This window comes from Somniosus microcephalus, chromosome 11, assembly GCF_052327205.1.
Source record: "Somniosus microcephalus isolate GS21.2 chromosome 11, FLI_Smic_1.0, whole genome shotgun sequence".
NCBI lineage: Eukaryota > Metazoa > Chordata > Chondrichthyes > Squaliformes > Somniosidae > Somniosus > Somniosus microcephalus.
The window spans coordinates 92,635,486-92,706,747 of record NC_140997.1 but is presented as its reverse complement, the minus strand read 5'-3'; the positions used below and the strand labels follow the sequence as shown (position 1 = coordinate 92,706,747).

At 49.7% G+C, this 71,262-nt stretch overlaps 2 protein-coding genes across 3 annotated transcripts; one reads left to right on the top strand and one right to left on the bottom strand.

Moving 5' to 3' along the window:
• Positions 1 to 30,894: 30,894 nt before the first annotated feature.
• Positions 30,895 to 54,796, top strand: glis2b (GLIS family zinc finger 2b). Its single transcript, XM_086001022.1, has 6 exons — positions 30,895 to 31,191; positions 36,362 to 36,543; positions 42,960 to 43,139; positions 43,975 to 44,112; positions 47,092 to 47,206; positions 50,958 to 54,796. Exons 1-6 carry the CDS (start codon positions 31,011 to 31,013, stop codon positions 51,773 to 51,775), a joined length of 1,614 nt encoding a protein of 537 aa, XP_085857148.1. The 5' UTR covers positions 30,895 to 31,010; the 3' UTR covers positions 51,776 to 54,796.
• A 6,663-nt stretch (positions 54,797 to 61,459) lies between these two features.
• Positions 61,460 to 69,079, bottom strand: pam16 (presequence translocase associated motor 16). Of its 2 annotated transcripts, none has more exons than XM_086001021.1 (5): positions 68,203 to 69,079; positions 67,848 to 67,932; positions 66,890 to 67,026; positions 62,784 to 62,849; positions 61,460 to 62,203 (listed from the first exon to the last, which is right to left on the bottom strand). In XM_086001021.1, the coding sequence occupies exons 1-5, from the start codon at positions 68,203 to 68,205 to the stop codon at positions 62,111 to 62,113; spliced, it is 384 nt and encodes a 127-aa protein (XP_085857147.1). In that variant the 5' UTR covers positions 68,206 to 69,079; the 3' UTR covers positions 61,460 to 62,110. The 2 variants fall into 2 exon arrangements, with proteins under 2 accessions (XP_085857147.1, XP_085857146.1); XM_086001020.1 differs by having other exon boundaries at positions 68,228 to 69,078.
• Between the last annotated feature and the right edge of the window lie 2,183 nt (positions 69,080 to 71,262).

The window sequence follows — 71,262 nt, the reverse complement described above, 5'->3', positions numbered from 1 at the left end:
GTCATTAAAATGTCCTCCACCACCACGGAGAAAACTATTGCAGTCCTAAGGACCATCTTCGCCAGGAATGGGTTGCCAGAACAGATTTGCTCCGACAATGGGCCACAGTTTGTGTCTGAGGATTTCCGGAGGTTTCTGAGGAATAATGGGGTGAAACGTTACACATCTGCCCCATATCATCCAGCCACAAATGGATTGGCTGAGAGGTTTGTTCAGACCTTTAAAAAGGCCATAAAGGCAATGTATAATGACGACATACCACTACAACACAAGGTGGATAATTTCTTGTTTGCTTACCGGAATGCGACACGTGCAGTCACCAACCAAGCTCCAGCCGTACTGTTTTTCAACCGAAGGCTAAGATGTCGCCACGGTGGCATAGTGGTTAGCACTGTTGCCTCACAGCGCCAGGGACCCGGGTTCGAATCCGGCCTCAGGTGACTGTCTGTGTGGAGTTTGCACATTCTCCCTGTGTTTGCGTGGGTTTCCTCCGGGTGCTCCGGTTTCCTCCCACAGTCCAAAGATGTGCGGGTTAGGATGATTGGCTATGATAAATTGACCCTTAGTGTTAGGGGGATTAAATACGTGGGGTTACGGGGATAGGGTGGGATATGTGTTGGTGTAGGGGTTACGGGGATCGGGTGGGGTATGTGTCGGTGCAGGCTCGATGGGCCAAAATGGCCTCTATCTGCACTGTGGGGTTTCTGTGATTTCTGTGATAAGACGAGATGTTGAGGATAAGCAATTCCAGCACATAAATGAGAAGCCAACCAGGAGCTTCAAGATAGGGCAACCAGCCTTGGCCCGCGACTACCGAACAGAAAAATGGCAGCCAGGAACGATATGCACACAGCAGGGACCACTAATGTACACAATGGACGTTGGAGAGAGCATCGTGAGACGCCATGCTGACCAGATTCTAGAGTCACAGGAACAAGCCAAACCCATACCACGAGCAGGTGCACCTGATAATCAACCTGAAGTACAGATTGCGTCTACCTCAGAAGCAGTGGTAGTGGAAGCTGACGAACCAATCAATGACAATGAACCGGAATCAACTCCGCCGCAAGAACAGGATACTCGAGAAAGGCACTATCCAGTCAGGATCAGGAAGCCTCCTCAAAGACTGAACTTATAAATGATTATTTCAGTTGATGTATATAGTACCTAGAAAATTGTAATTAGTTATTATTTAGTTGTTAAATGAATGTTATGTACTGTTTATCTAAAAGGGGAGGAATTGTTGTGTATGTACCTTTTAAGGGACAAATGTAAAAAGTCACACAACACCAGGTTATAGTCCAACAGCTTTATTTGAAATCACAAGCTTTCGGAGCGCTGCTCCTTCTTCAGGTGAAGTGGAGAAATGCATAAAGACACAGCTTATATAGTCAGAGAATCATGTCTGCTGTGATTATCTCTCTGCCGAGGTGTGATAAATGGCAGTTGGAAAGGTTACCTGTAAACATCTGACATGATTCTCTGACTATATAAGCTGTGTCTTTATGCATTTCTCCACTTCACCTGAAGAAGGAGCAGCGCTCCGAAAGCTTGTGATTTCAAATAAAGCTGTTGGACTATAACCTGGTGTTGTGTGACTTTTTACATTTGTCCACCCCAGTCCAACTCCGGCATCTCCACACCTTTTAAGGGAAGAACTGGTTTTAGACTGCAGTACCGGCAGTGACCACCCCTGTATAAAAGGCCCTAGCAGGCAACTGTTCTCCCGAAGTCCGTGTATTATTGAGGCACGGACTTTACAAGAAGCGTCTCGAAGCGCCTCACAACCCATAAGTGAGTTCGAGTACTGTCACAGTTCATTCGTAGCCGATAGCAGCAGCCATTCTGCACAGGGGGTAGGAGCTGTTTCCTGTTTTCTCCAGCACCACCGCCCAAACCCTTGACCTCTACCACCTAGAAGGACAAGGGTAGCAGGCGCATGGGAACACCACCACGTCCAAGTTCCCCTCCAACTCACACACCATCCTGACTTGGAAGTATATCGCCGATCCTTCATCGTCGCTGAGTCAAAATCCTGGAGCTTCCTCCCTAACAGCACTGTGGGAGTACCTTCACCACACGGACTGCTGCGGTTCAAGAAGGCGGCTCACCACCACCTTCTCAAGGGCAATTAGGGATGGGCAATAAATGCTGGCCTTGCCAGCAATGCTAATATCCTGAGAAGGAATTTTTGTTACATTTTGAATTGAGGGGGTGAATTTAAAGGGTTTCTAAAAGTTTCACCGCAGTGTTTCGCTCTTGTGTTGCTGATAGCAGTGGATCATGAGGGGAGGGGTCTTGGGAGGGGTGTTACCCACCATAGAGCCCCAGGCGATGGTCATCAAATGATGACAGAAACCGCTCCCTCCACCAGGATTATTCCAAGGGTATAATTCACAGTCATCTTGTAGTGTTATCTGTCGAGTTGCGGCCTGCTATAAATCACGGCTGTTGCCCTCACAGCAGTCCCCTTGGTGACTGGATGTAGGGGAAGCCCAGAGAACCTTCTGGAATCTGGGCGTGCATGGCTCGGTGCACTGCAGGTCACAGCGGAGGAGTGCTGAGGTTGATTTCAGACTTTGTGTTGTCGGGCTGGTGTGTGAGCAGACGGAGGGGGCCCCTGTGGGGAGACTCTGAGCCCAGTGAGTGAGGGCCGGGACAGGGGGGTGGCTTTCCTGTGATGTGCAATCCTGTTGGGAGGGGGAGATTTGGCAGCACTTGTACTGTTACTCAGAGTTTGGTACATTATAGGCCTCGGGTTCTGTTTCTATTCATAGAGGTGTTCCTGGACACAGACAAGCTTGTAATCCCTCACAGCTGGTTTGTTTTATAACACAGTTCGAATTCTCTCAGCTACAAAACATGCAAAAAAAATCTCCAAAACTGACTTAGAAAAAAAAATGGACATTTTTAAATACTTACTGAATTTTTCTGGCTGTTAAAAAAGAAAGACTCCCTCAAAGATTTTAATGTAGTTTCCTCACACTGTCACACATTAACCCCTCACTCCAGCGCCCTGTGTTACTGTGTATCAACACTGATGTTAATCCAGCTCCCTCACACCGTCACTCAGTAACCCCTCCCCCAGCGCCCCGTGTTACTGTGTATCAACACTGATGTTAATCCAGCTCCCTCACACCGTCACTCAGTAACCCCACTCCCCCAGCACCCCGTGTTACTGACCTGTATCAACACTGATATCAATCCAGCTCTCTCACACTGTCACTCAGTAACCCCACCCTCCCCACGCCCTGTGTTACTGACCTGTATCAACACTGATGTTAATCCAGCTCCCTCACACTGTCACTCAGTAACCCCTCCCCCAGCGCCCCGTGTTACTGACTGTATCTCTACAGATGTTAATCCAGCTCCCTCACACTGTCACTCAGTAACCCCTCCCTCCAGCGCCGTGTCACTGACTGTATCTCTACAGATGTTAATCCAGCTCCCTCACACTCTCACTCAGTAACCCCTCCCTCCAGCACCCTGTGTTACTGACTGTATCTCTACAGATGTTAATCCAGCTCCCTCACACTGTCACTCAGTAACCCCTCCCTCCAGCGCCATGTCACTGACTATCTCTACTGATGTTAATCCAGCTCCCTCACACTGTCACTCAGTAACCCCTCCCCCAGTGCCCTGTGTTACTGACTGTATCTCTACTGATGTCACTCGGTAACCCCTCCCCCCGTGTTACTGACTGTATCTCTACTGATGTTAATCCAGCTCCCTCACTGACACTCAGTAACCCCTTCTCCCAGCACCCTGTGCTACTGACAGTAGCTCTGCTGATGTTAATTCAGTTCCCTCACACTGTCACTCAGTAAACCCTTCCCGCAGGGCCCTGTGTTACTGACAGTATCTCCACTGATATTAATCCAGTTCCCTCACACTGTCACTCAGTAACCCCTCCCTCCAGCACCCTGTGTTACTGACTGTATCACTACTGATGTTAATCCAGCTCCCTCACACTGTCACTCAGAATCCCCTTCCCCCAGCGCCCTGTGTTACTAACGGTATCTCTACTCATGTTAATCCAGCTCCCTCACACTGTCACTCAGTAACCCCTCCCCCAGGGCCCTGTGCTACTGACTGTATCTCTATTGATATTAATCCAGCTACCTCACACTGTCACTCTGTAACCCCTCCCCCAGCGCCCTGTGTTACTGACGGTATCTCTACTGATATTAATCCAGCTCGCTCACACTGCCACTCAGTAACCACTTCTCCCAGGGCCCTGTGTTACTGACTGTATCTCCACTGATGTTAATCCAGCTCCCTCACACTGACACTAGTAACCCCTTCCCCCCCAGGGCCCTGTGCTACTGACTATCGCAACTGACTGTATTTCTATTTCTATTATTAATCCAGCTCCCTCACACTGTCACTCAGTAACCCCTCCCCCCAGGGACCTGTGCTACTGGCTGTATCTCTACTGATGTTAATCCAGTTCCTTCACCTCTCACTCAGTAACCCCTCCCCCAGCGCCCTCTGTTACTGACTGTATCTCTACTGATGTTAATCCAGCTCCCTTACACTGTCACTCAGTAACCCCTCCCCGCAGGGCCCTGTGTTACTGACTGTATCGCAACTGACTGTATCTCTACTGATGTTAATCCAGCACCCTCACATTGTTCCCCCCAGCGCCCTGTGTTACTGACTGTATATCTACTGATGTTACTCCAGCTCCCTCACACTGACACTAGTAACCCCTTCCCCGAGGGCCCTGTGCTACTGACTGTATCGCAACTGACTGTATCTCTACTGATGTTAATCCAGTTCCCTCACACTGACACTAGTAACCCCTCCCCCCAGGGCCCTGTGCTATTGACTGTATCTCTACTGATGTTAATCCAGCACCCTCACATTGACACTAGTAACCCGTTCCCCCCCAGGGCCCTGTGCTACTGACTATTTCTGTTTATATTAATTCCGCTCCCTCACACTGTCACTCAGTAACCCCTCCCCCCAGGGACCTGTGCTACTGGCTGTATCTCTATTGACTGCATCTCTACTGATGTTAATCCAGCTCCCTCACACTGTCACTCAGTAACCCCTGTCCCCCCAGCGCCCTGTGTTACTGACTGTATCCCTGCTGATGGTCATTCAGCTTCCGCACACAGTCACTCTGTATCCCCTTCCCCAGCACCCTGTGTTACTGACTGTATCTCCACTGATGTTAATCCAGCTCCCTCACACTGTCACTCAGAATCCCCTCACCCTTGCCCTGTGTCACAGACGGCATTTCTACTGATGTTAATCCAGCTCCCTCACACTGTCACTCAGTAACCCCTCCCCCAACGCCCTGTGTTACTGACGGTATCTCTACTGATATTAATCCAGCTCGCTCACACTGCCACTCAGTAACCACTTCTCCCAGGGCCCTGTGTTACTGACTATCTCCACTGATGTTAATCCAGTTACTTCACACTGCAACTCAGCAACCCCTCCTCCAGCTCCCTGTGTTACTGACTGTATTTCTACTGATGTTAATCCAGCTCCCTCAGACTGTCACTCAGTAACCCCTCCCCCAGCGCCCTGTGTTACTGACTCTATCTCTACTGATGTTAATCCAGCTCCCTCACACTGTCACTCAGAATCCCCTCCCCCTTGCCCTGTGTCACTGACAGCATTTCTACTGATGTTAATCCAGCTCCCTCACACTGTCACTCAGTAACCCCTCCCCCAGCGCCCTGTGTTACTGACTGTATCTCTACTGATGTTAATCCAGTTCCTTCACCTCTCACTCAGTAGCCCCTCCCCCAGCGCCCTCTGTTACTGACTGTATCTCTACTGATGTTAATCCAGCTCCCTCACTGTCACTCAGTAACTCTTCCTCCAGTGCATTGTATTATTGACTGTATCGCCACTGATGTTAATCCAGTTCCTTCACACTGCAACTCAGCAACCCCTCCCCCAGCTCCCTGTGTCACTGACTGTATTTCTACTGATGTTAATGCAGCTCCCTCAGACTGTCACTCAGTAACCCCTCCCCCAGCGCCCTGTGTTACTGACTGTATCTCCGCTGATGTTAATCCAGCTCTCTCACACCGTCACTCAGCAACCCCTCCCTCAGCGCCCTCTGTTACTGACTGTATTTCTATTGATATTAATCCAGCTCCCTCACACTGACACTAGTAACCCTTCTCCCCAGGGACCTGTGCTACTGGCTGTATCTCTACTGATGTTAATCCAGTTACTTCACACTGCAACCCAGTAACCCCACTCCCCCAGCTCCCTGTGTTACTGACTGTATTTCTACTGATGTTAATCCAGCTTCCTCACACTGACACTAGTAACCCTTTCCCCCCCCAGGGCCCTGTGCTACTGACTATATCGCAACTGACTGTATCTCTTGATATTAATCCAGCTCCCTCACACTGTCACTCAGTAACCCCTTCCCTCCAGGGCCCTGTGCTACTGACTGTATCTCTACTGATGTTAATCCAGCTCCCTCACACCGTCACTCAGCAACCCCTCCCCCAGCGCCCTGTGTTACTGACTGTATATCTACTGATGTTAATTCAGCTCCCTCACACTGACACTAGTAACCCCACTCCCCCAGCGCCCTGTGTTACTGACTGTATCGCTACTGTCTGTATCTCCACTTATGTTAATCCAGCTCCCTCACACTCACTCAGTAACCCCGCTCCCCAGCACCCTGTGTTACTGATGGTATCTCTACTGATGTTAATCCAGCTCCCTCACACTGTCACTCAGCAACCCCTCCCCCAGCGCCCTGTGTTACTGACTCTATCTCTACTGATAATCCAGCTCCCTCACACTGTCACTCAGTAACCCCTCCCCCAGCACCCTGTTACTGACTATCTCTACTGATGTTAATCCAGCTCCCTCACGCTGTCACTCAGTAACTCTTCCTCCAGTGCCCTGTATTACTGACTGTATTGCCACTGATGTTAATCCAGTTCCCTCACCCTGTCATTCAGTAACCCCACTCCCCAGCACCCTGTGTTACTGATGGTATCTCTACTGATGTTAATCCAGCTCCCTCACACTCACTCAGTAACCCCACTCTCCAGCATCCTGTGTTACTGACTGTATCTCCACTGATGTTAATCCAGCTCCCTCACACTGTCACTCAGAATCCCCTTTCCACAAGCGGCCTGTGTTACTGACTATATCCCTACTGATGGTCATCCAGCTTCCGCACGCAGTCACTCAGTATCTCCACTCCCCAGCACCCTGTGTTACTGATTGTATGCCTGCTGATGTTCATCCAGCTCCCGCACGCAGTCACTCAGTATCCTCTCCCCCAGCGCCCTGTGTTACTGACTGTATCTCTACTGAAGTTAATCCAACTCCCGCACGCAGTCACTCATTAACAGTGATATTACGGAATCCAGGTTTCTGTTGTGGATGCGAGTGAGCTGAAATCAGTAACCCCCCCCCCCCAATGTATTTTCTGTCTGGAAAGTGGAGATGTGTGGAAGTGAGACAGGACAGAATGGACCTCACTGTGCTGGAGCAGGAGATCAGTGGTGCTGTGGAAAGGAAAGTACTCGCATTTATAAAGCACCTTTCATGTTCCAAAGCGCTTCACAGCCAATTAGGGACTTTATTTTCCAAGTGTGGTGAGTGATGGAAAAATGTTTGCAGCTGGAATAAGAGTATGTGCCAGTCTCCTGAAATTCAAAATGGGCGAATGTTCTAAACTCACGTGTATCCCAGCTGCAACCCTGGGGCGATAGCGCAGCATTAAAAGCCCGTAAGGACACGAAGATGTGGAAGCAGAATCCCTATGTGCAATTTAAAAGGGAATTAGGCAGTTGCGTGATAAAGAGGAATGTTAATGGATATGGGGATGGAACGAGAGAATGTGATTGGACTGAGTGACCCATAGGGAGAAAAGCACCGGAGCAGATTCTGTGTTGAAACAGTCTATGGTTCATTCATTGACAGTCCACTTAGCAGATCTAGTTGTGATGCAGCACTACACGTACACACACCTACTGTGCATACACACATGCACACACGTGCTACACACATGCATACATATAAATACATGAACACACACACATATATATATATATATATATATAACACGTGCACGAACATGGTCACACACACACATGGGGTATTTGAAAATCACATCAATCTGGCACTATAAACATCATGGAAAGAGCAGCTGCTGTTTTGAAGTGGCATCACCTGCTCTTAAATGGTGTCTTTTAGGACCTACCTGAGCTGTGTCAATCTCCTCTAGAATGGAAGTGGAACTTAATAAAATAGTTAGAGGTTCAAAGAGAGCCAGTGCCCGTATTTCTGTAGCTGGTATCTCTGTTGTCTGATACGAGGACTGGGAGACAGGAAACTCGGTCAAGTCCTTCATGGTGGGGAAGCCTGGATGGGCACCCAGTGGGGGTGCAGACAGTGGCGGAGCTGGGTTTGGCCCACTTGGGGGTGATGGGGGTGGGGTTGAACTCGAGACTTGGCAGGGAGGGGACTGAGCTGGTCCAAAGTCTGATCCGGGAACCACACAGACCTGCAGGCCGAACCTGGAGCCTGAGGATGAGCAACAGAGCTTCTTGGGAGTGAAATGGAGGCGGACCTCCAAAAACCACGGTGGCCGATGATTGCAGGGAGGTCATAATACTCCCCCTAAACTGGCGTTAGATGCCGCCAGCTGGTGGAACTCTACTCCCTGGGACCTCTCCCTGAATCCCTCCCCTCCCTGTTACTCTTCCCAGCTCTGAAAGTCACTTCAAAACATACCTCGCCGTCCCGCTCTTCCCCCGTATTCCTCTCCCTCTCCCCCTTTCTATCTCCTCCATCCTCCTCTTCCTTCCCCTTCTTGAGCTCTCCCCCCCCCCCCCCCCCTCCCCTCCCTGTTCCTCTCCCCCCTCCCCCACCTCTCCTCATAATAATCTGTTTTAGTGATGTTGGTTGAGGGATAAATATTGGCCAGGACACCGGGGAGAACTCTCCTGCACTTCTTCCAGTAGTGCCATAGGCTCTTTTACGTCCACCTGAGAGGGCAGACAGGGCCTCGATTTAATGTCTTTACAGAATAAAACTCCCTCTACAGCGCCCTGATGAGGTGGATCAACTGTTACTGCAGTAGCGCACCCCCTTCTGTAGCACTCAGATCTCCCTGAATAAGTTTCCCAATTTTGGTGCCAGTGTTGTGTGAGAATGGAGACATTTTAGTGCAGCCTATCAATCAAGCACTAGGTCAAGGCTGCTCAAACTCATTTGCTGCATCTATTTAAATATAAACACGCAGGTCTTGGGAATCCGATGAACTGAAGTGGGAGAGTGCGGATGTCATTTGAGGCCCCCACAGACTGTGGAAGTGCCTCATTTTTGGCCTCTGCCCATATTAATTGCAGACAGGATTCCTTCTGGTGTGGGGGTTACAGACTCCAGCAGTGTCAGTACCTCACCGAGACACATTTGTTTGGAGACAGAAACCAGCTAAAACCCCTCCTGCAAAGTTGGAAAATCGGAGTCAAAGTAATAAAAGGGTACGATGTTTCTGTGAAGCTTCAAACCTATTACAGGCCATGGTGGGTTAGGCCTTTGCTGAATGAATCGGCGCTGATTGAATCAAACGTATTGCCCTGTAGGAGTTCAGAGCTGATGAACACAGTTGGTGGGGGGTGAGGGGTGCGCGGGGTGGGGAATGTGCCACTCCCCCACAGACTCCAGCATTCCACTGCTCACAAAGAGCACAGGCCCCCCAGTGCCTGCTCTGGGCCAACACACAGACTTCCTCTAGAGGGACTCAGTATGGTTTCCTGGTAGAGAGCTGATCTGTACACACTCAGAATAATTTATTGCTGGGTAGCTTAACCCTGTGAGTGCTGGATTTCTTTGAAAGAAAACTTGCATTTATATAAAGCGCCTTTCACGATCTCAAAGCACTTCACAGCCAATGAATCATAGAATCATAGAAATTTATGGTGAAGGAGGAGGCCATTTCGGCCCATCGTGTCTGTGCCGGCCAAAAAAGAGCTATCCAGCCTAATCCCACTATCCAGCTCTTGGTCTGTAGCCCTGCAGGTTACAGCACTTCAAGTGCACATCTAAGTACTTTTTAAATGTGATGAGGGTCTCTGCCTCTACCACCCTTTCAGGCAGTGAGTTCTCCTCCACTCCCCTCTGATCCTTCTACCAATGACTTTAAATCTATACCCCCTGGTTATTGACCCCTCTGCTAGGGGAAATAGGTCCTTCCTATCCACTCTATCTAGGCCCCTCATAATTTTACACACCTCAATTAGGTCTCCCCTCAGCCTCCTCTATTCCAAAGAAAACAACCCCAGCCTATCCAATCTTTTCTTATAGCTAAAATTCTCCAATCCTGGCAACAACCTCGTATATCTTCTCCGTACCCCCTCTAGTGCAATCACATCTTTCCTGTAATGTGGTGACCAGGACTGTACACAGTACTCTAGCTGTGGCCTAACTGGTGTTTTATACAGTTCAAGCATAACCTCCCTGCTCTTATATTCTATGCCTCGGCTAATAAAGGCAAGTATCCCGTATGCCTTCTTAACCACCTTATCTACCTGTCCTGCTACCTTCAGGGATCTGTGGACATAACTCCAAGGTCCCTCTGTTCATCTACACTTCTCAGTGTCCTGCCATTTATTGTGTATTCCCTTGCCTTGGTAGCCCTCCCCAAATGTATTACATCACACTTCTCCAGATTGAATTCCATTTGCCACTTTTCTGCTCACCTGATGAGTCCATTGATATCTTCCTGCCAGTCTACAGCTTTCTTCCTCACTATCAACCACACGGCCAATTTTTGTATCATCAGCAAACCTCTTAATCATGCCCCCTACATTGAAGTCTAAATCATTGATATAAACCACAAAAAGCAAGGGACCTAGTACTGAGCCCTGCGGAATCCCACTGGAAACAGCCTTCCAGTCACAAAAACACCCGTCGACCATTACCCTTTGTTTCCTGCCTCTGAGCCATTTTTGGATCCAACTTGCCACTTTCCCTTGGATCCCATGGGCTTTTACTTTTCTGATCAGTTTGCCACGTGGGACCTTGTCAAAAGCTTTGCTAAAGTCCATATAGACTACATCAAATGCGCTACCCTCATCAACCCTCCTTGTTACCGTCTCAAAAAATTAAATCAAGTTAGTCAGACACGACCGTCCCTGAACAAATCCATGCTGACTGTTCTTAATTAATCCGTGCCTTTCTAAATAACGATTAATACCGCCCGTCAGAATTTTTTCCAATAATTTGCCAATCACCGAGGTTGGGCTGACTGGCCTGCAATTACTTGATCTATCCCTTTCTCCCTTTTTTAAACAATGGTGCTGTAGGAGTCTACGTACTCCTAGCAAAAAATACTGAACTCGGAGAGGTTCAACAGAAAAGGTTTAATTGTTGAGACTGCATGCTGAACACAAAATGGAGTCAGAGACTACACAAAGTACGACTGCCTTTCATCAGTGCACAGCTTCGACTGCTCCTCCCCCGCTCTGGGCTTAACTATGTTGCAGATCGAGTTTCTTAAAGGTGTGATCCTTCTTAAAGGCATGACGCCTGATTTATAGTCTACGGACTGGAAAGCGGATTGTGTCCTTTCTGTGATTGGTACGCCACACAGCTCCCCCCAGAATCCGCTAGTAGGGAGTGTACGAACCGGCGTGGCGGCTTGATGGCACGGCCGGAGCGGCTCTTGGTTGTTGGTGTCAGGAGCGGGGCGGTCGGACGCGTCGGGCTCTTAGGCGGTCTGCCCCGTGGTGGGGGTTGGCCCACTTGAATGGGTTCGTCGGGCTCTAGGTGCGCCAGCTTGAGCCGGTCGACCGACACCTTGTCAGTTCTGCCGCCCACTTCGAGGAGGAAGAACTTGTTCCCCGTCTGGAGTACCTTGTAGGGTCCGTCATATGGGGGCCATAGAGGTCCTCGGTGGGCGTCATGGCGCACAAAAACAAATTTGGCCATGTGCAGGCTAGGTGGTACGCGGGTTGCTGGTTCGCCGTGCCGGCCAGTGGGTACTGGAGTGAACTGTTGTGCTCGATTGGCGAAAGCGCGGCGTTGCTGGTCAGCCGACCAGGGGGTCGTGGCGGTGGGCAGGAACTCTCCGGGTACGCGCAGCAGCTGGCCGTACACGAGTTCCGCCGCCGAGGCTTGCAGGTCTTCCTTGACCGCGGAGCGAAGGCCGAGTAGCACCCACGAGAGGCGGTCGATCTAAGCCTCGTCCTCGAGGCTGGCGCGGAGGGACGCCTTCATGGACCTGTGGAATCGCTCGCACAGTCCGTTGGCTTGGGGGTGGTAAGCTGTGGTGCGGTGAACGGCCACCTCGAGGTTTCGGGCGATGGCGGCCCACAGATCAGAGGTGAACTGCGGGCCTCTATCCGACGTCATGTCGGAGGGGACGCCGAACCGAGCGACCCAGGTACCGATGAACGCCCTCGCGATGTCGGCGGTGGTGGTGGACGTCAGTGGAATGGCCTCGGGCCAGCGGGTGGTACGGTCCACGATTGTCAGCAGGTGCGTGTGACCTTGTGATGGCGGCAGGGGGCCGACGAGGTCGATGTGGATGTGGTCGAATCTTCTTTCTGGCACGGTGAACTCCTCGAGTGGGGCTTTGACATGCTGGTGGATTTTGGCACGCTGGCAAGCTATGCAGGATCTGGACCAGACGCGCACATCTTTGCGCAGGCCGCGCCAGACAAATCGGTTGGCCACCAGTCTAATGGACGCGCGAGTGCCGGGGTGTGAGAGACCGTGGACGATGTCGAACACCCGTTTTCGCCAGGATGCCGGGACTATGGGGCGGGGTTGCGCCAAGGAGGTGTCGCATTTGACTGTGACGGCGGACGGGCCGCAGGCGACGTCGGTCAGTCGCAGCCCTGGGAGGGTTGTGGGCGCGGAGAGCAGATCGGGGTTGGTGCGTTGCTCCGCTGCCAGTTGAGCATAGTCCACTGCCAGGTGGGCGCCGTGGACGGCGGGGCGGGATAGGCAGTCGGCCACCACGTTGTCTCGACCGGAGACGTGCCGGATGTCCGTGGTGAATTCGGACACCGCGGCGAGCTGGCGTTGTTGCCTGGCTGACCACTGGTCTGCAGCTTTCGCCATCGCGAATGTCAGGGGTTTGTGGTTGACAAACGCGGTGAAGGGGCGGCCCTCCAGAAGAAATCTAAAATGGCGGACTGCCAGGTACAGTGCGAGGAGCTCACGGTCAAAGGCGCTGTAATTGGCCTCCGGGGGGCACAGTTGGCGGCTGAAAAAGGCCAGCGGTTGCCAGGCCCTGTCGACCCACTGTTCGTACACGGCGCCGACCGCGTGGTCGGAGGCGTCCGTGTTGAGGGCCACCCTGGCGTTCGGCTGTGGGTGAGCGAGCATGGTGGCGTCGGCGAGCGCCTTTTTGGTCGAGTCGAAAGCGGTCAACATGTCCGCCAACCACTCGATCGCCATTCTGTCTTTCTTACCCCGGAGGGCTTCGTATAGGGGCCGCATGAGGGAGGCCGCTCCGGGAATGAAGCGGTTGTAAAAGTTGATCATCCCCAAGAACTCCTGGAGGCCTTTGGTGGTAGGCCGGGGGAACTGCTGGACGGCTTGCACCTTGGCGGGCAGGGGAATGGCTCCGTCCTGCGTGATGTGGTGGCCGAGGAATTCAATCCTGCTGAGGCCGAATTGGCACTTGGCTGGGCTGATGATGAGCCTGTGCTCACTGAGCCGCTGGAACAGGGTGCGGAGCTGCTCGATGTGTTCCTGCTTGGAGGAACTAGCTACCAGGATGTCATCCAGGTAGACAAAGAGGAACTTCAGGTCCCGGAGGACCGAGTCCATGAGCCGCTGGAAGGCCTGGGCTGCGTTTTTGAGGCCGAAGGGCATTCGGAGGAACTCGAATAGCCCAAAAGGGGTGATTATGGCCGTCTTGGGAACGTCCGTGGGGTGGACTGGCACCTGATGGTAACCGCGTACCAGGTCGACTTTGGAGAAGACTGAGCGGCCGGCCAGTCTAGCCGAGAAGTCTTGAATGTGTGGTATGGGGTACCGATCCGGCGTGGTGGCGTCGTTTAGGCGCCGGTAGTCCCCGCAGGGGCGCCATCCGCCCTCGGGTTTGGTGATGATGTGGAGTGGGGAGGCCCAGGGGCTGTTGGAGCGGCGGATGATGCCGAGCTGTTCCATTGTGGCGAACTCGGCCCGCGCGATCTCCAGCTTGGCCGGGTCCAGCCTGCGGACGTAGGCATACACCGGTGGGCCTGTGGTGGGGATGAAGTGTTCTACCCCGTGCTTAGCAACCTTCGCGGAGAAGGTCGGGTTGGTGAGGGCTGGGAACTCAGCCCGGAGTGCTGAGTAGTCGTCCGTTGAGCGGGCGCGGCATTGCCACGCCATTTCGGCGGGTTGGGGGGGGGCCATGGCGCCCGGGATAGGTGACATGCTGTTCATGTCCACGAGGCGGCGCTGAGCCATGTCGACCAACAGGCGTGGGCGCACAGGAAATCCGCACCGAGGAGCGGGGAGAGCACCTTGGCGGTGATAAACTCCCAGTGGTAGCGGCGGCCTGCGAGGTCGATGGTGACGGTGCGGGTGCCGTACATCCGGATGTCGGTGCCGTTGGCGGCAGCCAGCGCAGGGCCACGGCCGCCTCGCTGGATCTCGAGGGCGGACGCGGGGATGATGCTGCGCTGCGCGCCCGTGTCGCATAGGAAACAGCGTCCGGAGGCGCTGTCCGTAACGTACAGCAGCGCGCCTGCTTGCCCCATGGCCATCGTGTAGGCCGGTGTGGGGGCGGTTGGAAACGTGCAGGGATGGCTGCAGCGGCGTGCCCGTGCGCCAAACCGGGTATGGAAGTAGCAGTAGCCCTGGGTCGGAGGGCTTGGGGGACGTGGGGGCCTCGTGGCCGAGCTGTGTGGCCGCGCGATAGAGGGTGGAGCGCGCGCCGACGCTGTGGAGGCCAGGCCGGGGGTGACGGCGTGGTTGGAGCTGGCGGACAGGAGCTTATTGGCTTCGTCGGCCAGGGCCTCGAGGTCCGTGAGGCTGGACGCCACGATCGCCGGGCGGATGCTGGGAGGTAGTTGGCGGATAAAGAGCGTGCGGAAGAGGGAGCCGGGCGGTTTCTTGTCGGTCAGAGCAAGCATGTGTGAGAGCAAGTCTGACGGCGTGGAGTCACCGAGGCCCGGGAGGTCGAGGAGGTGGCAGTTGCGCAAGAATTGGGAGGCTGTGAATTTTTTAATGAGCGCGGCCTTGAGATGTGCGTACCTGCCTTCCTCCGGAGGGTTTTGTAGCGTTGTCCAGACTTTCGTGATTGTGGAGCTGCCCAGGGAGGCGAGGAGGTAGTCGTACATCGTTGCGTTGGCGGTGATGCCGCGGAGTCGGAATTGTGATTCGGCTTGAAGGAACCAGGCGGTGGCCAGGTTCTCCCAGAACTCCGGCAGCTTCACAGAAACTGCGTTTGTGTCAGCCATGGTTACGCTTAGGAGTCGTCCTGAGCGTCGGGGTCACCAATGTAGGAGTCTTCGTACTCCTAGCAAAAAATACTGAACTCGGAGAGGTTCAACAGAAAAGGTTTAATTGTTGAGGCTGCATGCTGAACACAAAATGGAGTCAGAGACTACACAAAGCACGACTGCCTTTCATCAGTGCACAGCTTCGACTGCTCCTCCCCCGCTCTGGGCTTAACTATGTTGCAGATCGAGTTTCTTAAAGGTGTGATCCTTCTTAAAGGCATGACGCCTGATTTATAGCCTACGGACTGGAAAGTGGATTGTGTCCTTTCTGTGATCGGTACGCCACAGTACATTAGCAGTCCTCCAGTCCTCCAATCCTCCGGCACCACGCCTGTAGCCAGAGAGGATTGGAAAATGATGGTCAGAGCCTTCGCTATTTCCTCTCTTACTTCTCTTAACAGCCTGAGATACATTTCATCCAGGCCTGGCGATTTATCTACTTTCAAAGATGCTAAACCCCTTTAGTACACTTTGAAGTGTAGTCACAGTTGTAATGTAGGAAACGCAGCAGCCAATTTGCGCACAGCAAGCTCCCACAAACAACAATGAGATAATGATCAGATCATGTGTTTTAGTGATGTTGCTTGAGGGATAAATATTGGCCAGAACGCCCCTGCTCTTCTTCAAATAGTGCCACGGGATCTTTTACATCTACCTGAGAGGGCAGACAGGTGGTAGCACTCTCATTTTGGAAGGTTGTGGGTTCCTACTCCAGAAACTTGAGCACATAATCGAGGCTGACACTCCTAGTGCATTACTGAGGGAGTGCTGCACTGTCGCAGGTGCCGTCTTTCGTTATGAGACATTAAACCGAGCCCCCGTCTGCCTTCTTGGGTGGACATAAAAGATCCCATAACAGTATTTCAAAGAAGAACTGTGGAGTTCTCGCCGGTATCCTGGCCAATACTTATCCCTCAACCAACACCACCAAAACCAGATTATCTGGTAAAGCTCCCTTTCCCAGTGTGAGGTATAACGCAGCCACATGCAGAGCAAAGCTCCCTCTATGCTGCTCCACTACTGTATCTTGGTTGCAGCACATCGCCCTCTAGTGCACCAGTGTGACATTTTTACCGATACCTGCATGAACCACCCGTGGATCTTATATCTCAGTGACTGACACTCCCAATGAGTGCTGAATTAGGGACAGTTTTGTGCTGCAGACCTGTTAAGAACTGGATTGACTTCCCAATTCAGTCAGTGGACACTTTCATCCCAAATGCCTGAGCTAGATTTGAGCCAGGTCCCAGACAATGTTCCCTCTAAGCCACGCGGCCGCGCAGTAATGGGAACGGCCCCGCACAGGCCGCTCGTTGGCTTCTCCGTTGTAAATACCGCGCATGTGTAGAAATTTAAAGGGCCCACACACAAAAAGAAACAGGCCGTGCAGAACAAAGCGCAGCTTAGAGGGAACATTGGTCCCAGAGGTGAAAACACCAATTTCTAACCTACTGTAGCACCCAGTCGCCCAAAAGTTATTTTCATATCTACTTTCCGATTATTGTTTTAATTTTGATTGCAGGAGTCTGTGAGCCAGCTCCTGTTGCTTATGATGTTAAATCTGAATTCTCTAGACCCAACTTTAACAACTGCAGTTATGTGGAGAGATTAGAGAAGCTGGGATTGTTCTCCTTAGAACAGAGATGATTAAAGGGAGATTTAATAGAGATGTTCAAAGTTATGAAGGGGTTTGATAGAGTAAATAAGCAGAAACTGTTTCCTCTGGCAGAAGGGTCGGTAACCAGGGGACACAAATAATTGGCAAAAAAGCCAGGGGGACATGAGGAACATTTTTTTACGCAGTGAGTTATGATCTAGAATGCACTGCCTGAAAGGGTGGTGGAAGCAGATTCAATAGTAACTTTCAAAACGTAATTGGATAAATACTTTGAGTGGAAACATTTTCAGGGCTATGGGGAAACAGCAAGGGAGTGGGACAGTACAGACACGCTGGGCCGAATGGCCTCCTTCTGTGCTGTATGATTCTATGATTCTAACTGGATTTAACAGCCAGCTCCCAGTATCCCAATCAGAAAACAATGTAATAAGCCCTTTAATTGGGATGCATTTCAAACCCCACGCAATTCATGTTTGGCTCCTGCCTCCCCCTGATTACACGTGCCTTGTCTCCACTCTTATTCCTGTCCTCTAGGGATGTGCTCTCTGTGTGGGGAAGCTCTTTGTAGGGCTTCCTTGTGTGGTGCTGTGCCTGGTGGGGCAGTGGAAGCAGTTGATTGAGAACCTTGGAGGGGGAGTGGTCGAGAAGAGTGAAAGGCGACCTACCAGCTTCAAGGGGTGGGTTTGCCAGTGCCAAGATTTAAATCAGGCTACTGCCATCCCAGGGAAAAGCTCCAAATCCCTTCAATCTCACAGTGTGGGGAAGGTCATCTACTTCCCATTTACAGCATTCCTTTGAAGGAACTCGCATCCCACAGACGAGAAAAATCCGCATGTCTGATCCAGGTGTGGTGGCTTAAGAAAAGTGGGGCCTTTGCTGTTCCATTCCTCCTCTCGGGCTGTTTGCAGGAAGGATTTGCTCAGGAAATCACCAGAATGATACCGGGGCTAAAAGGCTTAAATTATGATGACAGTTTGCATAGACTAGGCTTGTATTCCCTTTAACATAGAAGATTAAAGGGCTGATAAAGGGCTGCGGAAGGTGGGACTTGTACAAGTCGGACGGGTTGCACCTGAACCAGAGCGGGACAAATATCCTTGCGGGGAGGTTTGCTAGCACTGTTCGGGGGGGGTTAAACTAAAATGGCAGCAGGTTGGGAACCTGAGCAAGGAGACAGAGGAAAGGAAAACAGGGATAAAAGCAAAAGATAGGAAGCAGAAAAACAAAATCAGGGATGCTTCCTGCGTCCCTGACGACCATGTGTGTGGGAAGTGTGCCCAGCTGCAGCTACTGACAGACCACATTGCGGCACTGGAGCTGCAGATGGATTCATTTTGGAGCATCCGCGATGCTGAGGACGTCGTGAATATCACATATAGCGAGTTGGTCACACCGCAGGTAAAGGGTGTACAGGCAGGAAGGGAATGGGTGACCAGCAGGCAGATTAAGAGGCGCAGGCAGGTAGTGCAGGAATCCCCTGCGGCCATCCCCCTCTCCAACAGATACACCACTTTGAATACTGTTGGGGGGGATGACTCATCAGGGGAAGGCAGCAGCAGCAACTTCCTGGCACCATGGGTGGCTCTGCTGCACAGGCTGGGAGGAAAAAGAGTGGAAGAGCTATAGTGATAGGGGACTCAATTGTAAGGAGAATAGATAGGCGTTTTTGCGTCCGCAATCGAGACTCCAGGATGGTGTGTTTCCTCCCTGGTGTAAGGGTCAAGGACGTCTCGGAGTGGCTGCAGAACATTTTGGAGGGGGAGGGTGAACAGCCAGTTGTCGTGGTGCGCATAGGCACCAACGATACAGGTAAAAAACGGGATGAGGTCCTAAAAGCAGAATATAGGGAGTTAGGAGGTAAATTAAAAAATAGGACCTCAAAGGTAGTAATCTCAGGATTGCTACCAGTGCCACGTGCTAGTCAGAGTAGAAATAGGAGGATATTTCAAATGAATACGTGGCTAGAGGAATGGTGCAAGGAGGAGGGATTCAAATTCCTTGGACATTGGAACCGGTTCTGGGAGAGGTGGGACCAGTACAAACGGGACGGTTTGCACCTGGGCAGGGCCGGGACCGATGTCCTAAGGGGAGTGTTTGCTAGTGCTGTTTGGGGGGGTTTAAACTAAAATGGCAGGGGGTTGGGAACCTGAGCATGGAGACAGAGGAAAGGAAAACAGGGATAAAAGCAAAAGATAGGAAGGAGAAAAACAAAAGTGGCAGTCAGAGAAATCAATGGTTTAATTCAAATGTGGCCACAGTAAATAATAATTCTAATAGGTCTAAGAGCATTAAAAAAACAAGCCTGAAGGCTTTGTGTCTTAATGCGAGGAGCATTTGTAATAAGGTGGATGAATTGGCTGCGCAAATAGAGGTAAACGGATATGATTTGGTTGGGATTACGGAAACGTGGCTCAAGGATGGCCAAGACTGGGAACTCAACATCCAGGGGTATTCGATATTCAGGAAAGATAGGCAAAAAGGAAAGGGAGGTGGGGTAGCATTATTGGTTAAAGAAGGGATTAATACAATTGTAATGAAGGATATTAGCTCTGATGACGTGGAATCTGTATGGGTAGAATTGAGAAATACTAAGGGGAAAAAAACATTAGTGGGAGTGGTATATAGACCTCCAAACAGTAAGGCGGAGGTTGGGGATGGCATTAAAAGGGAAATTAAAGAAGTGTGCAATAAGGGCACAGCAGTCATCATGGGTGACTTTAATCTACATATAGATTGGGCCAACCAAATTAGTAACAATACTGTGGAGGAGAAATTCCTGGAGTGTTTACGGGATGGTTTCCTGGACCAATATGTCGAGGAACCAACCAGAGATCAGGCCATCTTAGACTGGGTATTATGTAACGAGAAAGGATTAATTAGCAATCTTGTTGTACGAGGCCCCTTGGGTCGGAGCGATCATAATATGATCGAATTCTTCATTAAGATGGAGAATGAAGTAGTTGACTCAGAGACAAGGGTCCTCAATTTAAATAAAGGAAACTACGATGGTCTGAGGAGCGAGTTGGGTAGGATTGATTGGGGAATGGCACTCAAAGGGTTGACAGTGGATAGGCAATGGTAAATGTTCAAAGACCGAATGGATGAGCTACAGAATTTGTTCATCCCAGTTTGGCATAAAAATAAAACAAAAAAGGTGACTCAACCGTGGCTAACAAGGGAAATTAGGGATAGCATAAGATCCAAGGAGAGGACATATAAATTGGCTAGAAAAAGCAATAATCCTGAGGATTGGGAGCAGTTTAGGAGTCAACAAAAGAGGACAAAGGGATTAATTAAGAAAGGGAAAATAGAATATGAGAGTAAGCTATCAGGGAACATAAAAACTGACTGTAAAAGCTTTTATAGATATGTGAAGAGAAAAAGATTGGCCAAGTCAAGCGTAGGTCCCTTACAGTCAGAATCAGGGGAATTTATAATGGGAAACAAGGAAATGGCAGACCAACTAAATACATACTTTGGTTCTGTCTTCACAAAGGAGGACACAAATAACCTCCCAGAGATGTCGGGGAACATAGGGTCTGATGAAAGGGAGGAACTGAAAGAAATCAGTATTTGTAGGGAAATGGTGTTAGGAAAATTGATGGGACTGAAGGCTGATAAATCCCCAGGGCCTGATGGTCTACATCCTAGGGTACTTAAGGAAGTGGCCCTAGAGATAGTAGATGCATTGCTGGTCATCTTCCAGAACTCGATCGACTCTGGAACGGTACCCATGGATTGGAGGGTAGCTAATGTTACCCCACTATTCAAAAAAGGTGGTAGAGAAAAAGCGGGGAATTATAGACCGGTAAGCCTGACATCGGTAGTGGGGAAAATGCTGGAGTCTATTATAAAAGATGTAATAGCAGAGCACTTGGAAAGCAGTGACAGGATCGGACAAAGTCAACATGGATTTACAAAAGGTAAATCATGCTTGACTAATCTACTGGAATTTTTTGAGGATGTAACTGGTAAAATAGATAAGGGAGAACCAGTGGATGTGGTGTATTTGGACTTTCAGAAGGCTTTCGATAAGGTATTGACTTGGATAGAGAACTGGTTGGCGGACAGAACGCAAAGAGTTGGAATAAACGGGTCGTTTTCCGAGTGGCAGGCAGTGACTAGTGGGGTACCACAAGGATCGGTGCTAGGACCCCAGCTGTTCACAATATATATTAATGATCTGGACGAGGGAATTGGATGTAATATCTCCAAATTTGCAGACGACACAAAGCTGGGTGGGAGGGTAAGCTGTGAGGAGGATGTCGTGAAACTCCAGTACGATTTGGACAGGTTGGGTGATTGGGCAGAAACATGGCAAATGCACTATAATGTGGATAAATGTGAGGTTATCCACTTTGGTGGCAAAAACAGGAAGGCAGATTATTATTTGAATGGCAATAGATTGGGAGAAGGGGAAGTGCAAAGAGACCTGGGTGTTATTGTGCACCAGTCGCTGAAGGTAAGCATGCAGGTGCAGCAGGCGGTTAAGAAGGCAAATGGTATGCTGGCCTTCGTAGCAAGAGGGTTCGAGTACAGGATCAAGGATGTCTTGCTACAGTTGTACAGGGCCTTGGTGAGACCACACCTTGAGTATTGTGTGCAGTTTTGGTCACCTTACCTGAGGAAGGACGTTCTTGCCATGGAGGGAGTGCAGCGAAGATTCACCAGGCTGATACCTGGGATGGCAGGAATGACGTATGAGGAGAGATTGTGTCGATTGGGCTTATACTCACTGGAGTTTAGAAGATTGAGAGGGGATCTCATCGAAACCTATAAAATTCTGTCAGGTCTGGACAGACTAGATGCAGGAAGGATGTTTCGGATGGCCGGGGAGTCCAGAACCAGGGGTCATAGTCTAAGGATAAGGGGTAAGCCATTTAGGACTGAAATGAGGAGGAACTTCTTCACCCAGAGAGTGGTGAACTTGTGGAATTCTCTGCCACAGAGGGCGGTGGAGGCCAGTTCATTAAATATATTCAAGAAAGAGTTGGATATATTTCTTGAGGCTAAAGGGATCAAGGGATATGGGGAGAAGGCAGGGACAGGGTACTGAAATTGGATGATCAGCCATGATCTCATTGAATGGCGGAGCAGGCTCGAAGGGCCGAATGGCCTACTCCTGCTCCTATCTTCTATGTTTCTAATTGAGGTGTTTAAAATGGTTAAAGGGTTTAATTGGGTAGCTAGAGAGAAAAACTATTTTCTCTGGTGGGGGAGTCCAGAACAAGGGGGCATAACCTGAAAATTAGAGCCAGGCCGTTCAGGGATGATGTCAGGAAGCACTTCTTCACACAAAGGGCAGTGGAAATCTGGAACTCTTTTCCCCTCCCCTCCCCTTCGAAAAGCTGTTGAGGCTGGGTGTCAATTGGAAATTTCAAAACTGAGACTGATAGAATTTTGTCAAGCAAAGATATTAAGGGTTATGGAACCAATGTGGGTAAATGGAGTTAAGATACAGATCAGTCAAGTTCGATGAACTGAATGGCCTACTCCTGTTCCTATGCTCCTAAATGAGAGCAGAGGAAAAATTCAGAGAGACCGTTTGCTCTGCCTCTATGCTCTCTTACCCAAGATCAATGACCCCAGTCCAAAAGAAATTCAGTTCTTGCTAATTGGTGAAAACTTGGCTGAATGATAAAGAACTCTCCCCTCACCCATTGTTTCATTTCTTTCATTTTTGGAAGCTCCTCAGTTTGTCCTGACACCTGAACAAAAGGAATTGTTTTAAGAGCAAATCCCACTCTGCCGGGTTATGTCTTGTCAGGTGTCGGCTGTGGGCTCAGTGGGCGGCACTCTTGCCTGAGTCAGAAGGTCGTGGGTTCAAGTCCCACTCTGGAGACTTGAGCACATAATCCAGGCTGACACTCCCAGTGCAGTACTGAGGGGGTGCTGCACTGTCAGAGGTGCCGTCTTTCAGATGCGATGTTAATCCGAGGCCCCCGTCTGCTCTCTCGTGTGGATGTAAAAGATCCCCCACGCACAATTCAAAGAAGTGCAGGGGAGTTGTCCCCGGTGTCCCGGACAATATTTATCCTTCAACCAACATCACTAAAACAGATTATCTGGTCACTAATACAGCGCTGTTTTTGGGAGCTTGCTGAGCGCAAGTGGGCTGCCATGTTTCCTACATTACAACAGTGACTACACTTCAAAAGTACTTTATTGGTTGTGAAACACTTTGGGACATCTTGAGGTCGTAAAAGGCACTATAGAAATACAAGTCTTTATTCCTTCTTTCAACCTTTTGCCTTGTTCCCTTGACTTGGCTGTGATGCGCCTCTGTGGTCGAACATGCTGTCACCAGGCACAGTCTAGGGACACCCATGAAGGTCAGGTACCTGCGGGCTGCCAGTGCATGAGGAACCTTCCACCAACCTGAGACAGTGGCTTCAGGAGAGGAAAGGTAGTTAAGGAAATAGGGAGTGTGGGAATGAAGAGAGACAAAGAGGAAAAACAAAAGAACTTGCATTTATATAACACCTTTCACATCCTTGGGATGTGCCAAAGTGCTTTACAGCCAATCAGTTATATTTGATGCGCAGTCTCTGCTGTTATGTAGGAAACGCGGCTGCCAATTTGTGCACAGCAAAGTATTACAAAGTATTTACAGCTCAAAAACAGGCCAACTGGTGCATGCCGGTGTTTATGCTCCACACGAGCCTCCTCCCACCCCTCTTCATCTCACCCCATCAACATATCCTTCTATTCCTTTCTCTCTCATGTGTCTATCTATCTTCCCCTTAAATGCATCGGCGCTATTCACCTCAACTATTCCCTGTGGTAGTGAGTTCCACATTCTCACCACTCTCTGGGTCAAGAGGTTTCTCCTGAATTCCCCATTGGATTTATTAGTGATTATCTTCTATTTATGGCCCCTAGTTCTGGTCTCGCCCACAAATGGAAACATCTTCTCTACGTTTACCCTTTCATAATTTTAAAAGACCTCTATCAGGTCACCCCTCAGCCTTCTCTATTCTAGAGAAAAGAGCACCATCCTGTTAAGCCTTTCCTGATGGGTCTAGCCTCTCAGTTCTGGTATCGCATTATCCCATAAGGTCCCACTAACAGCAAATGAGCTGAATGATCTGTTTCTAGTGGTGTGGTACAAGGGATAAATCTTGGCCAGGAAGATTCCCTTTCTGCTGAACACTGCTTTTCCTGATAATGTGTTGCATGTCCTTGTAAACCTCCTGTTTGGTTGCATGTAGTTTCTTGTAGCTCCAGAACTAGCCGCACCTCTAGCTCTTCTTCTTCTTAGGCAGTCCCTCGGAACCGAGGATGACTTGCTTTCACATTAAAAATGAGTTCTCAGGTGACTGGTGAGTCCAATGCGGGACCTACAGTCTCTGTCACAGGTGGGGCAGACGGTGGTTGAAGGGGCGGGTGGGTGGGGTGCTTTGGTTGACGTGTGCTCCTTGCGCTGCTTGCTCCCGCTTGCTCCCGGCAAAGAGACTCGAGGTATTCGGCGCCTTCCCAGATGCGCCTCCTCCACTTTGTGCGGTCTTGGGCCAGGGATTCCCAGGTGTCAGTGAGGATGTTGCACTTTTTCAAGGAGGCTTTGAGGGTGTCCTTGAAGCGTTTCCTCTGCCCACCTGGGGCTCTCTTGCTGTGTCGGAGCTCTGAGTAGAGTGCTTGTTTTGGGAGTCTCATATCGGGCATGCGGACGATGTGACCCGTCCATCGGAGCTGATCGAGCGTGGTCAAAAGCTTCGATGCTGGGGATGTTGGCCTGAGCGAGAACACTGACGTTGGTGTGCCTATCCTGCCAATGGATTTGCAGGATCTTGCGAAGGCAGCGTTGGTGGTACCTCTCCAGTACTTTGAGGTGCCTGCTGTACATGGTCCATGTCTCTGAAGCAAACAGGAGGGCGGGTATTACTACTGCTCTGTAGACCATGAGCTTGGTGCTGGGTTTGAGGTCCTGGTCTTCAAACACTCTCTTCCTCAGGTGACTGAAGGCTGCACTGGCACACTGTTGGACTTCGTCATCGACGTCTGCCCTTGTTGACAGTAGGCTCCTGAGGTATGGAAAGTGGTCCACGCTGTCCAAGGCCTTGTCATGGATTTTGATAATCGGGGGGCAGTACTGTGTGGCGGGGGCAGGTTGGTAGAGGACCTTTGTCTTACAGATGTTTAGTGTAAGGCCCATGCTCTCGTACGCTTCGGTGAAAGTGTTAACGATGGTTTGGAGTTCGACCTCCGAGTGTGCGCAGACGCAAGCATCGTCTGCATACTGTAATTTGATGACAGAGGATGGGACGACTTTGGATCTGGACTGGAGGCGATGGAGGTTGAAGAGTTTCCTGTTTGTTCTGTAAATTAGTTCCACTCCAGCGGGGAGCTTACTGAGGGTGAGATGGAGCATTGCAGCAAGGAAGATCGAGAAGAGCATTGGTGTGATGACACAGCCTTGCTTGACCCCGATCCGTGTGTGAATTGGGTCAGTGGTGGAACTGTTGGTCAGCATCAGGGCTTGCATGTCGTTGTGAAGCAGGCGGAGGATGGTGACAAACTTTTGAGGACAGCCGAATTTGAGGAGGACACTCCATAATCCCTCACGGTTGACAGTGTCGAAGGCCTTTGTGAGGTCACAGAAGGCCATGTACAGTGGTTGGTGCTGTTCCCTGCATTTCTCTTGTAATTGGCGTGCGGTGAAGATCATGTCCATTGTGCCCCTTAGTGGGCGGAATCCGTATTGCGACTCTGGGAGGAGCTCTTCAGCCACTGGGAGAAGGTGATTGAGGAGGATTCTTGCGATGACTTTCCCTGTGGCAGACAGCAGGGAAACTCCTCTGTAATTACCCCAATAGGACTTGTCACCTTTCTTGAAAATGGTCACTATTACGGTGTCTCTGAGATCCTAATGACATGCTCTCCTCCTTCCAGATAAGAGAAATGGGTTCATGAATTTGCGCCAGTAGTGCTTCTCCGCCATGCTTTAGTGCCTCGGCAGGGATTCCATCTGCTCCCGAGGCCTTGTTGTTCTTCAGTTGTCGGATGGCCTTTTCAACCTCATGCCGGGCTTGGGTTGTGCTGAGATGGTGGTGGGTAGCATGCTGCGGGATGGAGTTGAGGACACTCGCATTGAAGACAGAGTCTCGGTTAAGGAGATCTTCAAAGTGCTCCTTCCAGCGGGCACTGACTGCCTCCCTGTCCGTTCTTGGCCCACAGTGGGGTAGGACCATGGGTGCTTGGGCCGTAGGCGGTCTTGACTGTGCTAAAGAATCCACGCATGTCGTGGTTGTCGGCGAGCTGCTGGATCTCCTGCGCTTTCTCCAGCCACCATCTGTTCTTTAGGTCGCGAATTTTTTGTTGGACCTCGGCCTTCAGGCGTCTGCAGAGCTGCTTTCTTGCTCTCAAGTTCTGTTGCTGTTTCCAGATCAGGAATGCCTTGCGCTTGCGGCTTATTAGCTCCTGGATCTCCTAGTCATTCTCGTCGAACCAGTCTTGGTGTTTCCTGGTCGAGTGACCGAGCGTCTCTTCACAGGTACTGATTATGGAGGCCTTGAGTGCAGACCAGGCGCTGTGGACACTCTGTGTGTCTGCATCACTGGGAGGAGTCACGTTGTTTGTGAGACGCAGGCTGAATAGGGCTTTCTTCGTGGGGTCTTTGAGTGCTCCAGCGTTGATTTTCCTGCGGCATTGTTTCTGTTGCCGCCGCTGTTTTGGGGCTAAAGTGATGGAGATGACAGAACGGATTAGGCGGTGGTCTGTCCAGCAGTCGTCAGCTCCTGTCATGGCGCGGGTGATGCGGACGTCCTTGCGGTCCCTCGCTCGGACAATGACGTAGTCCAGCAGATGCCAGTGCTTGGAGCAAGGGTGCTGCCATGAAGTCTTGTACTTGTCTCTCTGACGGAACAAGGTGTTGGTTATGATAAGGCCATGTTCTAAGCATTTCGTCAGGAGGAGGGTACCGTTGGAGTGAGTCTAGATTCGGATCAGCCATGATCCTATTGAATGGTGGAGCAGGCCCGAGGGGCCGTATGGCCTACTCCTGCTCCTACTTCTTGTGTTCCCTACCCCCTCTCTCCCGATCACACCTCCCCAGAGGTCTGTGTCCTTTCCAACTCTGGCGTTAAAGTCGCCAAGGAGGATCAGCTTGTTGCCCGTTGGGACTCGGGACAGGGATTGCTCGAGGCTGGAGTAGAATTCCTCTTTGGTCTCGTCTGTGGCTTCCAGTGTTGGGGCTTACGCACTGATGACCGTAGCGCACTGGTTCCGGGCTAGGGTGAGCCGTAGAGTCATGAGGCGCTTGTTTATACCGCTAGGGGAGTCTCTGAGACACCCAACTATTTAATTTTTTATGGCGAAGTCTACCCCATGGAGGCAGCGTTCTTCTTCAGGTTTGCCTTTCCAGCTCCTTGAACTGGCCTTCCCCTGCCCGCCGGGTCTCGCTTAGGGCGATGTCTATGTCGAAACGTCTGAGCTCCCGGGCAGCGATAGCAGTACGGTGTTCAGGTCTGTCACTGTTGGGGTTGTCCATGAGGGTCCTGACGTTCCAGGTCCCGAACTTCATTTTAAAGGGTGGAAGATGCCTGTGCGTGAATTCTTTTAACGTGGGGTGGCCGTTGCACACCAGCTACGACACGGGCTTGACAGAGCAAGGCCTTGGTCCAATTGCAAGGGGATCCAAGATGATTGGAGGCCAGGCTCTACTACAACGGCCTAGCACACACACACAAACATACTGCTACTCCCTCCTTTCCAGTAGGTCCTCTCTGCCTGGATTTCGTAGGATGCATTGTGGTCCTCCCGACCTCGCTGTTGGCCTGGGCCCCGACCCTGCTGTTGGTCCATGCTGCGCCTTGATCTCGCTGCTGGGCTCATCCTCGCTCTTGGGTCCCAGCCTCCGACATGAGTGATGTTATCTCTCACAGGATTAAATTAGCACTGATATCCCTGGCCCCGAGCTCCACTCGCGATCCACTAGATCACTGTTCCAGTGGAGAAGCGTAGACTTGATGGCAGAGAGGTATGGGAATTTGGAAGCTAAGTTTAAGTGAAGAGCCAGTGCTCACTGAGAACAAAGAACAGGCATGGTTGGGGGATGGGCAGTGGGCTCAGTTAACTTTGAACTTGCAGTTAGGGATAAAATGCACCCACTATTAAGAGCCAGGGGAACTTAAGGAGACTGGGGGAGAAAGAGCAAAGGATGGCAACGGATGGCCAAGGATAGCAAAGGAGCTCCCTAGGGAGCTGCCAGCCCAGGAGCCATTCCATCACGGCGGACCTGGCATCTACCCGACAATGTGGAGAACTGCCCAGGTATGTCCTGTCCACAAAAAGCAGGACAAATCCAATCCAGCCAATTACCGCCCCATCAGTCTACTCTCAAATCATTAGCAAAGTGATGGAAGGTGTCGTCGACAGTGCTATCAAGCGACACTTACTCACCAATGACCTGCTCACTGATGCCCAGTTTGGGTTCCGCCAGGACCACTCTATTCCTGACCTCATTACAGCCTTGGTTCAAACATGGACAAAAAAGCTGAATTCCGGAGGTGAGGTGAGAGTGACTACCCTTGAGATCAAGACAGCATTTGACTGAATGTGCCGACATAAGGTGGCATATGGGGATGTTCGCTGATGATTGCACAGTTCCATTCGCAACTCCTCAGATGATGAAGCAGTCCATGCCCCAATGCAGCAAGACCTGCTCGACATTCAGGCTTGGGCTGATAAGTGGCAAGTAACATTCGCGCCAGTCACTGACTATCTCCAACAAGCGAGAGTCTAACCACCGCCCCATGACATTCAATGGCATTACCATCACTGAATCCCCCACCATCAACATCCTGGGGGTCACCATTGACCAGAAACTTAACTGGACCAGCTACATAAATACTGTGGTTACAAGAGCAGGTCAAAGGCTGGGTATTCTGCGGCGAGTGTCTCACTTCCTGACTCCCAAAAACCTTTCCACCATTTACAAGGCACAAGTCAGGAGTGTGATGGAATACTCTTGACTTGTCTGGATGAGTGCAGCTCCAACAACACTCAAGAAGCTCGACTTCACCCAGGACAAAGCAGCCTGCTTGATTGGCAGCCCATCCGCCACTTTAAACATTTAAACATTCACTCCCCGCACCGTGGCTGCAGTGTGTACCATCTACAAGATGCACTGCAGCAACTCGCCAAGGCTTCTTCTGCAGGGATGTTAGGGAGGGGGGTGGAGTCAGTGGCTAGGGAACAGCGTTTGTGCCGGGAACCGAAAACAATGGCTTCGGTCTTCCCAATATTTAATTGGGGAAAATTTTTGCTCATCAAGAACTGGATGTCTGACAAGCAGTCTGACAATTTAGACACCGTGGAGGGGTCGAGAGAAGAGGTAGTGAGATCGAGCTGGGTGTCATCAGCGTACATGTAGAAACTGACGCTGTGTTTTCGGATGATGTCACCAAAGGGCAACATGTAGATGAGAAATAGGAGGGGGCCAAGGATAGATCCTATGTCCCTGAGCTTTATAGTAATAAAGCTCAGGGACATAGAGGATCACTGGTGACTGGCTGTGCTGGCACTTTACAACTTGACCATGGGGGTGAGTTTAAGCTGAGAAGATTTGACTGTAATTAGAGAAAGCTGACTTTACATTAGAGGGTGGCTAGTGATTGGAATAGTTACCAAGAGAGGGTGTAGGGACAAATACCTCAGAATTCTTCAGGACAGATTTGGACAATTAGCTTGAAGAGAAACACATGCTCGGTTACAACTTCTAGCAAAGCAGGAAGATGGACAACCGATGGGCCCTGTTTTTCCACAGGGGTGGGGTCCTTCCAGTCTCTCATTGTAACTCTGCTGGGAGAGAGCGTAAACCCCCCCCCCCCCCCCGCCATGTTTATGCTCTTTGTACGATGGAAGACCAGGACAACCCCTGCTGAATTTCAGACAGTTCCAGCCTGGAGATTTTGCGTTTCCCTCCAGTACTGCACTGCGGTGTTGGCCTAGATTGTACATCCAAAACATGGAGTAGGGCTGGACCCTTCTGTTACCAACTCAATCCAGCTGTTGGTCCTGATTGGAATGCAGGAATAAAGCTAGTCCTTGTTGAGTGAGAAAGCAAGAGCATTCAGAACAAACAGAGCCTGGTGACTTGTCAGGCCTAGAACTGGAGCCACCGAATGTCACTATAATATACAACTCGCTGAGTTATGTAACCAGGCCATTGGAAAGGGCCCTTGATTCACAATGGACATCACGGGCAGGTTTCGGCACCAGGTCGTGGTTAGTGCTAATGGACAGAATCAGGAGAGTTGGGCAGAGATTATTGTAGCATTACCATCTGCAGGTCAGAATGACCTGTACGCAAAGCAACTGGAGTAGAAGTTAACTCTGCATTGGAAATAGATTAGTGAGGTGTTTACTCCTGCAAGTGAGTTACGTGGTGAATAAGGGACACATGGGTTACTTAAGTGCATAATATAGGCTGATGTGGCAGTGCAGTACTGAGGAAGTGCTGCGCTGTTGGAGGTGCTGTCTTTCAGGTGAGATGTTAAACCAAAGCCTTTTTTGCCTGTTTAAGGGGGACATAGAAGATCCCATGGCACTCTTCGAAGAAGAGCAAAGTTCTCCCAGTGTTTTGGTCAACATTTATACCTCAACCAACATCACCAAAAGGAGATAAATCGGACATCCATTTCATTGCTATTTTTTGCGATCTTGCTGTGTGCAAAATGGCTGTCATGTTTGCCCAGATAACAAGAGTCATTGGATTGTAAGATTAATTCCCTGTCTGTGAAGTGCTTTCAGTTGTTTTTGAGCGAGATGCTAAAGCGATATACAAATGGAAGTCTTCTATTCACTGACCTGGACAACCTACATAATGTATTTGCTGGTTTGTTTTTCAGGATTTAACGCTCTGTTGAAGGGGTTTCCCAGATTGGGCTCAGGGCCCTGTGAGCACCGACCACTGTTCCTCCGTCCTCAGTGTCGTTATTGTGACGATGCATTCCCTGGACGAGCCCCTGGATCTGAAGCTCAGCATCTCCAAGCTTCGGATGGTGAGGGAGAAGAAGCAGAAAGGCTATGAGACTACAGAGGAGAGCAGCGTCCGCAGAGAGCTGAAGATGGCTGCTGATGGGACAGCCATCATCGCACCAGCATCTCCCCTGCCCCCACAGTCTGGTGAGGGACCTTCTCTTTTGATTAACGGGCACCCATGGAACTAGGAGATGTTCTCTGTGATAGTACTAACTAGTACTTGTGGGAACCTGAAAGTATTGGGCATCATTGTGCCCTTTGGATGTTAGTTCCTGCCACTCTCCAGGTGCTGAAAGGTATTCATGTCAATCGTGGCTCAGTGGTAGCACTCTCGCCTCTGAGTCAGAGGTTTGGTAGGAAAAGCAGAGACATCACCTACACCTTGGAAAATAAGAAATGAATGGGGTAGAAGAGCAAAGGGATCAAGGGATACAGGTGAACAAATTATTAAAAGCAGCATCGCAAAGCAATTAAAAATGCTAACAAAGCACTGGGATTTTTTTCTAGGGTATAGAATTCCAAAGTAGTGAAGTTATGTTGAACTTGTATAGGACCCTAGTCAGGCCGCACTTACAGTACTGTGCACAGTTCTGGTCTTCATACTATATACATGGAATAAAAAGGATAGTGGCAGCATGGATACGAAATTGCTAAGTGACAGGAAACAGAGAGTAGTGGTGAACGGTTGTTTTTCGGACTGGAGGAAGGTACACAGTGGTGTTCCCCAGGGGTTGGTACTAGGACCACTGCTTTTCTTGATGTATATTAATGATTTGGACTTGGGAGTACAGGGCACACTGTTTCAAAATTTGCAGATGACACAAAACTTGGAAGTACCTGTATAATGAACAGTGAGGAGGATAGTGATAGACTTCAAGAGGACATAGACAGGTTGGTGGAATGGGCGGACACGTGGCAAATGAAATTTAACGCAGAAAGCTGCGAAGTGATACATTTTGGTAGGAAGAACGAGGAGAGGCAATATAAACTAAAGGGTACAATTCTAAAGCGGGGTGCATGAACAGAGAGACCACGGGGTATATGTGCACAAATCGTTGAAGGTGGCAGGGCAGGTTGAGAAAGTGGTTAAAAAAGCATACAGGATCCTGGGCTTCATAAATAGAGGCATAGAGTACAAAGCAAGGAAATTATGATGAACCTTTATAAAACACTGGTTCGGCCTCAACTGGAGTATTGTATCCAATTCTGGGCACTGCACATTAGGAAGGATGTGAAGACCTTAGCGAGGGCGCAGAAAAGATTTACAAGAATGATTCCAGGGATGAGGGACTTCAGTTACATGGATAGACTAGAGAAGCTGGGGGTGTTCTCCTTAGAGCAGAGAAGGTTGAGAGGAGATTTGATAGAGGTATTCAAAATCATGAATGGTCTAGACAGAGTAGATAGAGAGAAACTGTTCCCATTGGCAGAAGGGTCGAGAACCAGAGGACACAGACTCAAGGTGATTGGCAAAAGGCAACATGAGGAAAACCTTTTTTACACAGCGAGTGGTTAGGATCTGAAATGCACTGCCTGAAAGGGTGGTGGAGGCAGACTCAATCGTGGCTTTCAAATGAGGACATTAATAAACTTGCAGAATGGGCATATAACTGGCAAATGAAGTTCAACACAGATAAATGTGAGGTATTACATGTTGGTAGGAAGAATAGGGAGGTCACATTACTTGGAGGGTGCGAGTCTAGGCGGGGTAGAGGAACAAAGGGGTACAAATACACAAATCACTAAAAGCTACGACACAGGTTAGCAAGGCCGTAAAAAAAAGCAAACCAAGCACTGGGGTTTATTTCTAGAGGGATAGAATTGAAAAGTAGGGAAGTTATGCCAAACCTGTACCGAACTTTGGTTAGACCACGCTTCGAGTACTGCGTACAGTTCTGGTCGCCATATTATAAAAAGGATATCGAGGCACTGGAGAGAGTGCAGAAAAGATTTACAAGGATGATACCAGAAATGCAAGGGTATACATATCAGGGAAGGATGAACAGGCTGGGTCTCTTTTTTCTCTTGAAAAAAGAAGGCTGAGGGGTGACCTAATACAGGTAGACTACCCTTTATCCGGACTTCCGAAAACCGAAACCTTCGTTCAGCGTAAGTCGTGCGTACGACTTACGCTGAACGAAAAAACCTTCGGTTTTTAGAGGGTTCCGGTTGCGGAAGTTCGGATAAAGGGTAAGTCGTGCGCACGACCCCCCGCCGACCCCGACAACCGCCGACCCCGCCAACCCCGACAACCGCCGGCCCCGACAACCGCCGACCCCGCCGGCCCCGACAACCGCCGACCCCGCCGGCCCCGACAACCGCCGACCCCCCCCCCCCGCGTACCCCGCCGGCCCCGACCCCCGCCGACCCCGACTGACTTACGCTGAGCGTCAGCGTAAGTCGTGCGCACGACCCCCCGCCGACCCCCCCGCGGACCCCCGCCGACCCACCTTCCGAAATCCGAAATTCTCCTTTATCCGAAACTCGGCTGGTCCCGAGGTTTTCGGATAAAGGATAGTCTACCTGTAGAGGTCTTTCTTGCAAGGGGTATGGACTATAAAAGTAGGGGAGTTTTGATGCAACTTTACAGGGCGCTGGTGAGACTGCACCTGGAGTACTGTGTACAGTTTTGGTCTCCATATTTAAGGAAGGATATACTTGCATTGGAGGCAGTGCAGCGAAGGTTCACTAGGTTGATTCCTGGGATGAAGGGGTTGACGTATGAGGAAAAGTTGAGCAGGTTGGGCCTATACTCATTGGAGTTTAGAAGAATGAGAGGTGATCTTATTGAAGCATATAAGATTCTGAGGGGGATTGACAGGGTGGATGTTGAGAGGATATTTCCCCTCGTGGGGGTATCTAGAACTAGGGGGCACAGTTTCAGAATAAGGGGTCGCCCATTTAAGACGGAGATGAGGAGGAATTTCTTCTCTGAGGGTCGTGAATCTTTGGAATTCTGTAGCCCAGAGAGCTGTGGAGGCGGAGTCATTGAATATATTCAAGGCGGAGATTGACAGAGATTTGAACTACAGGGGAGTCGAGGGGTATGGGGAGAGAGCGGGAAAGTGGTGCTGAGGCCAAGATTGGATCAGCCATGGTCTTATTGAATGGTGGAGCAGGCTCGAGGGGCCGATTGGCCGACTCCTGCTCCTGTTTCTTACGTTCTTATGAAAGTTATTTTGATAGAGTGGATACAGAGAGAGTGTTTCCACTTGTGGGGAAGAGCATAACTAGAGGCCATCAGTATAAGATAGTCACCAAGAAATCCAACAGGGAATTCAGAAGAAACTTCTTTACCCAAAGAGTGGTGAGAATGTGGAACTCGCTACCACAGGGAGTGGTTGAAGCGAATATTATAGATACATTTAAGGGGAGGCTAGACAAGCATATGAGGGAGAAGGGAATAGAGGTTTATGCTGATAGAGTTAGATGAGGAAAGACAGGAGGAGGCTCGAGTGGAGCATAACTGCCGGCATGGACTGGTTGGGCCGAATGGCCTGTTTCTGTGCTGTATATCCTATGTAATCCTATGTAATCTGATAAGTACCTGAAGGAAAAAAATTTACAGGGCTACGGGGAAAGGGCGGGGGAGCGGGACTAGCTGAAGTGCTCTTGGAGAGAGCCGGCATGGGCTCGATGGGCAGAATGGCCTCCTTCTGTACTCTAACCATTCTATGATTCTATGAAAAAGGACATAGAAGCACTGGAGAAAGTGAAGAAATGATTTACAAGATGGTACCAGAATGGAGAGATTACAGCTTGAACAGGTTGGGCTTTTTTCTTTAGAAATGAGAAAACTTAGAGGTGACCTGATAGAGGTCTTTAAAATTATGAATGGGTTGAACAGGGTAGATGTGGAGAGAATGTTTCCACTTGTGGGAGAATCCAAAACCAGCGGCCATAAATACAAGATTATTACTGATAAATCCAGTAGGGAAATAAGGAGAAATTTCTTTACTCAGAGTGTGGTTAGAATCTGGAACTCGCTACCACAGGAAGTGAGGCAAATAGCTTAGATGCTTTCAAAAGGAAACTAGCTGACTACGTGAGAGAAAAGGGAATAGAAAGATATGCTGGAAGGCTGAGGTGAGGTAAATGGAATGGGAGGAGACTCGTGTGGAGTATAAACACCAGCACAGACTGGTTGGGCCGAATGGCCTGTTTCTGTGCTGTATATTCTATGTAATTCTATGTAAATGTCCCGCTTCTGAGACTTGAACACAAAATCTAGGCTGACACTCCCAGTGCAGTAAAGAGGGAGTGTTGCACAGTCAGTGGTGCCGTCGTTCAGATGAGATGTTAAAACGAGGCACTGTCTGCCCTCTCAGGCAGATGTAAAAGATCCCACAGCACTATTTTGAAGAAGAGCAGTGGAGTTCTCCCGGCGTCCTGACCAATATTTATCCCTCAATCAACACCACTAAAAAAATAGATTATCTGGTCATTTATCTCATTGCTGTTTGTGGGAGCTTGCTGTGAACAAATTGGCTGCCATGTCTCCTACATTGCAACATAAGATGTAACTTGTCATCATGCCAATAAAGCGATTTGAATTGAATTGAATTGACTACACTTCAAAAAGTACATCATTGGCTGTAAAGCACTTTGGGATCTCCTGAGGTGGTGAAAGGCGCTATATAAATGCAAGTCCTTTCTTTTTTCATGGAGGTAGACTACTGAGAATCAGAGGGCAGATCGACCTGGGTGACCCTCACCCAAGAGCATCTCTATATTTTTCTGCCCTACCCAGTTTCTCTGGTCTGTTGTTATTGCACAGAGAGGGTGGGTGATTGATGTGACTCCAGGCCTCAGTCAATATCACTGTGGAAAAGGCCCCTGCAAAGCTGTCTGGCAGCCACCAGGACTCCCCACCATGCAGCCTGTCCGAGGTTCCTGGATAACCTGTCCCGACCCCAGCTGTTACAGCCAATCCTGCCTACCGCTATACTCCATTGTCAGCCAACACTGGGAGTCAGGATCCTGCACAGGAAACCCTGGGATCCTCCTGGATAGATGGCAGGACAAGTTAATAAAGCTGATAGAATCATACAACACAGAAGGAGGCCATTCGGCCCATCGTGCCTGTGCCGGCTCTTTGAAAGCGATTAAACATATGGGATCCTTGGCTTTATTAATAGAGGCGTATCGTTAAAAAAACAGGGATGTTATTCGAAATCTTCATAAAAGACTGTTGATGCTTTTTCACAGCCAGTGCCTAGTACCCTCATTAGTTAACATGTTAGTATCAAGTGCTGGTTGATGAGTTGCTTAGTGATACCTGTACCCCTCTTCTTCTCTCTCTCTCTCGTTCCAGGTCTATTGCTCAGTTCCCAGGCTCAGGAGAAGCTGGACTTGCATTTCTCACCTGCCAGGAGCTCGGTCTCCATTGTGGATCTCAGCCTGTCCCCGGGCTCCGGTCTCGACTCTTCCCCTGGCTCTGCACTGCTGCCCGAGGAGCTGCAGAATGGTGACGTTGCATCACCCGGTGTCAGTACCGTAAGTATCCGGGGCCTAGGTTAGTGGCACCAACATCTCCAGCAGGAGTGATGCACTGATCCCACTGTCCTTGTTCTGTATATTCCCCTCCAGGGCCTGGGGCCATTGGTAGCACCTCGGCTGCCTGTTCAGCTAACGCACTACAGTCTGGGCATTGAATCTGGGGCCTTCTGCTCTGCGTGCCTCAGTGCCACACTGGGTCTCACATTTGCCCAGTGAGCCCTCGCTGTAATGTCACGTGTAAAAGCAGCAGGCCGCCTGCATGTTGGCTTCATTGTCAAGTAGATTAAATGCAGTTAGTGGCAGTGAATAAATGGACGCCCTGTACAAACAGGTAAGTAAAGTTTTCCTGGCTCGTTCTCTCACCAGTGCTTTGTTCTTCCTCAGTCACTAACTAGTATTGGGTTCTGGTTGTAGAGGGGTTCAGGTGGTTTATATATAGAATAACAGATACCTGGGAGTGAGTTACAGCCTAGAATCTAATCGAGGGGTTCAGGTGGTTTATATATAGACTAATGGATACCCAGGAGTGAGTTACAGGCTGGAATCTAATTGAGGGGCCCAGGGGTTTATATATAGAATAACAGATACCCGGGACCGAGTTACAGGCTGAAATCTAATCGAGGGGTTCGGGTGGTTTATATATAGAATAATGGATACCCGGGAGTGAGTTACAGGCTGGAATCTAATTGAGGGGCTCGGGTGGTTTATATATAGAATAACGGATACCTGGGAGTGAGTTGCAAGCTGGAATCTAACCAAGGGGTTCGGGTGGCTTATATATAGAATAACAGATACCCAAGAGTGAGTTACAGGCTAGATTCTAATCGAGGGGTTCGGGGGTTTTATATATAGAATAACAGATACCCGGTATCGAGTTACAGGCTGGAATCTAATCGAGGGGTTCGGGTGGTTTATATATAGACTAATGGATACCCGGGAGTGAGTTACAGGCTAGAATCTAATCGAGGGGTTCAAGTGGTTTATATATAGAATATAACAGATACCCGGGAGTGAGTTACAGGCTGGAATCTAACCAAGGGGTTCGGGTTTATATATAGAAACATAGAAGATAGGAGCAGGAGTAGGCCATTCGGCCCTTTGAGCCTGCTCCGCCATTCAATGAGATCATGGCTGATCATCCAAATTCAGTACCCTGTCCCTGCCTTCTCCCCATATCCCTTGATCCCTTTAGCCTCAAGAAATATATCCAATTCTTTCTTGAATATACTTAATGAACTGGCCTCCACCGCCCTCTGTGGCAGAGAATTCCATACGTTCACCACTCTCTGGGTGAAGAAATTCCTCCTCATTTCAGTCCTAAATGGCTTACCCCTTATCCTTAGACTATGATCCCTGGTTCTGGACTCCCCGGCCATCAGAGACATCCTTCCTGCATCTAGTCTGTCCAGACCTGACAGAATTTTATAGGTTTCGATGAGATCCCCTCTCAATCTTCTAAACTCCAGTGAGTATAAGCCCAATTGACACAATCTCTCCTCATACGTCATTCCTGCCATCCCAGGTATCAGCCTGGTGAATCTTCGCTGCACTCCCTCCATGGCAAGAACGTCCTTCCTCAGGTAAGGTGACCAAAACTGCACACAATACTCAAGGTGCGGTCTCTCCAAGGCCCTGTACAACTGTAGCAAGACATCCTTGTTCCTGTACTCGAACCCTCTTGCTACAAAGGCCAACATACCATTTGCCTTCTTAACCACCTGCTGCACCTGCATGCTTACCTTCAGCGACTGGTGCACAATGACACCCAGGTCTCGTTGCACTTCCCCTTCTCCCAATCTATTGCCATTCAAATAATAATCTGCCTTCCTGTTTTTGCCACCAAAGTGGACAACCTCACATTTATCCACATTATAGTGCATTTGCCATGTTTCTGCCCAATCACCCAACCTGTCCAAATCGTACTGGAGTTTCACGACATCCTCCTCACAGCTTACCCTCCCACCCAGCTTTGTGTCGTCTGCAAATTTGGAGATATTACATCCAATTCCCTCGTCCAGATCATTAATATATATTGTGAACAGCTGGGGTCCTAGGACCGATCCTTGCGGTACCCCACTCGGAAAACGACCCGTTTATTCCAACTCTTTGCTTTCTGTCCGCCAACCAGTTCTCTATCCAAGTCAATACCTTGCCCCCAATCCCATGTGCCTTAATTTTGCACGCTAATCTCTTGTGTGGGACCTTATCGAAAGCCTTCTGAAAGTCCAAATACACCACATCCACTGGTTCTCCTTTATCTATTATACCAGTTACATCCTCAAAAAATTCCAGTAGATTAGTCAAGCATGATTTACCTTTAGTAAATCCATGTTAACTTTGTCCGATCCTGTCACTGCTTTCCAAGTGCTCTGCTATTACATCTTTTATAATAGACTCTAGCATTTTCCCCACTACCGATGTCAGACTTACCGGTCTATAATTCCCTGCTTTTTGTCTACCACATTTTTTGAATAGTGGGGTAACATTAGCTACCCTCCAATCCATGGGTACCGTTCCAGAGTCTATCGAGTTCTGGAAGATGACCAGCAATGCATCTACTATCTCTAGGGCCACCTCCTTAAGTACCCTGGGATGTAGACCATCAGTCCCTGGGGATTTATCGGCCTTCAGTCCCATCAATTTTCCTAACACCATTTCCCTACAAATACTGATTTCTTTCAGTTCCTCCCTTTCATCAGACCCTATGTTCCCCGGCATCTCTGGGAGGTTATTTGTGTCCTCCTTTGTGAAGACAGAACCAAAGTATGTATTTCGTTGGTCTGCCATTTCCTTGTTTCCCATTATAAATTCCCCTGATTCTGACTGTAAGGGACCTACGCTTGACTTGGCCAATCTTTTTCTCTTCACATATCTATAAAAGCTTTTACAGTCAGTTTTTATGTTCCTTGATAGCTTACTCTCATATTCTATTTTCCCTTTCTTAATTAATCCCTTTGTCCTCCTTTGTTGACTCCTAAACTGCTCCCAATCCTCAGGATTATTGCTTTTTCTAGCCAATTTATATGTCCTCTCCTTGGATCTTATGCTATCCCTAATTTCCCTTGTTAGCCACGGTTGAGTCACCTTTTTTGTTTTATTTTTATGCCAAACTGGGATGAACAAATTCTGTAGCTCATCCATTCGGTCTTTGAATGTTTGCCATTGCCTATCCATCGTCAACCCTTTGAGTGCCATTCCCCAATCAATCCTACCCAACTCGCTCCTCAGACCATCGTAGTTTCCTTTATTTAAATTGAGGACCCTTGTCTCTGAGTCAACTACTTCATTCTCCATCTTAATGAAGAATTCGATCATATTATGATCGCTCCGACCCAAGGGGCCTCATACAACAAGATTGCTAATTAATCCTTTCTCGTTACATAATACCCAGTCTAAGATGGCCTGATCTCTGGTTGGTTCCTCGACATATTGGTCCAGGAAACCATCCCGTAAACACTCCAGGAATTCCTCCTCCACAGTATTGTTACTAATTTGGTTGGCCCAATCTATATGTAGATTAAAGTCACCCATGATGACTGCTGTGCCCTTATTGCACACTTCTTTAATTTCCCTTTTAATGCCATCCCCAACCTCCGCCTTACTGTTTGGAGGTCTATATACCACTCCCACTAATGTTTTTTTCCCCTTAGTATTTCTCAATTCTACCCATACAGATTCCACATCATCAGAGCTAATATCCTTCATTACAATTGTATTAATCTCTTCTTTAACCAGTAATGCTACCCCACCTCCCTTTCCTTTTTGCCTATCTTGCCTGAATATCGAATACCCCTGGATGTTGAGTTCCCAGTCTTGGCCATCCTTGAGCCACGTTTCCGTAATCCCAACCAAATCATATTCGTTTACCTCTATTTGCGCAGCCAATTCATCCACCTTATTACAAATGCTCCTCGCATTAAGACACAAAGCCTTCAGGCTTGTTTTTTTAATGCTCTTAGACCTATTAGAATTATTATTTACTGTGGCCACGTTTGATTTAAACCGTTGATTTCTCTGACTGCCACTTTTGTTTTTCTCCTTCCTATCTTTTGCTTTTATCCCTGTTTTCCTTTCCTCTGTCTCCCTGCTCAGGTTCCCAACCCCCTGCCATTTTAGTTTAAACCCCCCCGAACAGTGCTAGCAAACCGCCCCGCAAGGATATTTGTCCCGCTCTGGTTCAGGTGCAACCCGTCCGACTTGTACAAGTCCCACCTTCCCCAGAAGCAGGCCCAGTGATCCAGGAAACTAAAGCCCTCCCTCCTGCACCAACTCTTTAGCCAAGCATTCATCTGCTCTATCCTCCTATTACTATTCTCACTAGCACGTGGCACCAGGAGTAATCCAGAGATTACAACCTTTGAGGTCCTACTCTTTAATCTGCTACCTAGCTCCCTAAATTCTTGCTGCAGGACCTCATCCCTCTTCCTACCTATGTCATTGGTCCCAATGTGAACCACGACCTCTGCCTGTTCACCCTCCCCCTTCAGAATGCCCTGCAGCCATTCAGTGACATCCTTGACCCTGGCACCAGGGAGGCAACAAACCATCCTGGAGTCACGTCTACGGCCACAGAAACGCCTATCTGTTCCCCTTACGATAGAATCCCCTACCACTATTGCTCGCCCACTCTTTTTCCTCCCTTCCTGAGCAGCAGAAGCACCCCTGGTGCCAGGAAGTTGGCTGCTGCTGCCTTCCCCTGGTGAGTCATCCCCCTCAACAGTATCCAAATTGGTATACCTGTTTGAAAGGGGGATGGCCACAGGCGTCCCCTGCACTACCTGCCTGCTTCTATTGCTCCGCCTGGTGGTCACCCATTTCCCTTCTGCCTGTGCAGCCCTACCCTGCGGCGTGACCAACTCATCAAATCCAGGACCCTCTCAGCATCATGAATGCTCCACAACCCATCCATCCGCAACTCCAGCGCCTCAATACGGCCCGTTAGTAGCTGCAGCTGGATGCATTTCTGGCACACATGGTCATCAGGGACACTGGCAGCGTCCATGAATTCCCACATAGAGCAAGAGGAGCATAACACGGGGCTGGGCTCGCCTGGCATGACTTACCCCTTGAATTAATTTAAATTAATTCAATACCACCAGTGAAAGATATACTCTAGGGCGCTTATTTACTAACTGTCCCCACTACACCACAGAGACCCAAGAAAATATAAACCGCAGAATTTAAGCTTGTAATGAAAAGGAGAAAGAAATACTCACCAACCAATCACTTACCTGCTTCCTGGTGACGTCACACTTGGATTACTTTTTGCTTCCCTCTCCCGGAACCTGGATTGGTAAGCCGCCTCTGGTGCTCCCTCGCAGGTCCGCCGACTCTCCGCTCTCTCGGGGCTCTGGGCCTCGCTGCTCGCCGCCTCTGGTGCTCTTTATGTGCTGCCTCTGGTGCTCCCTCACAGGTCCGGATACCCGGGAGTAAGTTACAGACTAGAATCTAATCGAGGGGTTCGGGTGGTTTATATATAGAATAATGGATACCCGGGAGTGAGTTACAGGCTGGAATCTAATAGTGGGGTTCGGGTGGTTTATATATAGAATAGCGGATACCCGGGAGCGAATTACAGGCTGGAATCTAATTGAGGGGCTCGGGTGGTTTATATATAGAATAACGGATACCTGAGAGTGAGTTACAGGCTGGTATCTAATCGAGGGGTTCGGGTGGTTTATATATAGAATAACGGATACCAGGGAGTGAGTAACAGGCTGGAATCTAATCGAGGTGTTCAGGGGGTTTATATATAGAATAATGGATACCCGGGAGTGAGTAACAGGCTGAATCTAATTGAGGGGTTCAGGGGGTTTATATATAGAATAACGGATACCCGGGAGTGAGTAACTGGCTGGTATCTAATCGAGGGGTTCAGGGGGTTTATATATAGAATAATGGATACCCGGGAGTGAGTAACAGACTGGAATCTAATTGAGGGGTTCAGGGGGTTTATATATAGAATAACGGATACCCGGGAGTGAGTAACTAGCTGGTATCTAATCGAGGGGTTCAGGGGGTTTATATATAGAATAATGGATATCCGGGAGTGAGTAACAGACTGGAATCTAATTGAGGAGTTCGGGTGGTTTATATATAGAATAACAGATACCTGGGAGTGAGTTACAGGCTGGAATCTAATTGAGGGGTTCAGGTGGTTTATATATAGAATAACGGATACCTGGGAGTGAGTAACAGGCTGGAATCTAATCGAGGGGTTCAGGGGGTTTTTATATATAGAATAACAGATACCCAGGAAACAGTATCATTGTCCAGGCTGACACTTAAGCAATGGGCACTGTGATCATGGTACTGGGGCCGTCCTTACCCTGAATCAGCATCCTCAGGAGAGAAATAGAAAAAAAACAACGGAGATAATTAGAAATCGACATTTTGCCATGTTGCCTCTGCAGGACTCACAGCCAATCCGCTTCCTGGAAGGAAGTCAGAGCTCGCAGACCTTCCAGTTCTTCCTGCCACTGGGTTCCACCAGCCCTGTGCACCTGCCATCGTCCTTACTGGTGACGCCTCCCAAGGAGATGCAGAACCTGCTCGAGCTCCCGGTGGAACAGCTGGCATGCAGGTGGCGCAAGGTAAGTGGATGTATCACCCCCCACCCCGCTGTGAGGGTTTCACGTGCAAGGACACAACTTTTACTCTGCCGCTCGGTGCAAGCGCGGTGGCACCAGTGAGTCTGCCACAGACTGAGCCTGGTCCTCTCCTCCGATGTCCTTTGCACAGCTTCCAGCAGGACAGCAATCGGGAGCTAGAGCTCTGGCTGCTTTACCTCTCCCTAGTCCAGGGTCAATAGTAGCAAGGGTTGGGAACTCTGGATGTGTTCCAGGCGGTTTCATCACATGACAGCCGTGGCTCAGTGGGTAGCACACTCGCCTCTGCGTCAGAAGGTCGTGGGTTGAAGTCCCACTCCAGAGACTTGAGCACAAAATCCAGGCTGACACTCCAGTGCAGTGCTGAGGGAGTGCTGCACTGTCGGATGAGACGTTAAACTGAAGCCCCATCTGCTCTCTCAGGTGAATGTAAAAGATCCCATGGCACTATTCGAAGAAGAGCAGGGGAATTCTCCCCAGTATCCTGGCCAATATTTATCCCTCAACCAACTCACTAAAACAGATTATCTGGTCATTTATCTCACTGCTGTTTGTGGGAGCTTGCTGTGCACAAGATGGCTGCCACGTTTCCCACATTACAACAGTGACTACACTTTAAAAGTACTTCATTGGCTGTAAAGCGCTTTGGGACATCCTGAGCTTGTGAAAGGCGCTATATAAATGCAAGACTTTCATTTTTTCTTTATTTAATTGCAAGTTCTCTCTTCTTCTGATGCCCTAGAATTGTATTCTGTTTGTGAAAGGGATCATTATGTGAGGCCGTGTCCTCTCACCTCTCTGGTGACCTCTTGCCTTGCAGTGTAACCAGCTGTTTGAATCGCTCCAGGATCTGGTCGACCATGTGAACGACTTTCACGTAAAACCAGAGAAGGAAACCGGATACTGTTGCCACTGGGAAGGCTGTGCGCGGAGAGGAAAGGGCTTCAACGCCAGGTACCTGAAACTCCAGCTCCCACTCTCAGACAGCCGGGGTCCTACCAGGGATAAATTTAAATGGAGCATAGACAGCAGGGAGGAGTGGGGTACAGTGGAAAGACATGTCTTAACCACAGTGTGAGAGCCACGGGTGGGTATGAAGTTCCCCTCCCCCACCCCTCTCAGCTTAGAATCAGTCCCTGAGGTGAAGCTCCAATTTAATCAAAAGCAAAATACTGCCGATGCTGGAAATGTGAAATAAAAACAGAAAATGCTGGAAACACTCGGCAGGTCAGGCAGCATCTGTAGAGAGAGAAACAGTTATTGAACCGGATCTAGCTGGAAATATAACGGTGTGTTAACAATGTCGCCATTATTAATGTGCAAATCAGCCAGCAAGTTCAGGGGGTTAACAGATATGGCGTCAGTTGTGAATCTCTGGAACTTGCTGGTCAATTTACGTTGCTCCGCCATTTGCTTCACACAAACTGCATCTCGCTCTCAACCTCCTCATTATTTTTAAGAACTGGCTGGATTTGCACATTAATTCTCCATTAAACTTGCAGCAGAAAGTAAAGTAATTCCACCATTTACAAGGCACAAGTCAGGAGTGTGATGGAATACTCTCCACTTGCCTGGATGAGTGCAGCACCAACAACACTCGAGAAGCTCGACACCATCCAGGACAAAGCAGCCCGCTTGATCGGCACCCCATCCACCACCTTAAACATTCACTCCCTCCACCACCGGCGTACCATGGCTGCAGTGTGTACCATCTACAAGATGCACTGCAGCAACTCGCCAAGACTTCTTCGGCAGCACCTCCCAAACCCGCAACCTCTTCCACCTAGAAGGACAAGGGAGCAGGCGCATGGGAACACCACCACCTCCAAGTTCCCCTTCAAGTCTCACACCATCCTGACTTGGAAGTATATCACCGTTCCTTCATCGTCGCTGGGTCAAAATCCTGGAACTCCCTCCCTAACGGCACTTCACCACACGGACTGCAGCGGTTCAAGAAAGGCAGCTCACCACCACCTTCTCAAGGGCAATTAGGGATGGGCAATAAATGCTGGCCTTGCCAGCAATGCCCACATCCCATGAACAAATTAAAAAAAAAATAATAGCGTAAGTACCCTATTAACGATACGATAATTGTTAATGCAATACAATAAACCTCTCGGGCCCGGAAATTAAACCATTTAAACTATGGAGTCTCATTCCTTCAGGTGGTAAATTTTTCTTAGAGATTTAAAAATGTTATATCTTAACTTTTTTTTAAACTTTTCCTTTGTTTCTTTTTTCTCTCAATCCAATCTTTCTTTCCCCGACGACCGCTCTCTCCGAGACACCCTAGTCCACTCCTCTATCGCCCCAAACAGCCCTTCCCCTTCGCCTGGCACCTTCCCGTGCAAGCGGAGGAGATGTAACACCTGCCCCTATACCTCCCCCCTCCCCACTGTCCAGGGCCCCAAACACCCCTTCCAGGTGAAACAGCGATTTACTTGTACTTCTCGCAATCTAGTATACTGTATTCGCTGCTCACGATGCGGTCTCCTCTACATTGGGGAGACCAAACGCAGATTGGGTGACCGCTTTGCGGAACACCTCCGTTCAGTCCGTAAGGGTGACCCCGAGCTTCCGGTCGCCTGTCATTTCAATTCACCGCTCCATTCCCACTCGGACCTCACCGTCCTTGGCCTCTTGTACTGTTCCATGGAAGCTCAACGTAAACTCGAGGAACAGCACCTCATCTTCCGATTAGGCACTCTGCAGCCTTCCGGTCTCAATATCGAGTTCAACAATTTCAGATCATAACCTCGGCCCCTATTTCATTTTTACTTATATTTTTCCACTCCTTTCCTCCCCCCCCCCCCCCCCCTTTCCTTTTGTTTCTCTCTCACACCTGGCAGCTATCTTTTGCCCTGCCAGTACACTTTACACCTAATCCCAGCCTATTACCATCTCGTCTAGCTTCTAATCTCTTTTACTTCTTTTGGTTCTTTTATTCTTTTGTCCGATCGCAGCCCTGCCTTCGATCCGGTTCCTTTTCTCTCCAGTTTTGAAGAAGGGTCAAACCCGAAACGTCAACTCAAATTTCTCTCCACGGATGTTGCCTGACCTGCTGAGTTTTTCCAGCATTTTCTGTTGTTATTTCTTTCTTTCCCCCTTATCATTTCTCTTTCTGTACCTGATTTGACTTAATTCACATAATTTCCTTTTCCATTGTTCCTCTGTTTCTTTCTCAATCCTTAAATCTCATTGGTAAAGCATCTCACAGTTGATCCCGTCATTCATTGAGGCCCCAATGCCCTCGCCGCGCCGTTATCAGATCGCACTCCCAGCAAGTCACGCCGCAAATTACATTCAAGCTGAAGGGTGCAGAGAAAGGTCTAACTAATGGGGAACACCGTGGGATGCCCCACTCCAGCAAAATTGGGCCAACGTTTCAGGCCGATGATCTTTCATCAGAACTGGAAGATGTTTGAGATTTTAAGTTTATCTGCAAGTACTGAGCCAGGGAAAGGGCAGGGTGGGAGGGGGCGGAGAATAAAAGGAAAGGTCTGTGATAGGGTGGAGGGCAGGAGTGATTAAATGACAAAAGGGATGATGGTGCAAGGCAAAAGGGGGTGGTAATGGGATAAGTATAGAAACAAAAGATGGGTCTAGAGGAGGTGTAAATGGTTGCAGCAGAATAGCAATGGGGAAGGGAAGTATGGAAAATCTGGCAAAGAGGAGAAGGGTCCCATAGCCTGGGAATGTGGTGGAGCATTTTTTATTTCAGATTTCCAGCAGCCGCAGTATTTTACATTTAAAAAAAATTCTCTATCTTAATTGGTTTAGCTATGGGGGTAGGATCTGTTTTGTTGAGGTTGCAGCCCCAGTTCTCTCTCGCTGGGCTGCGATGTGCTCACACAGGCTGCACTCCTGTTGCGGTGCTGCTAGAATGTTCTACTCTGTGTCAGGGTGTCTGACTGTTTCTCCACCGATCTTTAGGTACAAGATGTTGATTCACATCCGAACTCACACCAATGAGAAGCCCCATCGCTGTCCCACCTGTAACAAGAGCTTCTCTCGCCTGGAGAACCTGAAAATCCATAACCGCTCGCATACAGGTCAGAGTGGGCTGGGGTGGGGGGGGGTCACAAGTCAGAGTGGGCCTGGGGGAGGGGGGTGTCACAGGTCTGAGTGGGCCTGGGTGGGGGGGGGGGTGGTCACAGGTCAGAGTGGGCCTGGGGGGGGGGAGGGGGTGGTCACAGATCAGTGTGGGCTTGGGGGGTCGCAGGTCAGAGTGGGCCGGGGGGGTCACAGTTGAGAGTGGGCCTGGGTGGGTCACAGGTCAGAGTAGGCCTGGGGGGAGGGGGTGTTCACAGGTCAGAGTGGGCCTGGGAGGTGTTGTCACAGGTCAGAGTGGGCCGGGGGGCTCACAGGTCAGATTGGGCCTGGGGGGGGGGGTCATGGGTCAGAGTGGGCCGGGGGGGGGGGGGGTCCACAGGTCAGTGTGGGCCTGGGGGGGGGTCACAGGTCAGAGTGGGCCTGCGGGGTCACATGTCAGAGTGAACCTGGGGGGGGGGGTTCACAGATCAGACTGGGCCGGGGGGTGGTTCACAGGTCAGAGTGGGCCTGGGGTGGGTCACAGGTCAGTGGGCCTGGGTGGGGTCACAGGTCAGTGGGCCTGGGGGGTCACAGGTCAGAGTGGGCCTGGGGGTGTGGTCACAGGTCAGAGTGAGCCTGGGAGGGTGTTCAGAGGTCAGAGTGGGCCTTGGGGGGGAGCAGAGGTCAGAGTTGCCCTTGGTGGGGGGGGGGCAGAGGTCAGAGTGGGCCTGTGGGTGGGTTACAGGTCAGAGTGGGCCTGGGGGGAGGGGGTGTTCACAGGTCAGAGTGGGCTGGGGGGTTGTCACAGCTCAGAATGGGCCTGGGAAGGGGGTCACAGGTCAGAGTGGATCAGGGGTGGGTCTCAGGTCATAGTGGGCCTGGCGGGGGGGGGGGGGCGGGGTGTCAAAGGACAGAGTGGACCTTGGGGTGGGTCACAGGTCAGAGTGGGCCTGCGGGGTCACAGGTCAGAGTGGGCCTGGGGGGGGGTTCACAGGTCAGACTGGGCCGGGGGGTGGTTCACAGGTCAGAGTGGGCCTGGGGTGGGTCACAGGTCAGTGGGCCTGGGTGGGGTCACAGGTCAGTGGACCTGGGGGGGTCACAGGTCAGAGTGGGCCTGGGGGAGGGGGGGGCGGGGTGTCAAAGGACAGAGTGGACCTTGGGGTGGGTCACAGGTCAGAGTGGGCCTGCGGGGTCACAGGTCAGAGTGGGCCTGGGGGGGGGTTCACAGGTCAGACTGGGCCGGGGGGGTGGTTCACAGGTCAGAGTGGGCCTGGGGTGGGTCACAGGTCAGTGGGCCTGGGTGGGGTCACAGGTCAGTGGACCTGGGGGGGTCACAGGTCAGAGTGGGCCTGGGGGAGGGGTTTTACAGGTCGGAGTGGGCCGGGGGGGTCACAGGTCAGAGTGGGCCTGGGGGAGGGGTTTTACAGGTCGGAGTGGGCCGGGGGGGTCACAGTTGAGAGTGGGCCTGGGGGGGTCACAGGTCAGAGTGGGCCTGGGGTGGTCACAGGTCAGCGTGGGCCTTGGGGGGATCACAGGTCAGAGTGCGCTTGGGAGGGTCACAGGTCAGAGTGGGCCTTGGGGGTGTCACAGGTCAGAGTGGGCTGGGGGGTTGTCACAGGTCAGAGTGGGCTGGGGGGTTGTCACAGGTCAGAATGGGCCTGGGAAGGGGGTCACAGGTCAGAGTGGATCAGGGGTGGGTCTCAGGTCATAGTGGGCCTGGGGGGGGGGGGGGGGCGGGGTGTCACAGGCCAGAGTGGGCCTGGGGGGGCCACAGGTCAGAGTGGGCCTGTGGGGTCACAGGTCAGAGTGGGCCTGGGGGGGGGTTCACAGGTCAGAGTGGGCCTGGGAGGTTGTTCAGAGGTCAGAGTGGGCCTTGGGGGGGGGGTGCAGAGGTCAGAGTTACCCTTGGTGGGGGGTGCAGAGGTCAGAGTGGGCCTGCGGGTGGGTTACAAGTCAGAGTGGGCCTGGGGAGGGGGGGCCCACAGGTCAGAATGGGCCGGGGGGGTCACAGTTGAGAGTGGGCCTGGGGGGGGGGGGGGGGGGTTGGTCACAGGTCAGAGTTGGCCTAGGGGGGTCACAGGTCAGGGTGGGTCTGGGGGGGTCATAGGTCAGAGTGGGCCTGGGGTGGTGGTCACAGGTCAGCGTGGACCTTGGGGGGATCACAGGTCAGAGTGCGCTTGGGGGGGGGGGTCACAGGTCAGAGTGGGCCTGGGGGTGTCACAGGCCAGAGTGGGCCTTGGGGGTGTCACAGGTCAGAGTGGGCCTAGGGGGGTCACAGGTCAGAGTGGGCCTAGGGGAGTCACGGTTGTCACAGGTCAGAGTGGGCCGGGGGGGGGGGGGTCACAGGTCAGAGTGGGCCGGGGAGGGCCACAGGTCAGAGTGGGCCTGGGGAGGGGTTCACAGGTCAGAGTGGGCCTGGGGAGGGGGGCACAGGTCAGAGTGGGCCTGGGGGGCCATAGTGGGCCTGGGGGGTGGTCACAGGTCAGCGTGGGCCTTGGGGGGATCACAAGTCAGAGTGCGTTGGGGGGATCACAGGTCAGAGTGCGCTTGGGGGGGTCACAGGTCAGAGTGGGCCTGGGGGTGTCAAAGGTCAGAGTTGGTCTTGGGGGGTCACTAGTCAGAGTGGGCCGGGGAGGGGCAGAGGTCAGAATGGGCCTGGGAAGGGGGTCACAGGTCAGAGTGGACCTTTGGTTGGGTCACAGGTACGAGTGGGCCTGGGGAGGGGGGCACAGGTCAGAGTGGGCCGGGGGGTGGGGGGCACAGGTCAGAGTGGGCCTGGGGGGGCTTGTCACAGGACAGAGTGGGCCTAGGGGGTGTCTCTGGTCAGAGTGGGCTGGGGGGGGGGGCACAGGTCAGAATGGGCCTGGGAAGGGGGGTCACAGGTCAGAGTGGACCTTGGGGTGGTCACAGGTCAGCGTGTGCCTTGGGGGGATCACAGGTCAGAGTGCGCTTGGGGGGTCACAGGTCAGAGTGGGCCTGGGGGTGTCACAGGTCAGAGTGGGCCTTGGGGGTGTCACAGGTCAGAGTGGGCCTGTGGCGGGGGGTTGTCACAGGTCAGAGTGGGCCTAGGGGGGTCACAGGTCAGAGTGGGCCTGGGGTTGGCAGGGGGGCAGAGGTCAGAGTGGGCCTGGGGGGGCGCTGGTGTCACAGGTCAGAGTGGGCCTGGGGTGGGGGGGGTGTTACAGGCCAGAGTGGGCCTGGGGTGGGGGGAGGGGTGTCACAAGTCAGAGTGGGCCTGGAGTGGGGGTGTGTGTCATAAGTCAGAGTGGGGCTGGGGGGTGAGGGCATTGTGGACCTGGGAGGGGGCAGGGCAGAGGTCAGAGTGGCCTGGGGGGGACAGAGGTCAGAATGGGCCTGGGGTGTGTGTCATGGGTCAGAGTGGGCCTGGGGGTTGTCACAGGTCAGAGTGGGCCTTGGGGGAGGGGTCACAGGTCAGAGTGAGCCTGGGGGAGGGAGTCAGAGTGGGCCCGGGGAGTCGCTGTTCCCTGGACCCTCTCCAGTGCTCAATTGTCTTTTATTGGAGTGTGGCAACCAAGATCACACAATCGAGGTAAAGACGAGGATTGATGGACCTAAACCCCCATTGGAACCCAGTTGTGCTGAGGATGCCCCTGGCAATAGCTGCTTTGATTTATGTTCCAAGTTATTTGTATTCTCTCGGGGGAACGGTAGTCATGTTGCTCTGTTGCTGTTGGTAAGGACCTCATACCTCAGATACGTGCGATGTCTCATGCTACAGTGGGTGAACATTATCTTTGCCTCTCCTCCCAGGTGAGAAGCCTTACATCTGCCCTTACGAAGGCTGCAATAAGCGATACTCCAACTCCAGTGACCGATTCAAACACACCCGAACGCATTATGTTGACAAACCGTATTACTGCAAGATGCCCGGCTGCCATAAGAGGTACACAGATCCCAGCTCCCTCCGCAAGCACATCAAAGCTCATGGGCACTTTGTGTCCCCAGAACAGCAGGGAATGCTGAAACTCCGGCAGTCAGCCAAGAATCCAATGACGTCGGAAATGCCTTACTTAAACGGGACGCAGATCATCATTCCCAATCCAGCAGCCATCTTTGGAAACCATCCTCTCCAAGCATTGGGAGCCTCGCTGCCAATTCCCATACACCCTGCACCTCTGGACCTCAGCCCTTTGACGTGTAGCACTGTTGGATCAGCTGCGCTCACAGCCATTCCTAGCTCTGTCATTTCTCTCAATGGCACTCCGATAAACTTGGCCAAGACATCTTTAATGTCATCACCGTTCTCGGCGAGCACCCTTGGACTTCCATTGATGTCCTTGGTGGCCGGGTCGCACAACAGCCTCGAAAGGCTATCGGCGTCAAAAGGGAAAGCAGCAGGTTGTCGAAAACGGGACGGGAAGGTCAGGGGTCATCCTTCGGAGAAAGGATTGCATGAGAGGGTTGAGGCTCGACTGAGGCCTACAACAGAAGGACTCTCGATGCTGCCTGGAGCTGTGATAGACTTGTCAAGCAGCATGAACACCCTGCCCAGTGCTGACTCTCTTCCTCCAGGTTGGGTAGTCATTCCTCCAGGGTCAGTCTTACTTAAACCAGCTGTTGTAAACTGAATCCGGTCAAGCCAAATGCTGCTGTGGTGTTCGCTGGCAGAGGCAACAATTAGAATAAGCCCTGAGTTACCAGGCCCTAATGAGGTTAAGCAAAAGACAGAAGATTCTTTACCAATCTCTCCTTCTCTCTGTGAGTTGAACACGTCGGCTAGTTTTACTTTGCATTCAAACTAAAAGAAAATGACCGATGGCGACCAACATTTTGAATTCTCAAGGCAGCAGGTCCAGGTTTTAGTCCTGGGGGAGATGCTCTCATTGAGTGTCTCATTGCCCAGTCCTTCTCCTGGGGGGAGATACTCTCACTGAGTGTCTCATTGCCCAGTCCTTCTCAACAGAAGTCCTTATGAGTTGAAGACTTAAAGCTTTCACAAGTCTAAAAGCAGCCAGATGCAAATGAAACAACAGAGGCTGATGTGTTGCTGACATGGTGCTGGGAGGTGGTTGGGGTAAGTGGCACTAATTAAATCAGTGATAAATAGGAGACGTCCAGCTCTTCTGGGTGCTAAGGACTGCTGTCTTGTGTTACTTTAACCAGCAAAGATTGCTCTTTGTTACGTACCCGATCATTGAGATAAGTCAATCGGAATATTTATCGATAACTGGGAACAAAACTAGAAATCTGTCAACAGATGAGGCTTAAAATTGTAGTCATGTGGTTTTGATCATTTCAGAACAAATTAATTGATAGAGAATGGATTTGGCACCAGAACAGTTAATAGGGGCCGGGGGTCAATAAGGGGCATGACACAGAACCATCAGCACCGATGATTTGGCTGATCAGCCTGTTCCACAGAGAAGCACTTTGTATTGTACTAAACCCACTCAGGTGGGATTTTAGGCTTTGCTTTGATCTCGTGAACACTGTTTATTCAGCCTATTTAGCGAGAGGTTCATAATTTTCGATAAATATCAGCATAACTCCCAGCATTTCGCCAAGAATCGAAGCAGTGATCTTTTGTCCAATTCCTTCCCTCCTACAAAGAAAAAATGAGAAGAAGCATTAAATTGGGACTTTGTGTGACACCTACAGGAAGTGCAGGTTATATGCATGACTATTAATATATATTTTAAAGATATATATATAAGAATCTCCTATTTGTTATTTAAGGTGTAGGTGCCTGTGAGAGTCTGGGTTGTCACTGATAGATATTTGCCCGTGGAGTTTATTCATTATCTGCAGTCATTCCTTGTGGTGGTTTATGTTTTCTTTATAGAATCTTAGAAGTTTACAGCACAGGAGACCATTCAGCCCATCATGTCTGTGTAGCTTTGTTAGAGCAATCCCAAACTAATCCCACTGCCCTGCACTCTCCCCATAGCCCTGTATCAATCCCAAACTAATCCCACTGCCCTGCACTCTCCCCATAGCCCTGTATCAATCCCAAACTAATCCCACTGCCCTGCTCGCTCCCCATAGCCCTGTATCAATCCCAAACTAATCCCACTGCCCTGCTCGCTCCCCATAGCCCTGTATCAATCCCAAACTAATCCCACTGCCCTGCTCGCTCCCCATAGCCCTGTATCAATCCCAAACTAATCCCACTGCCCTGCACTCTCCCCATAGCCCTGTATCAATCCCAAACTAATCCCACTGCCCTGCTCGCTCCCCATAGCCCTGTATCAATCCCAAACTAATCCCACTGCCCTGCTCGCTCCCCATAGCCCTGTATCAATCCCAAACTAATCCCACTGCCCTGCTCGCTCCCCATAGCCCTGTATCAATCCCAAACTAATCCCACTGCCCTGCTCTCTCCCCATAGCCCTGTATCAATCCCAAAGCCCCGCTCTCCCGATAGCCCTGTATCAATCCCAAACTAATCCCACTGCCCTGCACTCTCCCCATAGCCCTGTATCAATCCCAAACTAATCCCACTGCCCTGCACTCTCCCCATAGCCCTGTATCAATCCCAAACTAATCCCACTGCCCTGCACTCTCCCCATAGCCCTGTATCAATCCCAAACTAATCCCACTGCCCTGCTCGCTCCCCATAGCCCTGTATCAATCCCAAACTAATCCCACTGCCCTGCTCGCTCCCGATAGCCCTGTATCAATCCCAAACTAATCCCACTGCCCTGCTCGCTCCCCATAGCCCTGTATCAATCCCAAACTAATCCCACTGCCCTGCTCGCTCCCCATAGCCCTGTATCAATCCCAAACTAATCCCACTGCCCTGCTCGCTCCCCATAACCCTGTATCAATCCCAAACTAATCCCACTGCCCTGCTCGCTCCCCATAGCCCTGTATCAATCCCAAACTAATCCCACTGCCCTGCACTCTCCCCATAGCCCTGTATCAATCCCAAACTAATCCCACTGCCCTGCTCGCTCCCCATAGCCCTGTATCAATCCCAAACTAATCCCACTGCCCTGCTCGCTCCCCATAGCCCTGTATCAATCCCAAACTAATCCCACTGCCCTGCTCGCTCCCCATAGCCCTGTATCAATCCCAAACTAATCCCACTGCCCTGCTCGCTCCCCATAGCCCTGTATCAATCCCAAACTAATCCCACTGCCCTGCACTCTCCCCATAGCCCTGTATCAATCCCAAACTAATCCCACTGCCCTGCTCGCTCCCCATAGCCCTGTATCAATCCCAAACTAATCCCACTGCCCTGCTCGCTCCCCATAGCCCTGTATCAATCCCAAACTAATCCCACTGCCCTGCTCGCTCCCCATAGCCCTGTATCAATCCCAAACTAATCCCACTGCCCTGCTCTCTCCCCATAGCCCTGTATCAATCCCAAAGCCCCGCTCTCCCGATAGCCCTGTATCAATCCCAAACTAATCCCACTGCCCTGCTCGCTCCCCATAGCCCTGTATCAATCCCAAACTAATCCCACTGCCCTGCTCGCTCCCCATAGCCCTGTATCAATCCCAAACTAATCCCACTGCCCTGCACTCTCCCCATAGCCCTGTATCAATCCCAAACTAATCCCACTGCCCTGCTCGCTCCCCATAGCCCTGTATCAATCCCAAACTAATCCCACTGCCCTGCTCGCTCCCCATAGCCCTGTATCAATCCCAAACTAATCCCACTGCCCTGCTCGCTCCCCATAGCCCTGTATCAATCCCAAACTAATCCCACTGCCCTGCTCGCTCCCCATAGCCCTGTATCAATCCCAAACTAATCCCACTGCCCTGCTCGCTCCCCATAGCCCTGTATCAATCCCAAACTAATCCCACTGCCCTGCACTCTCCCCATAGCCCTGTATCAATCCCAAACTAATCCCACTGCCCTGCACTCTCCCCATAGCCCTGTATCAATCCCAAACTAATCCCACTGCCCTGCACTCTCCCCATAACCCTGTATCAATCCCAAACTAATCCCACTGCCCTGCACTCTCCCCATAGCCCTGTATCAATCCCAAACTAATCCCACTGCCCTGCACTCTCCCCATAGCCCTGTATCAATCCCAAACTAATCCCACTGCCCTGCACTCTCCCCATAGCCCTGTATCAATCCCAAACTAATCCCACTGCCCTGCACTCTCCCCATAACCCTGTATCAATCCCAAACTAATCCCACTGCCCTGCTCTCTCCCCATAGCCCTGTATCAATCCCAAACTAATCCCACTGCCCTGCTCGCTCCCCATAGCCCTGTATCAATCCCAAACTAATCCCACTGCCCTGCACTCTCCCCATAGCCCTGTATCAATCCCAAACTAATCCCACTGCCCTGCTCTCTCCCCATAGCCCTGTATCAATCCCAAACTAATCCCACTGCCCTGCACTCTCCCCATAGCCCTGTATCAATCCCAAACTAATCCCACTGCCCTGCACTCTCCCCATAGCCCTGTATCAATCCCACTGCCCTGCACTCTCCCCATAGCCCTGTATCAATCCCAAACTAATCCCACTGCCCTGCACTCTCCCCATAGCCCTGTATCAATCCCAAACTAATCCCACTGCCCTGCACTCTCCCCATAGCCCTGTATCAATCCCAAACTAATCCCACTGCCCTGCACTCTCCCCATAACCCTGTATCTTCTTCTGTTTCAAACATTTATTCAATTTTCCTTTCATCCTCTTCTCTAAATATTGTCACATTCGATCAATGAGTCGTCAGATGGGCAGGACTGGGCTTTCAAGAGATTGATGATCCTCTGACTTTCTGGTCGGTATGGGTCAGTTATACGGTGCTTTTAATTTTCTGTGTACAGAACTGTTCCTGTACAACTTTTAAATGGTACTTTTTGTTTCTCCCTTACTATAGCGGTAAAATTGTTTTCTGTTCATTGTTGGAGCTAGCTGCTAAATAGAACAGAATGCATCTGAATTCATGTCAATTGATATTTATGAAAAGAGATTGTCCTTTTGGCACTTGGTATTTTTACACCAGTCCCATTCAATATTCACAATATTTCCAAGTGCTCAGAAAGGTGTATTCCAGTGAAGTAACTTTTAAACCAACACTATTGAGTCTGGAGGGCACTCGACCCTGATTGCAACCACCTCTCTCATTAACTGATGGTAAATGAGCTGCCCTCATTCAGAACCAATAGGACCACGGGTGCATATTGTTCCAAATGCCCAGGCACCAATTAGTGCCGCTTCTCAAAGGCAAATGAACTAAAGTGTCACTAGATGAGAGTCACCCTGGGCAGGCCTTGGAATAAATGGAGCAGGACAGTGCGGAGCAACACGGAGTGAGTGTGTCTCATCAGAGTCCCAGCCAACATGTACACCACCCGACTGGCCATCAGAGCAGATACAGAGAGCCATCAGCCAATTTCAGTATGCAATGTACTTACAAACCAATAAAAAATAGCTCGTGGTGAAGGACATTGTCAATAAAAGTACAGAGAGGCTACTCAGTTCAGTAGCTAATTACACCAGAGCGCAAAGCAAACTGGAGAACCAGTGGCAATGGGAGATTTACAACTGTCACCTCAGTGCGAACCATTGGTGGATAACAAAACACGACGAAGACCCATGTTAAAGAGCATCACTCAACTCAATGGAATCCAATTACCAATGGGAGCCAAGTATAGTACTGCTCTGCTCATGTGTCGACGGTAAGATGAGATCACTGTGGAAATGTGTGCGCGCGACAAAGCATACATCCTGTGTGCTGCTTGCCAAAATGTTTGTAAACCTCTGTTTGTTTATAAGTAGTTTATTAATTTTATTATGTGCAAGACAAAGAAACATTTATCTTTCTGCAGGCTGCACACTGTTAGCTGCTGTTGACTATACTCGGACCCCAGTGGGTCTGGATTTCTCTCTCTCCTCCCCCCACCCCCCCTAGTATTAATAAGCTAAACGATAATGGATTAAGCTGTGTTAAAGGTCGGCTGTACAATGTGTGAATTATTGGAAAAGGCCCATATGGGCCTGGATCAGATTACTGCACATTCCACATTTTCCCAGCAGTATTTTTAACATGTTCAAAGTGCCTTTTTACACTAGAATATAAGTAGGTGTGACTCCCCTGATGGAGACTCACTGGGTAGCATTAGTTATTAAGGCTCAAGCTGATGCCATGTACTGAAGTCCTCTTTTTAGAGGAACACTACAGAATTTGAGGAAAAAGGTTAATAAAGTTTAATTTGTTAACTTACTCTGTGTTCAAAGACGGTTTCTTTGTTTCTGCCCATCATTTGGCCTCCTGCCATACCTGGAGCCATTGAGTGCCTCATGGGCGTCAGTTCCACAGGCACAGTCCAGAACATCCTAATGGTCCTTCTTCATGTGGGCAGGCAGCCTATTCGGCCACTTATTCAGCGACTTTCGCCCACATCCCAAAGTGATTCCCAGCCAATTAATAACTTTCTGAAGCTCAGTCACTGTTGTAATGGAGGAAGCGCAGCAGCCAATCTGCACACAGCAAGGTCCCACAATGAGATAAATGACCGCATAATCTGTTTTAGTGATGTTGGAAAGGGGGATAAAGGGATATGGGAACAGGGTGGGTGCGTGGGATTAGGATACTGCTTGCGTAGAGGATAAACATCAACATGGACTGGTTGGGTCAAACATTGAGTTGTAATTTGAAGTACTGTAAATTGGCTGCCGTGTTTCCTACATTACAATAGTGACTACACTTCAAACACGTCATTGGCTGAAGCGTTTTGGGATGTCCTGAGGTCATGAAAGGCGCTATAGAAATACAACTCTTTCAAGACGCACAACAAATGTTTCAACAGATTATTGCAAAGAATGAGGCCATATGGGTAGAACTTAAAAACAAAAAGGGGGCAAGCACTTTGCTGGGAGTGTACTATAGGCCCCCAAACAGTCAGGGGGAGATAGAGGAACAGATATGTAGGCAAATCTCAGAGAAGTGCGAAAATAATAGGGTAATAATAGTGGGGGATTTCAACTTCCCCAATATAAATTGGGACAGTCAGTGTGAAAGGCTTAGAGGGTGCAGAATTCTTAAAGTGCATCCAGGAGAGCTTTTTGAGCCAACATGTAGAAAGTCCTACAAGAGAGGGGGCGGTACTGGACCTAATCCTGGGGAATGTAGCCGGGCAAGTGGTGGAAGTGTCAGTAGGAGAGCATTTTGGCGACAGTGACCATAATTCGGTGAGATTTAAGGTGGTCATGGAAAAAGACAAAGACGGCCCGGAAATAAGGGTTCTAAATTGGGGGAAGGCCGATTTTAATATGATAAGGCAGGATCTGGCCAAAGTGGACTGGGAGCAGCTGCTTATAGGAAAATCCACATCAAAACAGTGGGAGACTTTCAGAAGGGAAATAGAGAGAGTACAACACCAACATGTTCCTGTAAAGGTCAAGGGTGGGACCAACAAGCAAAGGGAACCTTGGATGACAAGGGATATACAAAAATGCATTAGAAATAAAAGGGGGGCTTTTGGCAGTTACAAAAGACTAAAGACAGAAGAAGCCCTAGAGGAGTATAAAAAGTGCAGGGGCATACTTAAAAAAGAAATTAGGAGGGCGAGGAGGGGCCATGAAATAACACTGGCGAGCAAAATAAAGGAAAATCCTAAGATGTTTTATAAGTATATTAAGGGCAAGAGGATAACCAGGGAAAGGGTAGGGCCCATTAGGGACCAAAGTGGCAATCTGTGTGTAGAGCCAGAGGATGTAGGCGGGGTTTTAAATGAATTTTTTGCATCTGTGTTCACTATGGAGAAAGACGATGCAGACATAGAAATCGGGCAAGGGGACTGTGACATACTTGAACATATTAGCATCGAGAGGGAGGAGGTGCTAGCGGTTTTAGCGGGCCAAAAAGTGGATAAATCCCCAGGCCCGGACGAGATGTATCCCAGGCTGCTGTGGGAGGCAAGGGAGGAGATTGCAGGGGCTCTGACACTAATTTTCAGAACCTCTCTGGCCACAGGGGATGTACCAGAGGACTGGAGAACAGCTAACGTAGTACCATTATTCAAGAAGGGTAGCAGGGATAAACCAGGGAATTACAGGCCAGTGAGTCTAACATCTGTGGTGGGGAAATTATTGGAAAAAATTCTGAGGGACAAAATTAATCTCCACTTGGAGAGGCAAGGATTAATCGGGGATAGTCAGCATGGCTTTGTCAAGGGTAAATCATGTCTAACAAATCTGATCGAATTTTTCGAGGGGGTGACTAGTGGGGTGGATGAGGGAAATGCTGTGGATGTGGTTTACATGGACTTCAGTAAAGCTTTTGACAAAGTCCCGCATAGGAGACTGGTCAAGAAGGTAAGAGCCCATGGGATCCAGGGTGCCTTGGCGCGTTGGATCCTAAACTGGCTGAGTGGCAGGAGGCAGAGGGTGATGGTCGAAGGTTGCTTTTGTGACTGGAAGCCTGTGTCCAGTGGGGTACCTCCGGGATCGGTGCTGGGTCCCTTATTGTTTGTGATCTACATAAATGATTTGGATGAGAATGTAAAAGGTATGATCAGTAAGTTCGCAGATGACACGAAAATTGGTGGGGTGGTAAATTGCGAGGAGGAAAGCCTCCGGCTACAGGACGATATAAACGGGTTGGTCAGATGGGCGGAAAAGTGGCAAATGGAATTTAACCCTGAAAAGTGCGAGGTGATGCATTTTGGACGGACAAATAAGGCAAGTGAATACACAATGAGTGGTAGGACCCTAGGAAGTAGAGGGTCAGAGGGACCTTGGTGTACATGTACATAGATCCCTGAAGGCAGCGGAGCAGGTAGATAAGGTGGTTAAAAAGGCATATGGGATACTTGCCTTCATTAGCCGAGGCATAGAATATAAGAGCAGGGAGGTTATGATGGAGCTGTACAAAACGCTGGTGAGGCCACAGCTGGAGTACTGTGTGCAGTTCTGGTCGCCTCACTATAGGAAGGATGTGATTGCTTTGGAGAGGGTGCAGAGAAGATTCACCAGGATGTTACCTGGGATGGAGCGCCTCAGCTATGAAGAGAGGCTGGACAGGCTGGAGTTGTTTTCCTTGGAGCAGAGAAGGCTGAGGGGGGACCTGATTGAGGTGTACAAAATAATGAGGGGCATAGATAGGGTAGATAAAGAGGAACTTTTCCCCTTAGTAGGGGGGTCAATAACAAGGGGGCATAGATTCAGGGTAAGGGGCAGGAGATTTAGAGGGGATTTGAGGAGGAACTTTTTCACCCAGAGGGTGGTTGGAATGTGGAACTCAATGCCTGAAAGGGTGGTGGAGGCAGGAACCCTCAGAACATTCAAGAAGCATTTGGATGAGCACTTGAAATGCCATTGCATACAAGGCTATGGACCAAATGCTGGAAAATGGGATTAGACTGGACAGGGATGGATGGGCGGCGCATACACGATGGGCCGAAGGGCCTCTTTCTGTGCTGTAAAACTCTATGACTCTATGACTATGACTCTAATTATAGTGTAACCTGCAGTCTGTGTTCACAGTCAGGCAGTGACACATTCCAAGAGTTTATAAGGCAAAGGAGAATTACACAGCAATGATGGGAGTTCCCAGGGCAGGGGTCACCTTTGACTCTGAAAAATGTTGCTCCGTTCTAGTGAAAAGCTCAAGTATTTGGTGTTCAAGCAGATTGCAGAAACACTAAATATTTTAAATGTCTGGAAATTACAGAAATATTTGAAAAATTCTCAAACACAAGAGGCCAGAAAATCTCCCAGATAGTTTCATGGGTGCTGGGTTATACAACAGCTTGCATTTATATAGCGCCTTTAATGTAGTAAAACATACCAAGGCACTTCACAGGAGCGTAATCAAATAAACTGACACCGAGCCACGAGATATTCGGGCAGGTGACCAAAAGCTTGGTCAAATGTAGGTCTCGAGTGACTTAGAGGAGCGAGAGAGGCAGAGAGGTTGAGGGAGGGAATTCTAGAACTGAGCACCTAGGGAGCTGAAGGCACAGCCGCCACTGGTGAAGCGGCCAGAATCAGAGGGTCGCCAAGATCTCGGAGGGTTGTAGAGCTGGAGGAGGTTACAGAGATAGGGAGGGTTGTATGGCATACCCAAGATTTGGTAACTACCCCGGTCCTTCGATCAAGGAATTAACTCATTTGATTTTCCACATATAATTTATTAACTTAAGACAAAACTAAACAAAATGTGAAAGAGTGGAAGTGTGGTGGTCATGTCTGGGACTGTTCCTTTCTAGCGTGATCCATTTCTCCTCTAGTCCTGTGGGGAGAGTGCTGCAAATTCAACGAGCTCTACAATGGAAGGAAATGCTGATGTGCTACCTTCATGCTCCAATATTCATTAAATAAGCCGATACTGCATTCTCCGGAAGCTGGGAGCAAATTGCTGCAGGTAGGTTTTTATTTACAACCAGTTACACTGTATTTTAAAAATTACATTATAGATTTTTAAAAATGAAAACAAATGAATTTTTACAAGGTGTGCAGCTGCACTAAGTCCCGTTACAGTCCAGGGAGGTCACGCTGTGAGGCAAGACTAGAGATGGCCGTTCATTTTATATATACTCGAGCCCAGGGCCCAGTTACATTATTTGGCACCAAGACAGAAAGTGACTGAAGGGCAACATAAATTCCATTTCTGTCACATCCCATAAGAAACACTTAACTGGCCTACATAACACAATGGAGAGGATTTCTCGAAGAAACTTAATCTGACCTGCACATTCGATGTAAGTCAGTTGTGGGGAGCAGGGATGTTCATGAGGCTACATGAACCAACCTCTATGCATCAGCACCACTGTTGCATCACTAATTATTTCACCACACAGCCCCCAAAGTAAATGATTCACAACTGTCCTAAGGCTTGTCCAGCACCAAGGGAAGCCATCGATCTAGTGCTATCCCCCACATCTGGTACCTACCCCCATTCAATCAAGGACTGAACACATTTGATTTTCCACATATAATTTACACAGTTATGAATACAGAACTAAACAAAATGTGAAAGTGCAGGTGTCTGAGGGTCATGTCTCGGACTGTTTTGTCTGTTCCTTTCTCGCTCGATCCATTTCTTCAATGTGCAGTTCCTCATCGAGTCTCTCCTTTGCTCTCACCACCTAGCAACAGCAAAGATTCACTTTAGAAGTGAGGATTAAAAGTGCGTATTCCTACGTGTTTGTAAGAAAAAAAGTGTTTTGAAGTGACTCGGAGCTGGCTGGTAACACGCGGGCTCTTGCTAGCAGAGGCCAGTGGATAACAAACAGCAGCAAGAACAGCAGGTTTCCCCCCTTACCCCAAGGTCAGCTGAGTTGAGATTAGTTAATTCATGGCAGACCAGGAATCAAATCCAGACACGACCTGGTCTATGTGACTCAGTACCACACCTCGCATTACAGTCACTCACTTTGGGAGCTCAAAAAGCAAGACTCAAACCCATTCAGGGAGAAAGTGGATAACAAATTCCTAAAACATGAGTTATTAATTACAGCTTGGTTCCTTCAATATCATCCTTTGGGATTTAAAATCTTACAGCTTTTGAAAGGTTGGTTGGATATTACTGTTAGCTGGGGATTTAAAATAAAACAAGATTGTCGTCTTTTTACAGACTTTGAGATCTGATTAACTCCAGGGGAAACGTTTAATCAAGAGATTTGGTTCGATGCTACAGGTGGAACTGTATAAAGTATAAACCCTCACCTTGGACTGCAGGTAGAACGATCCACCAACTGACTTGTCGTTGACTTTGAATAAATGCTCATAGTTCTGTTTTCAAAGCGGGGGGGGGGGGGGGGAGAAAAAAAATCATGGTTAGAATGTTTACTGAGGCAGGAGGACAGGACATTAGAAAGCAGAGGGCCACTGGTGAATTAGCAGGGGATACATCAGGATCCATCATGTGTTTAGGAAACACCTCCACAAAAGAGGTGGATGACTCACTAACAGATACTGACCATCTCCTCGCACCAAACACAGTGTTAACAGCTCAAATCCCCAACTGTGCTACCCTCCCCCCACCAATACTTCAGTTCTAATCAGGAGCCGGTTTAAAGTGACAGTACTCTGCCATCCTCTGGTTGGTGGGGAAGTTACATGCGGGAAGTTACCAGTTGGTCCAGCTGGGTTCATAGTCAACGTAACTTCTACTCTACACCGCACCTCAATTCAGATTTGCATTTTACACAGGTAAAAGACTGACCATTGGGAATGTCTGTACTGCAGACTATTTGGTCACCAGTAACAGTGTCCAACAGAGTCTTGGTCAAAAGCAACATACTGCGGAAGCTGGAAATCTGAAATAAAAACAGAAAATGCTGGAAATACTCAGCAGGTCAGGCAGCATCGGTGGAGAGAGAAACAGAGTTAACGTTTCAGGTCGATGATCCTTCGTCAGAACTGGAAAAAGTTAGAGATGTAACAGATTTTTAAGCAAATGTAGGGGCAGGGAAAGGGGGGAGGGGAGGAAAGAACAAAAGAGAAGGTCTGTGATAGGATAGAAGGCAGGAGAGATTAAAAGACAAAAGAGATGATGGTGCAAGGCAAAAGGAGATGGTAATGGGACAAGTTAAGAAACAAAAGATGAGTCTAGATGAAGTGTAAATGGGAATGGCAGAATCATTAGCTGCCATGTGAAAAAAACCAGGGGCAGAGGTTATGGTCTGAAATTGTTGAACTCGATGTTAAGTCCAGAAGGCTGTAAAATGCTAATCGAAAGATGAGGTGCTGTTCCTCGAGCTTACATTGAGCTCTGTTGGAACAGTGCAAGAGGCCGAGGACGGAGAGGTCAGAGTGAGAGTGGTGCGGAGAATTAAAGTGACAGGCGACCGGAAGCTCGGGGGTCACTCTTACTGACTGAACGGAGGTGTTCCGCAAAGCAGTCACCCAATCTGCGTTTGGTCTCCCCAATGTGGAGGAGGCCGCATCGTGAGCAGCGAATACAGTATACTAAATTGCAAGAAGTACAAGTAAATCATTGTTTCACCTGGAAGGAGTGTTTGGGGCCCTGGACAGTGGAAAGGGAGGAAATAAAAGGGCAGGTGTTGCATCTCCTGCGCTTGCACGGGAAGGTACCGTGGGAAAGGGAATGGGTGTTGGGAGTGATTGAGGGGTACATCCGCGACTCTTCTGACGCCCTCCGCCACTTTAACAGTTTCCTGGCCCCAGCCGTCTCCTTTTCATTATGGATGTCCAATCCCTCTACACCTCCATCCCCCACCAGGATAGCCTGAGGGCGCTCCGTTTCTTCCTTGAACAGAGGCCCAACCAGTCCCTCCTCCGCCTGGCTGAACTTGTTCTCACGCTGAACAACTTCTCCTTTGACTCCACTCATTTCCTCCAAATTAAAGGTGTTGCTATGGGAACCCGCATGGGTCCTAGCTATGCCTGCCTTTTCGTGGGATATGTGGAACATTCTTTGTTCCAGTCCTACTCAGGTTCCCTCCCTCACCTCTTTTTCCAGTACATTGATGACTGTCTTGGTGTCGTTTCCTGCTCTCGCCCTGAACTAGAAAATTTCATTCACATTGCTTCCAATTTCCATCCTTCCCTCACCTTCACATGGTCCATCTCCAACTCTTCCCTGGCTTCTCAGTCTCCATTTCCAGGGAAAGGCTATTGACAAACGTTCATTATAAACCCACTTCCTCCCATCCTGACTCTATTCCATTCTCCCAGTTTCTGTCTCCGTCGCATCTGCTCTGACGATGCCATCTTCCATACCAGTGCTTACGACATATCTTCCTTTTTCCTCAACCGAAGATTCCCCTCGACTGTGGTTGACATGGCCCTCGACCACGTCCGTTCTATTTCCAGCACTTCTGCTCTCACCCCTTCCCCTCCCTCCCAGAACCACAATAGGGTTGCCCTTGTCCTCACCTTTCACCCCACCAGTCTCTACATTCACGCATCATCCTCTGCCATTTCCGCCACCTCCAGCATGATCGTTCCACCAAACACATCTTCCCTTCCCCTCCCCTTTCAGCATTCCGAAGGGACCACTCCCTCCACGACACCCTCGTCCACTCCTCAATCACCCCCGCCACCTTCCCGTGCAAGTGCAGGAGATGCAACACCTGCCCTTTTACCTCCTCCCCATTGTCCAGGGCCCCAAACACTCCTTCCAGGTGAAACAGCGATTTACTTGTACTTCTTGCAATCTAGTATACTGTATTCGCTGCTCACGATGTGGTCTCCTCTACATTGGGGAGACCAAACGCAGATTGGGTGACCGTTTTGCAGAACACCTCCGTTCAGTCCGTAAGCATGACCCCGAGCTTCCGGTCGCTTGTCACTTTAATTCTCCGCTCCACTCCCACTCTGACCTCTCCGTCCTCGGCCTCTTGCACTGTTCCAACGAAGCTCAGCGTAAACTCGAGGAACAGCACCTCATCTTTTGATTAAGCACTTTTTGCGGCCTTCTGGACTCAACATCGAGTTCAACAATTTCAGACCATAACCTCACAGACAGAACAGAAACCCCACAGTGCAGATAGAGGCCATTTCGGTCCATCGAGCCTGCACCGACACATATACCACCCGATCCCCGTAACCCCTACACCAACACATATCCCACCCTATCCCTGTAACCCCACGTATATAATCCCCCTAACATTAAGGGTCAATTTATCACAGCCAATCAACCTAACCCGCACATCTTTGGACTGTGGGAGGAAACCGGAGCACCCGGAGGAAACCCACGCAAACACGGGGAGAATGTGCAAACTCCACACAGACAGTCACCCGAGGCCGGATTCGAACCCGGGTCCCTGGCGCTGTGAGGCAACAGTGCTAACCACTATGCCACCTCGGCCCCTGTTTTTTTTCCACATGGCAGCTGTTGATGATTCTGCCATTCCCATTTACACCTCTTCTAGACTCATCTTTTGTTTCTTAACTTGTCCCATTACCATCTCCTTTTGCCTTGCACCATCATCCCTTTTGTCTTTTAATCTCTCCTGCCTTCCACCCTATTACAGACCTTCCCTTTTGTTCTTCCTCTTCTCCCCCCTTTCCCTGCCCCTACACTTGCTTAAAAATGTTACATCTCTAACTTTTTCCAGTTCTGATGATGGGTCATCGACCTGAAACGTTAACTCTGTTTCTCTCTCCACAGATGCTGCCTGACCGGCTGAGTATTTCCAGCATTTTCTATTTTTATTATAGATTCTTGGTCGACTATTTCCGTCTCTCTGCGAATCTCTTTCTGGCTGCACTGATCACGAACCAGTGAATCTGGGACATTTACTGAGGGGTTATCCAAACGAAGTGTAATTTTGTTATGAAGCATCTGAGCATTTGGAGCATTGGTATCAGCAACTCAAGGAAAGTTAAACTTGCAGACACTCCAATGCAGTACTGAGGGAGCCCTGCACTGCCTTTCGAATGAGACATTAAACCGAGGCCCCATCTGCTCTCTCAGGTGGACGTAAAAGATCCCACGACACGATTAAAGGAGGAGTTCTCCCTGGTGTTCTGGCCAATATTAATCCCTCAACCAACACCACCAAAAAATAGATAATTTGGTTATTCATTTGATGTTTGTGGGAACTTGCTGTGCGCAAATTGGTTGTCACATTTCCCTACTTTACAACAGTGACTGCTCTTCAAAAGTACTTCATTGGCACTTTGAGACATCCCAAGGACATGCTAAGGTGCTAAATAAATGCAAGTTTCTTTCTTTTACTACACCATCGCGCTCCACATTGGAGTTCTAGCCTCAATACAGTCCTAAATAATACAGCGTTTAGAGAAGGTAAGATTATCTCCCAGTATCTTCAGTTGCCAATAGCAGTGGCCGAACACTCTACCTTCTGGATGTCCTCTGAGCTGAGCTTTGCAACATTAAGAATCTGCTGTGCTTCCTGCAGCGACATTCCGGAGATGCCGGAGGCTGCGGCTGATTGACGCCCGGCTCGCCCGCGATCTTCTGCTGCGGCTCTACTTGCTGCAAGTAAACGGGGCGGGGAACAAACACCAGTCACAAACCCCATCAAACTGATCAACGTTACAGTAACGTCTCACTTCCAATCACCACGTTCAATAGTAACTTCATGGAGAGAATTGGATATATACTTGAAAAATTTGCAGTCCTATAGGGAAAGAGCAGGGGAGTGGGACTGTGATAGCACTTTCAAAGAGCCAGCACAGGCACGATGGGCTGAATGGCCGCCTGTGCTGGATGATTCTATGAAGTGTTAGCAGGACTGATGATTGATTCTTTTCCTCGCTGGTTTTCTCGCTTTTATAATAAAACATGTAAGTACCATCTCCTCACCAAATAATAGTTAATGCTAACTACAATCATTAACCGCAATGTATATATGGGGTTCCAAAGTCACCATCCAAAAGGGTCCAACCCGAAACGTCAACTCAAATTTCTCTCCACGGATGTTGCCTGACCTGCTGAGTTTTTCCAGCATTTTCTGTTGTTAATCCAAAACCTTAACCCGTCAGTGTCGGCTCTGACTCAGTGGGTAGCACGCTCGCTTCCGAGTCAGAAGGACGTGTGTTCAAGCCCCACTCCAGAGACTTGAGCACATAAAGCAAGGCTGACACTGCCAGTGTAGTGTTGAAGGAGTGCTGCACCGTCAGAGGTGTCTCAGGTGGATGTAAACGATTCCAGGGCACTATTGAAAAAAGAGCATTGGAGTTCTCCCTGGTGTCAATATTTATCCTTCAACCAACATCACTAAAAAGGCAGATTACAGTGGACACCCTACTTTAATCCAGCTGATTCTTTAAACGCCAGCCTCTCCGATTGCTCACCAGCGTATTCCTGCCTCAATGCGCGAGCAAACGCTCTCCCCACCACTTGGGCTCCCACCACGATGATCTGAGCCAAGTACTTGGCCTGCAGAGAGAAGATAGACACACAGTTACCTCTCAGCCCCCAGACAGCCGCACATCTGGAAATGAGATTATTGTCTTCCAGCAACTGCTCGTTTGTTTGACGTTTATGCCAGTCAGTATTTCACCCTGTGACCACATTTTACTAACAGGGGTCATAGAGAATATCCCTATCGGTGTAACCCCTTTCAGGGCATCCCGTGGGCAGAGTCACCCCAATCCCCCCCCGGGACAGAGTCACCTCCCCTCTCACCATTCTCTCGCTCTCTCTCACCATTCATTCTCTCGCTCACTCTCACCATTTTCTCTCCCACCGCCGCCGGCTACGCTCTCCGGGAATATCCGGGCACCGCGCGGAGTCAAGGGTAGCAACGGGTCAAAGGGCAAAAGCCGCCGCCGACAATCACAGCGCGGAAACAAGAGGAGACCTGTCTCTCGGCCGGAGTCAGTCTGCCGGCGCTGGCGGCCCCTGCTGGGGCGGAGAGCACACAGCGTAGCGCAGCCTGCGCCCTCCAGTGGCGGGGTACTGATAAGCAGGCGCGGCTCACACTGGGATTTTAACCAGAGGAACCCCCGCGGAGGCCTCAGGTAAGCTTTCGCCCCTCCCCAAACTCGAGGAGTTTTGCAAGCTGGAAGATTGTTATTTTATCAACACCCTCTGCCAAAATTAAGAGGATGAGGAAACCCTGATAAAGTTTACCTGGTTCTGAGGGGTAGAGAAAATTTGAACCTTAATATATTCAAATTAAAAGACTTGCATTTCTATAGCGCCTTTCACACTCAACAGGCCGTCCCAAAGCACTTTACAGCCAATGAGGTACTTTTTGAAGTGTAGTCACTGTCTGAATGTAGGAAATGCGGCAACCAAATTATACACAACAAGCTCCCACAAACAGCAATGCTCAGAATCTGTAGCAGGGTGAAGGTCAGAAGAATAACAGGTGAACAATTCAGATTTAATTCTTGCATCGAGGCTGGAGAACGTGTGTAGGCATTGAAAACCCAACAGTCAGTCAATTCAAGATATAATTGGATATTTAGCATGAGAGGGGTTTTTAGGAAGAGCCCACACTGGTCATTCCCAGTCCTGAACATGTCTATGGTACTAAATAAAAACAGAAAATACAAGAAAACCACTGCTGCAAACTGGGAGGCTCCACCCAAAACATTAACCCACCTTTTTCTCTTTTTAGGCACTGGTGAATTCTACTGTTCGAGTTCAGCGTTTCCTGTTCCTCATTCAGGTTTCCTGTATTGCTCTTTTTAAAAACCTCTAATAAAGTATAGCTGTCCTGACAGGCCCAGCATTTTGTAAATTGTGAGCTCAGTCAGCCAGCAACCATGCAACACACTCAGTGCATGTAAAAACCTCCCACCTTTGCAGTGATGGAATGACTGGGTCAAAGTTCAGTTGCCTGTTCAAGGGAAATGTGGCTGCAGACAGTTGGGATCCAATCACCTTTCATCCAAACCTGCATTTAAATCACCTTACCTGTGATTCTGTTATGAATATAATTGTAGGAGGAAGCAAGAGTTGCATTTCTATAGCGCCTTTCATGACCTCAGGACATCACAAAGCGTTTTACAGCCAATTAAGTACTTTTGAAGTGTAGTCACTGTTGTAATGTAGGAAACATGGCAGCCAATTTGTGTACAGCAAGCTCCCACAAACAGCAATGACTGGATCATCTGTTTTCGTGATGTTGGTTGAGGGATAAATATTGGCCAGGACACCAGGGAGAACTCCCCTGCTCTTTGATTAGTGCCGTAGGCTCTTTGATGTCCACCTGAGGGAGCAGACGGGGTCTCGGTTTAGGATCTCATCTGAAAGACGGCACCTCTGACAGTGCAGCACTCCCTCAGTACTACACGGAGCGTCAGCCTGGTTTATGAGCTCAAGTCACAACCTTCTGACTCAGAGGCGAGAGTGCTACCCATTGATCCACAGTAATACCTAAACAGGTCTCTCTGAGATACCTCAAAACTTCACATACAATGAATTACTTTGTAGGGCAAACACATCATGCAATTTGCACACAGCAAGTTCCCACAAACAGTAATGAGCTGAATGATTAATGAATCTGTATTTTGTGGTGTTGGCTGAGGGAGGAATGTTGGTTGGGATACTGGGAGAACTCTCCACTCAGATCCTGGAGTGGGACTTCAACCCACAACCTTCTGGCTCAAAGGTCACAGTGCCACTAACTGAGCCAATTATAAGGGACCTTTGCTAGCATGAAATTAGATTATTTTAAAGGCTTATTCAGCTTTGTTTACATGAACAGGCAGCTAATTTCCCCTCCCCCTTCATTTAATTTGCTGTGGCAACTCATCAAAGTTACTGCGATGGCACCTCCTTCCCCAGTGACCTGCACCACCCAGAAGGGCAAAAGCAGCAACGTCATGGGCACACCATCACCTCCCAGTCATACACCATCCTGACTTGGAAGTATATCGCCGATCCTTCATCGTCGCTGGGTCAAAATCCTGGAACTCCCTCCCTAACAACACTGTGGGAGTACCTTCACCACAGACTGCAGCGGTTCAAGGTGGCGGCTCATCACCACCACCTTCTCGAAGGCAATTAGGGATGGGCAATAAATGCCTACCTTGTCCACACAAAGAATGAATAATAATAAGGTGGTTTACATCTAGGAGTGCAGCCAAAGGTGGAGCCAGAAATCCGAGCTCCAGCGATCCACAGCTCTAGCATGTTTCCTCCAACTAAGTTTTATATTGTTTTTTTCTCCCCCTATTAAAAAACATTAATTTGTTCTCATCGAGGGGAGGGATGTCAGTGCTGGGAGGGGAACATCTTTGATTTCAGGCAGTGAGCACGCCCCAAGGTGAGGACAGAGTAAAAGTTCCCAGCACTTTGCCAAATGCCTTAGGCTCAGCTCAACGATAGTGATCATGTACCAGGGCGGCATTTTTACATCTGTCACATCAAGCCCGAGTGAGATTGCCAATTGTGTATTTGGGTTTATTTTGTGCTGTGTTCATGTCCGCTATGGCATGTTCATAGCCTGTCCAATTTCACTGGGACTGTTCCGACCAGCAGACAGCGATATCCTTACCTCATCCATCCAGGCAGATTTGGAACCCAGGTCCCTCCATTCAGTTTTTGTTGCTTTATTTATCTTTCATTCATAGTCAGAGATGGATCATATTGGGACCAAGGACATTGCAGGCACAGGATAAAATCCCATGTGGAAAGCAGTAATAGATCTGGTTCAGCGATGCTTTTCAACTCGCTGCTATACTGCCCCTGCAGTCAAATAGCTTGCTCACACTCCCATTCGGGTGTGAGGTACCGGGGTGGGGTATGTAGCCC

Coding starts and splice junctions, on each gene's coding strand:
- glis2b (XM_086001022.1), top strand. CDS start 31,011: ATGCATTCCCTGGACGAGCCCCTGGATCTGAAGCTCAGCATCTCCAAG. Junction 36,544..42,959: donor CATCACCCGGTGTCAGTACC/GTAAGTATCCGG, acceptor TTGCCTCTGCAG/GACTCACAGCCAATCCGCTT. Junction 43,140..43,974: donor TGGCATGCAGGTGGCGCAAG/GTAAGTGGATGT, acceptor CTTGCCTTGCAG/TGTAACCAGCTGTTTGAATC.
- pam16 (XM_086001021.1), bottom strand. Junction 62,850..66,889: donor GCTCAGAGGACATCCAGAAG/GTAGAGTGTTCG, acceptor CTTTGAAAACAG/AACTATGAGCATTTATTCAA. Junction 62,204..62,783: donor CGTTCTACCTGCAGTCCAAG/GTGAGGGTTTAT, acceptor TGCTGTTGCTAG/GTGGTGAGAGCAAAGGAGAG.